This window comes from Nicotiana sylvestris, chromosome 6, assembly GCF_000393655.2.
Source record: "Nicotiana sylvestris chromosome 6, ASM39365v2, whole genome shotgun sequence".
In the NCBI taxonomy this organism is placed as follows: Eukaryota; Viridiplantae; Streptophyta; class Magnoliopsida; order Solanales; family Solanaceae; genus Nicotiana; species Nicotiana sylvestris.
Genome location: NC_091062.1, coordinates 98,514,048 through 98,586,136, shown reverse-complemented (window position 1 = coordinate 98,586,136; position 72,089 = coordinate 98,514,048). Strand labels below are relative to the sequence as shown.

General features: G+C 40.8%; 1 protein-coding gene and 1 long non-coding RNA gene across 2 annotated transcripts; both read left to right on the top strand.

Moving 5' to 3' along the window:
* The first annotated feature begins 28,098 nt into the window (after positions 1–28,098).
* LOC138871004 (uncharacterized) lies at positions 28,099–28,719 on the top strand. The gene has a single exon (XM_070148849.1). It carries the CDS (start codon positions 28,099–28,101, stop codon positions 28,717–28,719), a length of 621 nt encoding a protein of 206 aa, XP_070004950.1.
* Positions 28,720–33,085: 4,366 nt separating this feature from the next.
* Positions 33,086–46,794, top strand: LOC138872212 (uncharacterized). The gene is made up of 2 exons (XR_011400672.1): positions 33,086–33,441; positions 46,185–46,794. It is a non-coding gene; the product is annotated as an uncharacterized lncRNA (long non-coding RNA).
* The last annotated feature ends 25,295 nt before the right edge of the window (positions 46,795–72,089 follow it).

Genomic DNA, 72,089 nt, shown 5'->3' with positions numbered 1-72,089 from the left:
GAGACTCGAGATGTCAAACTTATTCCCTACAGGCAACATGTGGAAGATCTTAGCAGGCGATTCAAGTCAATAGAGTTCAGGTACATCCCTCGTTGTCACAATGAACTGGCCGATGCACTTGCTACTTTGGCCTCGATGCTGCCATACACAGGAAATGCCCATATTGATCCCTTGGAAATCCAAATCCGGGAAAGGCACGGTTACTGTAATACTGCTGAGGAAGAACCAAGTATTCAGCCATGGTATCATGATATCAAAAGATTTCTGAAAACTAAAGAGTACCCCGAGCAAGCCAGTGGGGACCAAAAGAGAACCATCAGACGGTACGCAAGTGGTTTCTTCCTGAGCGGTGATGTTTTGTACAAAAGGACTCCGGACCTCAACTTGTTAAGATGTGTTGATGTCAAAGAAGCCGAAAGAATCATGTATGATGTACACGCAGGAGTGTGCGGACCCCACATGAACGGGTATGTTTTGGCAAAGAAAATCCTGCGAGCAGGCTATTACTGGATGACTATGGAAAAGGACTGCTTCAGTTTCGTCCGAAAATGTCACCAATGTCAGGTGCACGGTGATTTGATTCATGCACCGCCTACAGAACTACATCACATGTCAGCACCTTGGCCATTTGTTGCCTGGGGTATGGACGTTATTGGGCCGATTGAGCCGAAAGCTTCAAATGGGCATAGATTCATATTGGTCGCTATCGACTACTTCACAAAGTGGGTTGAAGCAATTACCCTCAAATCTGTCACCAAGAAAACTGTATAGACTTCGTGCATTCCAACCTCATCTGCCGTTTTGGTATTCCTGCAACTATCATTACGGATAATGATCCAAATTTGAATAGTCATTCGATGAGAGAGATATGTGAACAATTCAAGATAACGCATTGGAACTCTACTCCTTATCGTCCCAAAGCCAATGGTGCCGTCGAAGCAGCAAACAAGAACATCAAAACGATTTTGAGAAAGATGATTCAAAGTTCCAGGCAGTGGCATGAAAAGTTGCCGTTTGCATTATTGGGGTATCGCACTACTGTGTGCACATCGGTCGGAGAAACCCCGTACCTTTTGGTTTATGGCACGGAAGCCGTAATACCCGCGGAAGTTGAAATCCCTTCTCTATGGATCATTGTTGAAGCTGAAATTGAAGACAGTGAGTGGGTCAAAAACCGTTTGGAACAGTTAACCCTGATCGATGAAAAGCGAATGGCTGCAGTCTTCCACGAGCAGTTGTATCAACAAAGAATGACTCGTGCCTACAACAAGAAAGTGCGTCCTAGAAACTTTGAAGTGGGGCAACTCGTCTTAAGGCGTATTTTCCCCCATCATCAAGAAGCCAAAGGAAAATTTTCTCCTAACTGGAAAGGCCCATACATCATCAGAAAATTGTTGCCAAAAGGGGCATTGTATCTGGGAGACATTGAAGGAAATGACTCTGAAACAGCTGTAAATACAGATGCGGTCAAAAGGTACTATGTCTAATCCTTCTGCAGTAATAACATTATCCGATTGGGATGACGAAGGCTTTCATTCTCGCTACCCCAAACACTCCAATCCTTTGCTAACCCTTTGAGCCGTTTACCTTTCTTTCATTACCCTCTTTGGAACCTGAAAGTGTCATTAAAAAAAAAAAAAAACAGAAAAGCAAAAGAAAAATAAAAAACAAAGTTTCCTGAACTACGTTCGACTTGATTCCGAAAGGATACGTAGGCAGCCTCTCCCTGGGGTTTAGTCACACCAAAATAAAAATCCAAATTTCCCCAAAAGTGAAACAGGGGCAGACGTTATAATTTTTCGGCAATGATCCCGCCCGAACGGTTCCAAAGTTGTAATTCGATCCAAGTTCTTTTTACCCAAACCTGTTTCAAGTCCTTTCGATCAATCGGCTAAAGGTTTTTCAAAATCAAAGAACGCAGTTGCTTGGATCTGATGCAATCAAGATGAGAGAAATAAAATGAGAGAGTCTTATTGGTGAAAACCTACGGGCACCATAAGGCAATGGCGAGCAGAGAAATCGAAAATGAGAGAGTCTTGTTAGTGAAAACTCGTAACGAGCACTATAAGGCGACGGTAAGAAGAGAAATGAGAGAGATCGATTGGTGAAAACCCACAAAGGGCATCATTGATCAAAAATAAGAAACCCCTCACCACCATTGGTATTGAAAGAGTCCTGGCAAGGTTTCTCGGTTTTGAAACACGGGTCGCAATGGGTTTATGAGAAGATAGGATATTTGTGCGGATCGGTTGTCTAGTCCAAGAAGTATGTCATGTCTATTTGAAGTCTGCATGCACCTCAGATAAGTCCGTCCTTCCTCCCCGAAAGGGATGCTTCTCTTTTAAATTCATTTTCTTGTCCTTTGTTTACTTTTCCTTGAACCTCTTTCGGTCTAATTCTGTTTCGTAACTAATACAAAGAAAAGGTGGCAAGATTGGTTTTACAGAGTTCTGCTTGATAAAAACCAAGTCCAAAGAAAAGTACCCCAGCCTCAGCGGGTGCATCAAGTCGATCCCGACTGGCCATAATAGTCGATGCTCTAAAACCAGAGTTATTGAAAATGAAAAGAAATTCGAAGTCAAAGCCCTAGAGGTGGATTAAAGTGAAAGGGCCAAAGCCCCGCACGGTTGAACCACCGTTTGGAAAGTTTGAAAAGTTGAGTTCCTCGGTTTTAGGAGAGAGATCAATCTTCAGCAAGCAGCAGAGGTTCTCACCAAAAGAGCTAGGCCGAGATTAAGTGATCAAAAACAATGAAGGCCACAAAACCGACCACCGTTTCAAACTAACAGTTGTTCTTTGTTTGAAAAATTGAAACAGGTGTAATCCAAAGCAACCATGCAAAAAGCAGGTGCAACCAAAAGGAAATGCGCAAGGGTTAGAAATAGCTATGCTGCAATAATCAACCCAAAAGGGAAGTCTCCTCCCAATTCTTTCTTGCATTTTTTACTCATTTTCTTAAACTCAAAAAAAAAAATATAAAAATAAAATGAAGATTGATAAAAAATAAAAATAAAAAGAAGAAGAAGAGAAATTCAAAATCATGGTAGCATAGGGTCTCCAATCTCTAGCTACGTCCTTTCCAACATAGGATCCCATTCCCTAGTCGATGCCAGTATAACCTGGTAATCTTTTCCCACCTAGGGTCTCATTCCCTAGTCACTGCCAGCATAACCTGGTAGTCTCTTTTAGTATTGAGTTCCACTCTCTAGTTGATCCCCAACATAACCCAAGGACCTTTTCCTTTCTCCGACATAACCCGATGACTTTCTCGGCATAACCCGTGGATCTCCCCGGCATAACCCGAGGACCCTTTTTCTTTTCCGGCATAACCCGATGAACTTTTCCGGTATAACCCGTGGACCTCCCCGGCATAACCCGAGGACTTTTTTTTCTTTCACGGCATAACCCGTGGACCTCCCCGGCATAACCCAAGGACCTTTTTCTTCTCCGGCATAACCCGATGACTTTCTCGGCATAACCCGTGGATCTCCCCAGCATAACCCGAGGACCCTTTTTCTTTTCCGGCATAACCCGATGAACTTTTCCGGTATAACCCGTGGACCTCCCCGGCATAACCCGAGGATTTTTTTTCTTTCGCGGCATAACCCATGGACCTCCCCGGCATAACCCGAGGACCTTTTTCTTTTCCAGCATAACCCGATGACTCTCCCGGCATAACCCGTGGACTTCCCTGGCATAACCCAGGGACCTTTTTCTTTTTCTCCCTGGCATAACCCGTGGACCTCCCTGGCATAACCCAGGGACCTTTTTTTTCTTCTTTTCTCCCGGCATAACTCATGGACCTCCCCGACATAACCCGAGGACCTTTTTATTTTCCGGCATAACTTGAGGACCTTTCCTTTTTCCGGCATAGCCCGATGAATTTCCCGGCATAACCCGAGGACCTTTTTTATTTCCGGCATAATCCGATGACTTTCCCGGCATAACCCGATGACTTTCTCGGCATAACCCGTGGTCTTCCCCGGCATAACCCGAGGACCTTTTTCTTTTCCGGCATAACCCGAGGACCTTTCCGGCATAACCCGATCATTTTTTCCAGCATAACCTGGTAATCTTTCCAACTTGAGGCCTCCGATCCCCATTTGATTTCATTTTAGATATAGGGTCTCCATTCCCTAATCTCTTTTTCTCTGGGATACTCAATCCCGATTTTATTGCTTTCAATAAAGAAATAATTTAGATTTTGTTGCAATAACTCACAAAATTTTCCTAGTGAAAACTGGGGCAGAAAAATTTCGTTCATTTGTTTGTTTTGGTGCCTAAGCAAGTTTTTACCTTGAGGGACAAGTTTCGAGGCGACCAAAAGAAGAAGTCTCTTTTCAAATAAAAGAACAAGAAAAAAGAAGTGAGCTCTAAAGTGCAGAAGCGGAGAAAAGATGCGGACTGCTCAAGATAGGATTGAAGTCACAAGCTTCGCATGTCTTGCCTTGATCCAAAAGATGAAGAATGAACCAGCGATTGCAGCTAACGAGCATCAAGATTCATATCGGAGTCCAACAGCAAGAACCAACTAAGACTCAAGATCAAGCTTCAAGAGACTTATAGATGGGAATCTTGTAACTCATAGTTGATAGACTTAGCTAGTTTAGTTTTTTATTTTTCCATTTTTTTTGTGTAATAAGGAGCTCAGCAAGCAGAAACAGCAGCAATAACAGTAAAACAACAGTTTTCCGGTAATCCCAGCTACCAAAACTTTCAGAACTACACCGGCCTGATTCCTTTATAGCCAAGGATATATAGACAACCTCCGAAGCAAGGTTCGGTCAAACGTTTTCAAAATGCTTCCAAATGGAGTTTCAAACGGGCAAAAATTGCTTGTAGTTGCTCACTTTATCTTTGCCTGAAAACTCTTCATGTTTTCGAGCAAAGAGGGGCAGCTGTGAGCAGCTTATTTTTGACCATGTTTGAATTTATTCCTACTTTTCTCTACTCACTACTCACTTTCCCCACTTTCTCCACTCACTACCCACTTTCCCCACTTTCCCCACTCATGTTCCCCACTCTCCCCACTTTCCCCATTTTCTCCACTCACTACCCACTTTCCCCACTTTCCCCATTTTCCCCACTCATGTTCCCCACTCTCCCCACTTTTCCCACTTTCCCCATTCACTACCCACTTTCCCCACTTTCTCCACTCACTACCCACTTTCCCCATTTTCCCCACTCTCCCCAAAAAATATTTCCTCCACCCACTCTTCATCATTCTCTCTACCTATAACACACACATCAAGACCTCACCTTAAAAAGTTTTATATATAGAAAAGAGCTCTCTTCTTCTTCTTGGATTTTTTTCTCCAAGCAACAGACAAATACAACAGATCTCACCCTTTCTTCCCAAGAAAAACGGCCGCACACACTTATTTTACCACGGAAGCTTCTCTGAAAATGCACACCTGAATTCACACCCAACATTTGAGAGACTCACTTTGAAAGTTCTTCACACTCAAAAGAGTTGAAAGCAAAGGCTTCAAAATTCAAAATTTTTAGCTGGATTCGGGTAAAGGTTTGTTGCTCTGTTGCTACTGTTGAAATTGCTTCTTGAGCTCCTCATGTGATTTGGATTCTGCTTTTCTTTGGCTTATCTCTTGGTGTCCGCTTAACTCTGTTAGGTCAGTGCCAAATCATTTGTATTATGTTTTGCTAAATGGCTATATAAAGTTATTGAATTCCTTTTAGATTTTTGGATTTGCTCAAAAATACGATTTCTGCTATTCTAGTGTGTCATGTATGAATGTTTGGTTTCCATTTGAATAAAGTAGTGTAATGAATCAAAAATGTTAAACTTTAGATTAAATATTGACGAAGTAAATGCTGTAAAGATTTTGGAATCTGTTATTTGCTTTGGGAGTCTTTACTCATTTTCTTTAATTTCCACTTCTTGTCATCGAGGAAGAGAGTAAAATTCAAGCAAATTTGCTCTTAAATCGATGATCTGATGGCCAGCAATGGTTATCTTTTAATAGCAAACAATCCGTAAATTATATTCTATACTCCACTTTCAGAAATAAGATAAGCGGCATCATGAGGTATATAGTTTTTTTTTGTAGCAAAAATATAAAGATATACAGTATCACATGTTTCAACTCGTAGGCATAATGATTCCTCAATAGTTTGTTAATGAGTTGTTTGTGCACTCCAGCTTTTACAACCACAATCTACTTTATTTATTTGATTAGTTTAACGTCAAAATTTGCCCCCTATCCTCTCTGCCTCACGTTTTCTTGTTCTTGGACTTTTTGCCTCCTGATTTATCCAATCCTTTTTTTACTAGTGTATGTATTTTCATGACTTGTACATTAAGTTACATAAGTCGAGCAAATTTAAATATATATCTTCCTTTTTTTTACAAAAACTTTTGAAGTATGTATATGTTCGTGTATGTATAAAAGAGATAGAAAACACAAGCTAAAATAATAGAAATTGGCTTGAACTTTCGTAGTTTACTTTAGGTGCGTTAATTGAATAATTGTCATAACTACGGGTAAGGTTCCCGTAATATAGTTTGTGACACCTAGTTACTAAAATCCGGGGGTGCAGTTATGTGACCCGGCCACAATTAATCTTTTAAAAAAAAATTAAACATGTTATAGATCGTGAGTACGGTTCTCGTGACATGATTCGCAATATGTAACAATAATTAAATAAAAGTGGTTATAAGGTAAAAATGCACAATAGTTTAAAACATGTATTAAAATCATATAATATGCCAGTTATAATAGTTTAAGCGACCGTGCTAGAACCACGAAATCCGGGGATGCCTAACACCTTCCCCCGGGTTAACAGAGTTCCTTATTCAGAATTTCTGGTTCGCAGACTTCAAAAAGGAAAGTCGAAATTTTCCTCGATTTGGGATTTAAAATAAATCGGTGACTTGGGACACCAAATAAACTATACCAAATGGCGACTCTGAACAAAATTGAATAAATTAATCTCATTTCGAATAATATCAGTTTAATTGGAAAAGCTCCCTTGTACTACCTTTGGGTGTGTAAAAAGGAGGTGTGACAAGAAGTATTTGTTCTTGCTCAATAAGATGATCCATGCATGTAGAAGACAATCAAAAGGGTGTGAGTGGATGGGTACTCATCCTCGCCCGAAAATCGAAGGGATTACTTTCAAGGTGGGTCGAATATCAGAGAGATTACTCTCAAGGTGGCTCGAATATCGGAGATATTACTCTCAAGATAGCTCGACTATTAGAGAGATTACTCTCAAGGTGGCCCGAATATCAGAGAGATTACTCTCAGGATGGCTCGACTATCAGAGAGATTACTCTCAATGTGGCCTGACTATCGGAGAGATTACTCTCATGGTGACTCAACTATCAGAGAGATTAATCTCAAAGTGACCCGACTATCGGAGAGATTACTCTTAATGTAGCCCGACTATCAGAGAGATTACTCTTAAGGTGGCTCAACTATCGGAGAGATTACTCTTAAGGTGGACCGACTATCAGAGAGATTACTCTCAAGGTGACCCGAATATCGAAGAGATTACCCTCAAGGTGACCCGACTATCGAGAGATTACTCTCAAGGTTGTGAGCACCTAATTTTTTATCATATTTAGATTTTTTATCATTTTAATATTTAAATAGATTTTAAGTTTAATCTTGATATTTTAGCTTTTGTTTCACCTTTTTATAAGTTTTATCTAACAAAAATAAAAACCACAAAAAGAGTTACACATTTTAGAGTATTAGTTTTATTTTTCATTTACAAAGAAAAAAAAATTCCAAAAAATATAGTTTTTTAAGTTAGAGGCTTTCAATAAATAACTATTGAGTATGTAGTAATTTTACCTTGCTATTTCTAATTTAGTAGGAATAGATTCTATTTTTTTCATCCTTTAAAAGAAAATAAAAAAAAAGAGGACCAATGGAAAATCACCACCTAGCGTAACTAATTTGATTCCATTCCCCACCATACGCTATCACAGACATACTCACCAATACACATTCACGTGACCTCACCTTCCCAATACCTCATTCATTCTCATCATTTCTCCTGAATATACTCACATAATACTTGTACTATATAACACCTAATAGAGGAGTCCAGAACATAAATGTTGTATTTTTGGACCTAAACTACTTAAATAGGTAAAGAAAAATTTAGTGACCAACATATGAAAAATGCTGTTTGAACCACGTTTTACCTTAACAGTCGTTGGGACTTTAAGGTAAAATGCCTTTTAATACTGCCTTTTATATAAAACACCTTTTAATACCGCGTTTTACATATTTTGTGGGCCCACCAATAATTCTTTTGCGCTTAACTGGCATACCAATAATTCAAATATGTAAAACACCCTTTTAAACTGCGGTTTACTTCCAAAAATTTGACCTCCCTGGATTGGGCATTGCCTTATTTAAAGGCGTTAAGGGTTTTGCAAAAAATCATTTAGAAATACTCCAACTTCGTGATAAATTTTTCTTATTGTTAAATTCTCAAGCTTTTTTCATAATGTCTGAAGAGCGAAAAGTAAGGGTTTCATTATATTGGGGGGAGGGGGGTGAGGTTGTGGTGGCGAATAACTCAGTTCGCTATAGTTTATCTCCACAGAGTCATGTTAAGTTGTCACTTACAGTGGAGTACAATAGACTGGTATCGTTGTTATGCAATAAAATGAGGTTGAGCAAACGTTCGATGAATCTTAAAATAACCAGAAGATATCCGTATTCTGTGACTCCGCAAGGGGTTGCTTGTTACGCTGAGTTTAACATCGAGGATGATGAAACTCTAAGAGATTTTTTGGGGACTCCAGATGAATACCGAGAACTTATTTTGATAGAAGTGTTGGAAATGTACGTGAAGGTTGAAGACGTTCGCAATAATAATGTTGTGCAAAGCAGGGATAACCCTCAATTATCGGGTGGTTATTCTGGAGCAGTTTTAGCCCAACAGGTTCCTCCTGAAAGAGTTTGGCCGGATCTAAACTTTTCTCCACGGGCGAACAAGGAGCAAAAAAATAATTTCTCTTCTATTTTATATAATCCACAAGACGACTGGTAAACTTCAATTTTCCTTTATGTTACGATATTTATTTTTGTCGTATTGAATTTGTATTAACACTCTTATATTCCACAGGGGTACCATCCAGATATGAATTGTACAAGTTATGAATCCACGCCCAGTTAGAATATGCGTAGTTTTGGTGTGTTGGATCACGGTGGTCCATCCGGGAGTCATCACCAACAGGATAATGTCCTTCATGGAATGTCAATACATTACGACTTGTAAGTGAAGTGATATAGCTATATGTAAAGTATTTATCAATTTCAGTAGCTTATTATTTTGTTGTTTGTGCAGTGAAAACAAGCAACTTGATGGTCCTGTCCTCATTCAATTGCCCGTAGACGATGTATTTACTTGGGATTTGGCAGATGCGTAGAGTCAGGAAGATAATAGTGATTATGACAACAATGCCGAAGAGTCTGGAGATGACACACCCTTCCTTGACGAGGGTGATGAGGAGGAGGAAGATAATGCCGAACCTGAGCTGACGATGGAGTATGCTCCACCTCCCGTTAGATCAAGAGTGTACGAGTCTCACGTGCCGTTTCATTCAAGGCATATTCCCTACCTTGATAATTTTCCAAGTATGCCGGATGTGGATTATCGTGCCCCCTTCTTCATCGCGGAGTCCGGGTTTTAACATTCATGGGGGAACAACTCGTTTCCTTTTGGGATTTGGGTATTTGAAGAGTCGCTACTTAACGAATTATGGTGCGTTAAGGCACCTAGAGCGGTTAACACACGTAACTAGTTTGCATTACCAAAGATTAGGGTAAGAGCTCGAAATAACCTTGAGGGAAAGGTGTTAGGCACCCCTCGCAGTCCACAACGGTGGGTCCCGACCGAACTTAAACTATGTGAATTAGTCTTTTTACAAGTAAACAATTTCAACAAATATTCGCAAATAAGAGCATGTTTTTACATTCTAAACACAAGTATGATTTAGGTAATGGGAGCAAGATAGAGGTTTGAACAACTTACACATATGTAAAGAAAAGTAAATTCATTTAAGCAACGAGAGTTAGCAAAGAGGGGTCCTAGGTTGGTTAGCTTACAGGATCATACCTACACAATGCCCAGTAATCACTCCTCAATGAGGGGCTACACGTGACATTAGCGAGTAGTCATCATATCCTTACTACCCAATTCTCTTCCCTTGGTCATAGCCTAAAACGTTCTAGCAACCTTGAAAGATATCTTATGCGTGCATTACTCGTCCCTTCCTTGCTGCCCTGGAGGTATTTAGGACCTCTAATTTAGGTAGTTTTAGACCATCCTAAAGTACTTAAAGGAGAAAAATTTAGGCGTCAACCAAAACAATTAGGACCGCATTAAAGAGGGAACAATTAAAGGCTCATATTTTACCTCCACAAACAGAACAAGTAACTGCACGTCTTAAACAACAGTTTTCAGATATTTAAGAGGAACTCTAGAACATGATACCTAGGTGAGCAGTGAATATGCAATATTGAGTTAGGACCAAAGTGTCAAAGATCTAGTTTGCCTACTAATTTTTTTAGACCTATTGAACATGAGCAGTCACAGATAACAGAGCATGGTTTTACAGTCGCAGGATTTTTAATCACCTGGTAGGCTTGCCTAGGCGTATAATAGTGATGTCCTATGAGCATGGTATCTAATCATTGAACAGGAATGTAGTAAAACAACAAACAATTTTAAACGGGCCATTTGGATCCTATAGGCATGATTTCTAGTGATGTTAATTAATGCAGTGTTGAAAACTTATTAAAGAAGCGAATAAATTAGTTAATTAAACCGATTCAGAATCTACAAACATGAGTTAAAGTTAAACTGATTTTAGGTCTAACTAAACTGGTTTTAGATCCTATAGGCATGATTTCTAATTAAACATAAGGTGAAGCAAGCAGAACTTATTTGACCAAAGCAAAATCCATATAGGCATGATTTCTAAGGAGATGAATTTGAATACATGTTGTAATGGAAACTGAACCTCAGTTACTTTACACCCTATAAGCATGATATCTAATTATATGAAATGGAGCAGGTAGAATTCATTTCAACCAAGAAATATTATAGGCAGATTGTCTAACACAACACATATAAATCACAATAAACCTTATAGGCATGTTATCTACCCAACTTTTACCCACAATGTACAACTATCCCACCTTTTCGTTAATCACCCCAATATTTATTTACAATTAATAATTACAAAGCAAGCATTGAATGAATTACATAATTATAAATATACATTAAACTATAGGGAGCCTGAAGTAGGCCCAAAGAAATTTCCAAGCCTTCAGTAGTCTCAAGTGCCCATAGTTCCATAGTCAATTTCATGTCTAGGTGTATCAGAGTTCCTTAAGGACCTCAAAGATCCCGGGAAGTACTCACACCTAAACCTTTCTCAAGTAAGAACTGATTTATATGCAGTGTGGAAGTGCCAGCCCTGATATGCCAGAGTTCATAAAAATCTCAAGGGTCTCAAAAGCAGTACACATACCAGAAGGGCAGGACTTAGTAATCTAAGAGTAATATGAGAGTGCATAATGATTTGAAAGAGTTTGGTAAACAGTATAAAGAAAAGCCTTAGGAATGAAAAGAGTTTTCCGAAAACCTGTACTGGTTTGAGTAAAACAGTAGTTGGAAAAGCATGAAAAAGAACATTTTGAAATCATAATACCAATCCTAGAACAGCTTCAGAAAACACTTTGGAAAACAGACTTCACACAAGGAGAAAGGGGTAGGGGACACCTAGAATGCACCTTAGTGATATCAAAAAAATACACAAATTACTTAAGAAGTTATGGAATTGACCATTTAGTTAGAAAGATATGTTGAGAACACATAGGTCTTAGACATGACCAATATACACAACTAGAGTACCTTTGAAAGTGCTAGGTGTCTTAACAGGATCTCATTAGTGAAGTAAAGTAGGTAAGACTTAGATGAACAAACTAGACAAGCACTTCATGAAGCATTCAAAGTTTTAGAAATACTAATCACATGTAAAACAAGCAGAATTTAGACATGCTGGGTGAGACAGTAAACAAACAATGCAGCTTGGACATACTAGTGAACAAATAGGATTCATGCAATTATCTAAAGCAGGATTGGGCATGCTAAACAGTATACTAGTTATATCTTTTAACAAAACAAACTTAAACATGGTGAGTGATACAGTAATTAGGCAGTATGATCTAGGCATGCTGATTGCATATTGAGCTCATGACAGTAGAATAGTAAATAGAACTGGAAATCACAACTAATGAACTGCAGCAACAAAGAAAATACATAGTTTTGGAATGAGAATTGAATAAGGACATACCAGTTAAGGAGAGAATACAGAGTATAAAGTAGAGAGGGTGCAAATAGCCAGCCTTGGCTTACAACCGACTAGATTAGTGAGAATTGCAAGTAACAGAAGAGAATAAAGAGCCTTTGAGAGAGTGAGAGTATAGATGAACGAGTGTTCGTGTCTAAGAAGTTAAAATAAGAGAGTTTATATAGTAGCTCAAGAGTAGAGTAAATAAGGTAAAGTAATCATCAATCAACAATTAATGAATTTCAGAATCAATCAGACAAGGATTCAACATAGTTTTTCTCCTTTAATTAAGGAAAATCAACCAGCGGTAATGATAGGAACTAATTAAGGCAAGCGGTTCAATTAAACGGAGTAAAGAAGTAAGAATCAGAGGTCTTGTTGTAGAAAAAAGTTCAAATCAAACCAAAAATAAAGAGCTTCAAAATAGAGAGTCAAGGGTTTAATTAAGGAAAGAATCATGCAAAGAGTCAGCAAGTATCGCAGACAATTTCAAATAAGGCAAGAAAAGAATAGTCAGGAAATAGATTGATAAATCAAAAATTCAAATTAACACTGATTTAAGGGTGAAAATATAGGTTTATCATGAATAGGCAAAATGAATATATACACATAGAATCAGTAAGGACTTGAACCAAGAACCTTAGTAGAGGCATATTAGGATAAAAATCACAAGACCTCTAATTAGGCTAAAGAAAAATCATAGGAACCAAAGCATAAAACAAAGTCGGTACACAAGTAACTCAAAAACCAAACAAAATATTGAAAAAATTAGGGTTTTTAGCATAAACGAGTTAGGGTTAGAGCAAACCTTACGAAATTGGTTAAAACACATAAGAAATAGAAGATTAAACATTCAGAATTATCAAATGTTTTTGAAAAAAGAAATTATCAGAAAACCCTAGTTTAGAAAAAATGGAAAACCATTCGAAAATCAGAAGGTTCTTGTAAAAATCAGAAGGTTCTTGTAAAACTCATACGAAATAGGTTCGATCTATCTCAGATCTAAGAAGTTCAAAGGACAAAAATTAGGGTTTCGAGAAGAACAACACAAAGGTGAAAAAGCAAGCTTAGAAATCCATAGATCTAAGGCGATATAGGAAGATCTTACCCAAAATCGAACCGGAACAACCTGAAACAGGCGAGCAAAGACCAAAGGCGTAAGCAGACTAACCCTGGTCCCTTGAGGACCCTAGAGACGGTGATACCAGTACAGGAGAGACCATTAGAGGCCTGAGGGTGGTGAGAAACCACCATGAATGGCCATAGATGAGTGCCGACGAGGGTGGATTAGGGTTAGGTTTTGAGAGCATTGGAGAGAAAAGGGGTTTCAGGGCGGCTGTTTGGGTGAGAATGGCCGGGTTTGGGGGCGGGGTCGTTTGGAACTAAAAAAGGTAAGGGGTAATGGTGACCGTTGATCTCTGTGATCAACAACCAAGATTGAAAGGATTTGGGGCCGGGTTGGGTGTTATAGATTTGGGTTGGGTAAGTTTTTGGGATCGATTGGGATTGGGGGAGGGGAGGTTAAAATTGGGCTAATTTAATAGGCTAGGTCCAAAATAAAAAAGGCTATTTGTTAAATACGTAATTAATTGCTAAAACAATTTTAAACAATGGTTAATAAATTAAAAAAATGATTTTCATGCATGAAAATGTTTTAAAGTAATTACTTAATATTTAAAAATATAAAAGGCTATTTTTCGGTAAAAAATAATGTAATAATGCATGCATAGGCTATAATCGCAAAGTAATTATAATTGCATCCTAAAAATACCAATGTGGCTATTTGTGCACTAATTGAAACTTAATATAAATGCAAATGATAAATTAAGCCACAAAAATTATTATAAAACTATTTTGTGATGCAATCAGTGATTGTTTTATAAATAAAATACTAGGATAAAATAATTAAAATATTTTTAAAATGCTGCTCCTCTTTACCCGAGAAGGATGAAAGAGTTTTCGGGTAAAGACATGATGACCAATTTTGACCGGATGAGATGTTTTGAAAGATAAAGGCCGGACTCCGGTCTTTTAGTTGCCTACATATCTCTGGTTTTAAAGGAATCATGCCATGTGTAGTTCTGGATTCATTAGTGGAATATACCGATGAAGTCATTACAATAACAGACACGAGATTTTGGACTGGGTACAAGAATGGTTATGGTGAATGGTCCAGGTTTGAGATGGCTGAATGAACTGGAGCGAGGTCGCTCCTGCTAGGATAACAATTGCTTACTGGTCACCTGCAGATAAAGAGACGCTACAAACATGTATTTGTGCGAAAATTTAAACATGATGCAGATTACCTTTGGACCATGAAAGTTGTCTTCGGACGGTTAAGGATGACGTCCTCAGACCATGATGTCCTGGGCCATGAATTTTTTAGCGCGGGATTCGTAGGTCATGAAATGATGTTCTCGGGCCATGAAGATGGTGTCTCCAAACCATGATGCCTTTGAACATTGATATGCAAATTTTAGAGATCCTCAGGCCATGACATGATGTCATCTGGCTATGAGGATGATGCCATTTAGACTATGACGCATTTGGATAGGTTGGCGATATTTCAGCCCATGAGATGCAATAATATGATGCTACCAAGACAAGGCTTAGTCTTGTAAAATTAAGGGCTGAGCTTAGCCCAATCGAAAAACAAATAGATAGTACCATAATAGATCGATATTTATGCGAGGAGGGACAATGCTTAGTCCCCATGCAAACGTGGAGGCAAGGATTAGCCTCATGCAGATATGGAGGCAGGGATTAGCCTTATGCAGATATGGAGGCAAAGATTAGCCTCATGTAGCTATGGAGGCAAGGATTAGCCTCATGCAAACATGGACGCAAGGATTAGCCTCATGCAAACATGGAGACATGGATTAGCCTCATGCAAATATAGAGGCAAGGATTAGCCTCATACAGATATGAAGGCAAGGGTTAGCCTCATGCAAATATGGAGGCAGGGATTAGTCTCATGCAATATGGAGGCAAGGATTAGCCTCATGCAAATATGGAGGCAAGGATTAGCCTCATGCAAATATGGAGGCAAGGATTAGCCTCATGCAGGTATAGAGACAAGGGTTAACCTCATGCAGGTATGGAGGCAAGGGTTAGCCTCATGCAGGTATGGAGGCAAGGATTAGCCTCATGCAGATATGGAGGCAAGGATTAGCCTCATGCAAACATGGAGGCAATGATTAGCCTCATGCAGACATGGAGGCAATGATTAGCCTCATGCAGATATGGAGGCAAGGATTAGCCTCATGCAAATATGAAGGCAGGGATTAGCCTCATGCAAATATAGAGGCAGGGATTAGCCTCATGCAAATATGGAGGCAGGGATTAGCCTCATGCGAATATGGAGGCGGGGATTAGCCTCATGCAAGATATGGATAGCGAATAAGAGTAGACTGTTTCTTAGCTGGGAGTACGTTCAGTGTTTGGTGGCTTGATTGGTGGCGATCTGTTACGCGTATATACTTGCGGATGCTATTGCTGCATTAGATGTGCCTGCATTCAAAGAAAAATTGTATGTTTTGTAAGGGGAGGTTGGTTCATGCCTTTGTTTGCTGGCCTTGCTATGCTCCGTTCTGGAGGCCTCATTTGAGTTTCTCTGGGTAACACCTGATTGCTATGGAAATTGAGTTTTAAAAAATATGCAATTATTGATAAAAATAGAGTTATTTAGAAACATATTGGAATATCAAGTAATTTTAGATAAACTAGTGACTGTAACACATTTCAGAGACACTGCAGCTTTCTCATATTAGAATTTTGAGGGTCCTCCTCAAAATTCTGCCCCAGTTTGGTAGATGATCCTTCGGCCGTTTGCGAACTTTGGTGAACCTTCCTCGGAATTTTGAGAATCCTTCTCAAAATTCTGCCCCAGTTTCTTAACCGATTTCTGACCATCTGGTATATGTTGGCATTGGCTGGACTTGCTCTGGAATTTTGAGGGTCCTCCTCAAAATTCTGCCCCAGTTTTCGATCTTGGGAAAAATGGAAATTTTATTATGATATGACCGAACCCATAGGGCTGCCTACGTATCCCCTCTTAAACGGGAATCAGGTCAAGTGTAGTTCAATTACATCAGATGAGGAAATGTAAATAGTCTAAGCATGGTATCTTTTGACTGCATCTGAATTGATTGGTTTTGGCAAGATTTCTCTATCCATCTCTGCAAGTATGAGTGCTCCTCCTGTTAGCTCCCTGTGAACCATGTAGGGACCTTGCTAGTTGGGAGAGAATTTTCCTTTGGCTTCATCTTGATGTGGGAAGATCTTCTTCAGTACCAGTTGTTCTGGTGCAAATTGCCTTGGTTTGACCCTTTTATTGAAAGCCCTAGACATTCTTTAGACCGAATGGCATCATCTTGTAGCAGTATACCCCCATGGTGTAATAAAAGCGATTTTCTCTGCGTCTTCTTCGTCCATCCAGATCTGGTGATAACCCGCGAAGCAATCTACAAAGGATTGGAGTTCATGCTTGGCATAATTGTCGATCAGGATATGTATATTCGGCAGTGAGAAGTCATCCTTGGGACTAGCTCTGTTTAAATCCCGTTAGTCAACACATACTCTGAGTTTCCCATCTTTCTTCGGAACTGGCACAATGTTGGCTAACCAAGTTGGGTACTCAACCACCCTGAGAACTTTGGCTTTGATCTGCTTAGTAACTTCCTCTTTGATTTTCAGGCTCATATCTGGTTTGAATTTTCTGAGTTTCTACTTCACCGGCGGACACATGGGATTAGTAGGCAACTTGTGAGCCACTATGGACGTGCTCAACCGATCATGCCATCATATGATCATGCGAAAATATCCTCATATTCCTTTAGAAAATGGATATATTCTTCTTTATCTGTCGGCGATAAGTGAATGCTAATGCGAGTCTCCTTGACGGTCTCGGCGTCCCCTAAATTTACTGCTTCGGTTTCGTCCAGATTGGACTTAGGCTTATTCTCGTATTTATCAACCTCCCTGACAACTTCCTCGGGTTATCTCGTCTTCTTCATCCGAATCACTATCCTCATATTGCGTTGCCTTATTACATGTCACAGTCACCGGTTCATCAGGGAAAGTAATAATAACGCTGTAGAAAGAAAAAGTGTAGAAAATAATAATGAATAATAAAGAACAATGCATTTGATTAAAATTGAAAAACATCTGGACAAGTACGGCTCGATGAATCGAGTGTTTATTTTGAAACAAGTAAATCTTTAAAACAAAGTTACTGAAAATCTTAAATGCCTACAATGGCTATAGAAATAAAATCTACCAAGCTACCTAGGGACTCGGTGGGCCCGAGATGGTGTGGCGGTCCAGTTCCCGAGAATAGCTCCCTTCTCCATGGTCTTAATAGTGACGTCTTCTTCCTCCTCCTCTTCAATTATTGCACGGCAGTCCATCTCTTCGTCCTCCAAGAACAAATTCTTTAGCTAGCCAATGCTTCCTCCTCTGCAGTTCCCCATATTGTATCAGCTTGGTGAAAAGCTTGATCTAGACGTGGCACTGGTTTCTCGAGAGGGTAATACGGTCCATGCCATGGAGGCGACCAACCATTATAATCTTGCCACGTGTACTGATATCCGAGCCCAAAGGTAGTACCGTGACCCTTCAACCGTATTGGTTTAGTGATACCCCTGGGGATTTTTCCCAAGCCCTTTGCTGGGTTCATACCCATACCATGTTAGTATGCTTTCTATTTTGATGCTCCTCCATTTGTCTTTCTCAACGACATTGACACGTTCAATGTAATGATAGGTTTCCCCTCTTAGCCTTCTTCTATTTTCGATAATCAGGATAGTTTGGCTGGTGTAAATGGGGTTACTTCCATCTCCGTGAATTCACCTCCTGATGATTCCATTCGAATTTCACGGCTTGATGTAGTGTGGATGCCATGACCCCAGCGACATTGATCCATGGTCATCCCAATAGAAGATTGTATGAGGCTGGTATGTCGAGCACCTGAAACTTGACATTGAACCAAGTTGGCCCCATTTGCAAGCAAAGGTTGATTTCCCCGATCGTGGCCCTTTGAGACCCATCGAAAGTTTTCACGTTCATGCTTCCTACCCGTATTTCATGAAAACCTTTGTCTAACCTTTTCAGAGTATCCAACGGACAAATGTTGAGGCTTGAACCTCCATCAATCAAGACCCTGGCGATGAATTTGTCTTCAAAATGCATCGTGATATGCAATGCTCAGTTGTGATTCAACCCTTCCGGTGGTAGCTCATCCTCATGGAAGATTATTTTATGACTTTCCAGCACCTGTCCTACTATGTTGGCCATCTCCCCGCCGGTGATGTTGTTGGGTACATAAGCTTCATTCAACACCTTCATTAAAGCATTCTTATGTGCCTCTGAATTTTGCAACATTGACAGGATGGATATCTGAGCTGGGGTTTTGTTCAAATGGTCAATGACGGAATACTCCTTTGCTTGTACTTTCCTCCAAAGGTCATCTGGCCCTGTTTCAATGACAGGTTGCTTGGTAGTGGCATCCTTACTTGATCCTCCCAGGTGTTCAGGTGTATAGACCCTTCTGGTCCTAGTCATTCGTTGTGCAGCATCGGATTCCTCTACTTTTGCCTTCTTTTTTCGCCGAGCTTCGGCAACATAATCCTAGGGTATTTCTTTTGAATGTAAAGGAGGTGTGGTTGATACCGTTACTGTAAAAGGTGTGACCACTTATACTTCAAACGGAATAGGGGTGGCTGCAGGTGGAGCCACCTCTACCTCAAATGGAACTGGTGTAGCTACCTCAACCTCGATTGGCGACTAAGTCTGTACTACAATACGAGTAAGTGTGACCGAGGGTTTAAAGTCATCGCCCTCCCGAATAAGCCCAATCGACCTCTTAGTGTCCCATTCTTCGTTCGTTTTTATCACATGTATGCCACCACCTCTATGATCAGGGAGAGGGTTGTTACGGACATTGGGTGTGGCTTCCTTTTCCTGTATGACCTTGTTGTCAATCAGCGTCTGGATCTTATCTTTCAATGTTCGGCACTCATCAGTGGTGTGCCCCTTTATACCGGAATGATATGCACAAGTTTTGTTTGGATTGACCCATTGGGATGGAGTCTCTAATGCCACAGCGGGAACATGAGTGTCGTAACCTGCAGCTTTCAACCTCTCATACAGCTGGTCGATGGGTTCGGCAATGGCGGTGTATTATCTGGGTGGCTTGCGGTCAAAATTGGGTCTTGGTCTTGGATAATTTTTGCGAGTCGGAGGTGATTGGAAATGAGATGGTTGGGAGTTATAGGTATGATAAATAGTGGCTGGTTGGGAATATCTAGGAGATGATGGTTGATATGTAGGTGATGGTACTTGGTATGTGGGTGGAAGTGTTTGATATGTGGGTGGAGGTGTTTGATATGTAAGTGGAGATTTCGGGCCTTGAGCCACCATTACTGCCCCAACGTCTTTTTTCTTTGATATGTCGCCTGATTGTAATGCCTTATTTGCGGCCTGTAATGCCTCAACATTCGTTACTAGCCCGCTTTTGATGCCTTCCTCGATTCTTTCGCTGAGTTTGATGATATCAAAGAATTTATGGTTATCAATAACCATCAACCTTTCATAATACTACGAATCCTGTGCTCTGATGAAGAACTTGTTCATCTGTTCCTCGTTCAAAGATGACATGACTTTGGCTGCTTCTGACCTCCAACAAGTAGCGTACTCGTGGAAAGTTTCGGTGGGCTTCTTCTTAAGATTTTGGATGTAGAAAACATCTGGTTCATTTTCTGTATTGAACCTGAACCGGTCCATGAAATCAGACGCCATACTTACCCAATTGAACCATTTCTTGGGACCTTGGCTGATGTACCAAGACAAAGCATCTCTCGCAAGACTCCTCATAAAGAGTTTCATCTGGATCTTTTCATCTTTCCCGACCCCGGCAAGAGGTGCCTGGTTCTTTATGTTTTGTTGGTTGATGTCGGGGACATTCAGGGTGAGTGACAAGTTTGCCAAGTTGCGAACCTGCTCAAGCTCTCCTTGTAGGTCTAGTATCTTTTGTTCCAATCTCAAGACTAGATCATTCGGTGTCGGAGTACTCCGACCGTCTGAAGTTTCTGCGTTCTAAGCGTTCTCCTTTCGGATACCACTTAAGTCGTCCATTTTTGCTTTTTATTTGCCTTTTGTATTACTTGGAGGAGGGGGAGGTGGAGGGCCTCTAGATCTGGTGTGATATACCGATGATGCCAGTATGAGTGAAACAACCTTAGGGGATGGGAATAAAGAATAAAAAATGAAAAGGTAGACAAGTCAGTAAGGATTCTAAAATGTTTGCAGTATTTAAACACATATTGCGAGAATGTAAATACGTTTCCTAATTTGGGAGCCTCGTTGTGCCCGAGGTAGGCCTAGAGACAAATATATTTGGAGAACTTTAGATGCCAGTAAATGCCTCATTTCATAATATGAATATAGACGAATTCCAAAACGACACTAAGATAATAGAAAAGTAAGTCAGTATTGGCACTTTGGCCTTATTACATTTAGAAAAGCAAATAAATATAGTCTACTTTGCCCCAGAAGGACCCTCCCCAGATTCGATCTTCTTTACTCCATCATATAGGTTCCCCAGCTCGTGCAGACCCAGCAGTAGGTAGGCTTTGGCCAAATTTCCTCCTTCACTTCCTTCAGCGTTCTGGCAATCCTCAATCATCTTTATGACTTTACCCTCCAGTTTCACTAATCCTCGCTCCAGATATTCCAACGTTCTATTGGAAGTGACAGCCATTTCTTTCCATTCGTCGATCATTCTCATATTTCTCTTGTGTATTTCCCGGTGCTCATTCTCAGAGTCGTGGACCCTCTTGCGCAGCCTGTTGTATTTGACTTGAGCTTCAGCTTCTTCATCTATGATCCTATTCTCTCGACTGGCTCCTGGCCTCACCATTCCCTTCAAATTGTCCTCTAACCATGCTGGGTAGAGAGGTTCACACCCCGCATGGTACCTGTCTGGCTCAATGGTGTTCTTTTCCATAATGATCTTGCAGTGCCACATGTGCTGAGCTTGGCACTTGTAAGGGACATCGTCATCCTGAAAGTCTGCTATGAAATGGCTCATCTTGGCGATCCTGGGTACAACCTGTTTCCTGCCTGCTTGCTGCATAACTCGGATAGGGACATAAAGGTATATCCCTCTCAACCCAATCAACACCAAGTGTGGAGCGTCCCTGGATCTGATGATGAATTCGTCTATTGGGAACCATTCAAACATCCATTGCACTTGTTCCTCGGTCAGATTGTCGAAGAACTCTACCCACTCTTTGGCACTTTCCGGCTGAGCAAACCTGTCCGGAATGTAGGTCATCCGCTTGGCGATAGTGACCCCTTTGAAGATGTTCTGATAACCACAATTGTAGCAACAGGTTACAACCCTCTAAATGTTTGATCCCTCTCTGACAGCGCTCCAGAGCCCTGTAGATGTCGGCTATGATCATGGGGAATATAGGGTATGTTTGTCCATTGATCCTTTCCATCAAAGTCTTGGCGACCATGGCCAACCTAGTATGTATTCTTTCCCTTTTCACTGGGAATACTATAAGGCTCAAGAAGCACATAATGAACACGAACACTCTCCGGTGGATGTGGCCTAGAGAAGTGATAGAAAGCTCGTCATGGAAGGTACGGTAGGACTTGCTATGGCCATATCTTTCATACAAGTATTCGAAAGGTATGTAAGACTTCTTCAAGCATTCCGGGTCAGCATTTTTCTTCAACCCCAGCATCTTTAGGAACCCTTTACCAGTACGGTTCTCCGGCACCAACAACCTAGGTCTATCCCAAGTTAGTCCCGCAAGTCCCCCAATTTCTTCTAGGAGGGGAGTCATTTCTGTGTCGCCGAAACAGAAAATAACCCTTTCACTGTCCCAGAACAAAGTGGCCGTCTCGATCAACCTATTGTTTGGCTGAATATCTAGTAGAGAAGGTAAATTGCCCAAGTGCTTTCTTACATGTTTCTTGTCACTTCAGGAAAGGTCCTCCCACCAATCTAATAGAAATGGTGGAATGCCGAATCTGGGGACCTCATGACTCATTTTCTGTAAAGCAAAAAGGTTAGGCCCTTCTCCCCCACCAGGCTCGACTATTTGTACATTCATGATTAGCATATTAGCATTTAGTTCTCCAAATTAATGCACAGAACATGATTGTGTCCGTTGGGATTATGGAAACCCCAGTGGACTTTTGGATAAGGCTTGTCTTAAAGGATTATTATGTGGACAACATATTAATCTGACTAGGTTTGACCATGATGCATGCACAATTACGATCAGAGTAAGGTTACTGTGAGGTCTAGACTTGTACCCTCAAGCGGACAAATTGAGGGGGAAAGGCACGAAATCGTCGACTGTACCACTGATCGACTAGTTTTACCGCAAATAAGCCTTTCCAAATTTAAGGGTAATAAATTGGAAGAGCGCAACCACTCATCAAGCATTACTATAGGATTTGATACGCACGAGTGGAATATGATGTGGATCATGATTTATCCAACAATAAATAGCATGTTGTCAGGCATTTGCACGTAGGAAAATAATAAATGCAGTATTTAAATAATTAAAAGGCATTTATGGAAAAAGAAAACAAGGAGACAAGTCAGTTTCAGGAAAAGAAATCATAAATGCTTGAAAATAGACAGTTAAATTCAAATAAGGGAAAGGGTACGGGATAAGGCATGCTTGGACTAATTCACAAAATAGGTTTGTTATGGTAAGAGCCTAAATATCCCCAACAGAGTCTCCATGCTGTCGCGCCCCCTTTTTTCTCGCGGAGTGCGGGTTTTGACATTCATGGGGGAACAACTCGTTTCCTTTTGGGATTTAGGAATTTCAAGAGTCGTCACCTAACAGATTATAGTGCGTTAGGGCACATAGAGCGGTTAACACACGTAACTAGTTTTCATTACCAGAGATTAGGGTAAGGGCCCGAAATAACCTTGAGGGGAAGGTGTTAGGCATCCCTCGAGGTTCATAACGGTGAGTCCCGGCCGAACTTAAACTATGTGAATTAGTCTTTTTACAAGTAAACAATTTCAATAAATATTCACAAATAAGAGCATGTTTTTACATTCTAAACATAAGTATGATTCAAGTAATGGGAGCAAGAGAGTGGTTTGAACAACTTGTACATATGTAAAGAAAAGTAAATTCATTTAAGCAACGGGAGTTGGGAAAGAAGGGTCCTAGGTTGGTTAGCTTACAGAATCATACCCACACAATGCCCGGTAATCACTCCTCAATGAGGGGCTACACATGACATTAGCACGTAGTCATCATATCCTTACTACCCAATTCCCTCCCCTTGGTCAAAGCCTAAAACGTTCTAGCAACCTTGAAAGATATCTTATGCGTGCATTACTCGTCCCTTCCTTGCTGCCCTGGAGGTATTTAGGACCTCTAATTTAGGTAGTTTTAGACCATCCTAAAGTACTTAAAGGAGAAAAATTTAGGCGTCAACCAAAACAATTAGGACCGCATTAAAGAGGGAACAATTAAAGGCTCATATTTTACCTCCACAAACAGAACAAGTAACTGCACGTCTTAAACAACAGTTTTCAGATATTTAAGAGGAACTCTAGAACATGATACCTAGGTGAGCAGTGAATATGCAATATTGAGTTAGGACCAAAGTGTCAAAGACATAGTTTTCCTACTGATTTTTTTAGATCTATTGAACATGAGCAGTCATAGATAACAGAGCATAGTTTTACAGTCGTAGGATTTTTAATCGCTCAATAGGTTTGCCTAGTCGTATAATAGTAATGTCCTATGAGTATGGTATCTAATCTTTGATCATGAATGTAGTAAAACAACAAATAATTTTAAATGGGCCATTTGGATCCTATAGGCATGATTTCTAGTAATGTTAATTAATACAGTGTTGAAAACTTATTAAAGAAGCAAATAAATTAGTTAATTAAATCGATTCAGAATCTACAAACATGAGTTAAAGTTAAACTGATTTTAGGTCTAACTAAACCGGTTTTAGATCCTATAGGCATGATTTCTAATTAAACATAAGGTGAAGCAAGCAGAACTTATTTGACCAAAGCGAAATCCCTATAGGCATGATTTCTAAGGAGATGAATTTGAATACATGCTGTAATAAAAATTAAACCTCAGTTACTTTACACCCTATAGGCATGATATCAAATTATATGAAATGGAGCAGGTAGAATTCATTTCAACCAAGAAATCCTATAGGCATATTGTCTAAAACAGCACATGTAAATCACAATAAACCCTATAGGCATGTTATCTACCCAACCTTTACCCACAATGTACAACTACCCCCCCTCCCCCTCCCCTTTTTCACTAGTCACCCCAATATTTTTTACAATTAATTATTACGGACCAAGAATTGAATGAATTACATAATTATAAATATACATTAAACTATAGGGAGCCTGAACTAGGCCCAAAGTAATTTCCAAGCCTTCAGTAGTCTCAAGTGCCCACAGTTCCATAACCAATTTCATGTCTAGGTGTATCAGAGTTCCCTAAGGACCTCAAAGATCCCGGGCATTGCTCACACCCAGACCTTTCTGAAGTAAGAACTGATTTATGTGCAGTTTGGAAGTGCATTCCATGATATGCCAGAGTTTCAGAGAGATCTCAAGGATCTCAAAGCAGTACACATACCAGAGGGGCATGACTTAGTAATCTAAGAGTAATGTGAGAAAGCATAATGATTTGAAAGAGTTTGGTAAACAGTATAAATACAGGTATTAGGAATGAAAAGAGTTTTCTGAAAACTTGTACTGGTTTGAGTAAAACACTAGTTGGAAAAGCATGAAAAAGAACATCTTGAAATCAGAATACCAATCCTAGAACAGCTTCAGAAAACACTTTGGAAAACAGACTTCACACAAGGAGAAATAGGTAGGGACACCTAGAATGCACATTAGTGATAGCAAACAAATACACAGATTACTTAAGAAGTTATGGAATTGACCATTTAGTTACAAAGATATGTTGAGAACACATAGTTCTAGACATGACCAATATACATAACTAGAGTACCTTTGAAAGTGCTAGGTGTCTTAACTGGATCTAATTAGTGAAGTAGAGTAGGTAAGACATAGATGAACAAACTAGACAAGCACTTCATGAAGCATTCAAAGTTTTAGAAATACTAATCACATGTAAAACAAGCAGAATTTAGACATGCTGGGTGAGACAGTAAACAAACAATGCAGTTTAGACATATTAGTGAACAAATAGGATTCATGCAATTATCTAAAGCAGGATTGGGCATGCTAAACAACATACTAGTTATAGCTTTTAACAGAACAAACATAAACCTGCTGAGTGATACAGTAATTAGGCAGTATAATCTAGTCATGTTGATTGCATATTGAGCTAATGACAGTAGAATAGTAAATAGACCTGGAAATCACAACTAATGAACTGCAGCAACAAAGAAAACACATAGTTTTGGAATGGGAATTAAATCATGACATACCAGTCAAGGAGAGAATACAGAGTATAGAGTAGAGAGGGTGCAAATAGCCAGCCTTGGCTTACATCCGACTGGATTAGTGAGAATTGCAAGTAACAGAAGAGAACAGAGAGCCTTTGAGAGAGTGAGAGTATAGATGAACTAGTGTTCGTGTCTAAGAAGTTAAAATAAGAGAGTTTATATAGTAGCTCAAGAGTAGAGTAAATAAGGTAAAGTAATCATCAATCAACAATTAAGGAATTTCAGAATCAATCACACAAGGATTCAACATAGTTTTTCTCCTTAATTAAGGAAAATCAACCAGCGGTAATGATAGGAACTAATTAAGGCAAGCGGTTCAATTAAACGGAGAGAAGAAGTAAGAATCAGAGGTCTTGTTAAAGAAAAGAGTTCAAATCAAACCAAAAATAAAGAGCTTCAAAATAGAGAGTCAAGTGTTTAATTAAGGAAAGAATCATGCAAAGAGTCAGCAAGTGTAGCAGACAATTTCAATTAAGGAAAGAAAGGAATAGTCAGGAAACGGATTGATAAATCAAGAATTCAAATCAACACTGATTTAAGGGTGAAAATATAGGTTTACCATGAATAGGCAAAAATAAATATAGACACATAGAATCAGTAGGGAGTCGAACCAATAACCTTAGTAGAAGCATATCAGGATAAAAATCGCAAGACATCTAATTAGGCTAAAGAAAAATCACAGGAACCAAAGCATAAGACAAAGTCGGTACACAAGTAACTTAGAACCAAACAAAATGTTGAAAAAATTAGGTTTTATAGCATAAACAGGTTAGGGTTAGAGCAAACCTTACGAAATCGATTAAAACACATAATAAATAGAAGATTAAACACTCAAAATTATCAAATGTTTTTGAAAAAAGAAATTTTCGGGAAACCCTAGTTTAGAAGAAATGGAAAACCATTCAAAAATCAGAAAGTTCTTGTAAAACTCATACGAAATAGGTTCGATCTATCTCAGATCTTGCACAGATCTGAGAAGTTCAAAGGACAAAAATTAGGGTTTCGAGAAGAACAACACAGAGGTGAAGAAGCAAGCTTAGAAATCCATAGATCTAAGGCGATATAGGAAGATCTTACTCAAAATCGAACCGGAACATCCTGAAACTGGCGAGCAAAGACCAAAGTCATAAGCAAACTAACCCTGGTCCCTTGAGGACCCTGGAGATGGTGATACCAGTATAGGAGAGACCATTAGAGGCCTGGGGGTGGTGAGAAACCACCATGAATGGCCATAGATAAGTGCCGGTGAGGGTGGATTAGGGTTAGGTTCATTGGAAAGGAAATGGGTTTTAGGACGGCTGTTTGGGTGAGAATGGCCGGGTTTGGGGAGGGGGTCGTTTGGAACTAAAAAATGTAAGGGGTAATGGTGGCCGTTGATCTCTGTGATCAACGACCAAGATTGAAAGGATTTGGGGCCGGGTTGGGTGTTATAGATTTGGGCTAGGTAAGTTTTTGGGCCCGATTGGGATTGGGGGGGGGGTTAAAATTGGGTTAATTTAGTAGGCTAGGTCCAAAATAAAAGGGGCTATTTGTTAAATATGTAATTAATTGCTAAAATAATTTTAAAAAATGGTTAATAAATTGTAAAAAAAAATTTCATGCATGGAAATGTTTTAAAGTAATTACTTAATATTTAATTAATATAAAAGGTTATTTTTCGGTAAAAAATAATATAATAATGCATGCATAGGCTATAATCACAAAGTAATTGCAATTGCATCCTAAAAATACCAATGTGGCTATTTGTGCAATAATTAAAACTTAATATAAATGCAAATGATAAATTAAGCCACAAAAATTATTATAAAACTATTTTGTGATGCAATCAATGATTGTTTTATAAATAAAATGTTGGGATAAATTAATTAAAATATTTTAAAAATGCAGAAATTGTATGAAAAATACTATTTGGTGCCAAGGCATAGTTTTGAAAATATTATGGGAAAAATTGGGTATCAACATGGATTCCCTCACAAGGGATCTTGACGAAATTCGGACAACAATGTGGGATGAGTCTAGACCAACGGTGCTGGCAAAGGGCATGTATTTTCCCGATAAAGCTCGCCTAACTAGGGTTGTAAAAATGTACAACGTAAGAGAGCACTATGAGATGATGGTATGAGAATCAAGCCTAGATGTATGCAAGGTTGTTTGCCGTAGATGGTTTACGGGTTGTCATTTGATGTTGCGTTCGAGCAAGAAGGAAACATGGTTGTGGAAAGTGGATAAATATATTGGCACCCACAATTATGAAATGGACACATAATGGGAACCACTTCAACTTGGATGTTGACTTGATTTCTCTTCAACTGATTCGACGCATTGAAGCGTCCATAAGGTACAAGATCAAAGAGTATATTACATCCGTCTACCAGGAATATGGGTGTACTATTACCAAAAGAAAGGTATATCTCGGGCGCAAACATGCATTTGAAATTGTTTATGGTGACTGGGATAAGTCATTTGCATCTCTACCCAGGTATATGGCCGCATTAAAACACTTTAACCTCAGGACTATTGTTGAATGGATGCTTGAGCGGAGTGCAGGAATACCAGAATATATATTCAGATACGTGTTCTGGGCATTTAAACCAGCAATTGATGGTTTTGTGCATTGCCGTCCGGTAATTTCCATAGATGGTACTCATGTCTATGGAAAGTATGATATTAAGCTGTTGATCACCGTTGTAGTAGATGCCAATGGACAAATATTTCTACTAGCCTTTTCCATCTTTGCCAATGAAAGCCAAGAGACATGGACGCTATTTTTGAACCACTTGAAGCAGCACGTTGTCAAACAACATTGTATTTGTCTAATATCTGATTGGCATGGTGGTATATTAAGTTTTGTAGAGAATTTTCCTGAATAACATGAACCCTATGCATACCATAGTTATTATGTGAGGCACCTGAAGGCCAGTTTCCAGAAGAAATATCCCAACAAGGACTTGCATGATTTAATGTGGATGACTGCAATTGATCACCATCAGTGCAAATTCAGGTGGCGTATGGAATCGATCCGACAGTTAGACGAAAGAGCCTATCATTGGTTGATGCGACATGAGCTTTACAAGTGGACATTGCATGCGGATGGTGGCAGACAATGGGGAACCCTGACTACAAATGTGTCGGAGTCTTTTAAAAGGTTATTGAAGTCTGTACGCGGATTTCCGGTCACTGTCATGGTCCGGATGGCATTTAAATAGATGGCAGAGAGGTTTGTTGAAAGGCATAGAGGTGCATCGAAATTGATGGACATAAGTGTTGAATTTATGCCAATACCAATGAAAAGATTTGAGAAATACAGGAGGCGAGCACATTGGCATTCATTTTTACAATATGATCACGATCGGGGTGTTTTTGATGTTCGCACCACTATCTATCAACATCGAGGGAATAAGGTACACACCATAAATGAAGCCAGCAGATTGTGTTCTTGTGGGAAATGGTCCATCTACCACATGTCGTGCTCACATGCCATGAAGTGCTTTCAACATACAGGTTTAGGGCCAACCAACTATGTTGATAGGCAATACAGTGTTGTTGTATACTTAAACATATATAGTGGGCAGTTGCAGCCAGTGGGTGCTGAGCATATTGGCTGCCGGAACCATTTAAAATGTTGTGTAACAAGGACTATTTGCATAAGCTACAAGTGCAAAAAAGAACGCATATATGGAACCAAATGGATGTTGGTGATACCGTTTATGCGCGTAAATGTGGCATATGCTCGCAAACAGGACACGACTATCGTAAATGTCCTTCAGTTGGTTTGGGTGACGATGGTAATCCAGCTCTTGGTGCAAGTTCATCTAATGTGCCCAACTATCAAGGATACACGTAGTGTTTTATTTTTGTAATATTTTTTGTAATAAGTGTATGTACTTGTTTATGTTGCAAGATATATCAAATAAAATTATGTTTCCATTTTTGTTAAATCTTATTGATATTTAACATTTTTCAATTGAGTAAATTAATAAATTTCTCCCTCCCGTTCATGTAATCAAAAAGAGTATTGGATTAAAAAATGGAAAATTTTTACACGGTTAAATACTACATTATGTGTGTTGTCTTGTCGATCAGAAAAGCTGCCCGACTGCGAAAAAGTTATTTTGTATCAGAAAGAATCTTTAACACGCGAAACATAGTGCGGTTAAATACTATATTTTGTGTGAATATAAATAGCACGGGTAAATGCTATGTTTTGTTTGAATATATATAGCGCACTTAAATACTACGTTATGTGTGTTGTCTTGTCGGTCTGAAAAGCTGCCCGACTGCAAAAAAACTGTTTTGTATTTGAATGAATCTTTAACATGTGAAGCATAGCAAGGTAAAATACTACGTTATGTGTTAGCATAGCGCGGTTAAATACTATGTTATGTGTGTTGCCTTGCCTATAAATAACGGGCACATTCTAGTTATTTTCTGCGCTTAACCATAATAAATAGCAAAACTTTCCATAAAAGCATGATTTTTTTTTCGCTTTAACAAATGTCTAAATGCATGTATGTACCAATGTGCCAATGTGGCAAATGCTGTATGATGGCGGACTATTGGGATGATGGTGAAGTTGGGCGCAGATACTGGATGTGTGTGAACAGGTTTGGAGGCAACAATATAATTTTTTCAACTTTGAGGTATGGCTTGATGAACCCTATAATCAGGAATGCTACAAACGATTTTCTTTGCAATATCTTCATGATTTGACAAAAAATAGTAGTAATATGAACTAGAATATAAACGAGAAATTGCGGAGTTGAAGGAGAAACTAAAAGAGGCGAAAGAAGAAAAAAATAAGTTGGAAGAGAAATTTAAGTGGTTGGAGCAGAGAATAATAGGTGGTAGTGACTAAACAATGACATAATGTGATGAGTGTACTATTTTATCTTTATGTTTCCCGTGTCATGTATTTTCATTAGTTGTACTGAATTTAAATTATGTTAAGTTGCTATTTTTGTGTTTGTGTTGTAGTATTAAAATAAAGAAGGAACAGGGAAATAAAAACATAATGCACATATTATGTAAACATAAAAAATTATTGTTATTATTTACATAAAATACAAAAAAAAATCAATGTGTCCCACAGCTTGTGTGCTTCAATGAAGCCGCTGGCCTGAGGCACATCCCATCCCGCCTGGATACACTATCAGGATCATCCTGATCACGTCGCCTCTTTATCACAAGATGCGCCTCTTAAAGATCCACAACACCCGTCGACAATGAGCCATAACTCAGTCGGCGCCCACCATCCACATCTCGGGTCGGCCGATCCTCAACAACGGTCGATGGGCCTGAAAGAACTGCTCCCAATCATCTTCGGTAATGCTCGTACCTGTGATCAACAATGGATCTGAGGGGGTCACCTGCGATGTTGCTGGAGTGAGCGCCAGGTAAAGGCTGAATGACGGCATGGTGCTGTGATGCTCATCTGGCTGATGGAGTTCACTCGGTAAATCAGCTCCAACATCCTCAACAGGTGCCTGAACAGGTGCCTCAACTCCACCTTGCTGGGGACTACCTCCTTGCCGGCCCCCACGACCCCGTAGGACAGCCTTGCCTCGTAGGGCACCCCTGCCTCGTAGGACAGCCCTGCCTCGTGCTCCCCTTGTTCGTAGGATAGGACTACCTCGATGGTAGTGCTCTGGCACCACATAAGCAGGGACTTGCTCTAAGCGCTCGTCCTCTCTGGCTCGATGCAGTATCCGGGCAGCCAGCTCTATAATCTACCCGCCATATTCGTGCAAAATAGTTGCTCCCTACCGGTATGCTGCTGCATCTGCAGTCCCAACTGGTGGAATAAATGTAGGCCAATAGCTTGCACAACATGTAACATATAAATTATGGAACGCTAGGTCACAATTATAAGTAAGAATACCAAATAACATACCAATGCCTCGTGCCTCCCGGCGTATGGAACGTACCGACCGTCAGCTCGATAAACAGGATTCCCGACAAAAAGTCCAGTAACGCCGCGGTACCAGCCCATATAATCATGCTCAGTATCCGGCTGGCTCGGTGAAGGGGGGCGGAATCAGGTCAAATCGCCGGTCCCAAGTAAATATCTGCTCTTGTAGCCAATTTATCCTGAATTCTTTTATGTGTTAGTTTTATTATTTTACATTTTTGTTTTATAATTTTATATGTTTGTTTGTAAATTAAATAATTAATTTTTATAATTATATAATATTTAATTATTAAATATTCATATATGGGTTCCAGGCTCGATATTTGCGGCCCAATAGAAACATTATTTAACTATAAGTTATTTTGACGTTTTTAGTATAAGAGATACTTAAACTACAGGAAAACTACTTAAAAGTCACTACATTTTACTACGCTAAAAGACACTACATTTTACTACGCTAAAAGGCATTACATTTTGCTACCTTAAAAGGGCGCTATATTACTAGTCTTTAAGCAAATAAATAATATAAACCAGATAAAAAACAACAAATATATTTAATCACAAAACCTTCACAAAAATACATATACAATAGTAAAAAAAACTTATTAACATTTTTTTACCAAATAATAATGATTTCTCAATTTTACATACTTTTTAGCACACTAATATCTAAGTTCGGATAAAAATAACATACTAGTTTAATCGCAAAAAAATACAAAATAACATAAAACACATGTAAAAGAACTAATATGCATTTTTATACGAGTTTTGACAAAAAATAAATCGGAATACCTCGATTTATGTTTTTTGGAATGTTGAAGATTTGAAAATTTGACTCTGAAACAAGCAACCACAACGAGAGAAGGCCTTAGCTAGGATGTAGGACCAACACTATCTACTTTTTATGGGACGGGTGGGGTCCACTCGAGCTTTTTGGTTCGTTAATGGAGGGGGGACCGCTAGAATTTTTTAAAATTGGGGGGGGGGGGTCGTTCTATTTTGGGCATGGGGGAAGGGAAGGGAATAGTATTTGGAGAGGCAAAACGCAGTTCATTAAGGCGTTTTATGTAAAACATCCTTTTGAACCGCATTTTAAGTAAACGTCCATTCAGCTGCGGTTCATTAAGGCGTTTTATGTAAAACACAGTATTAAAAGGCGTTTTACCTTAACGTCCCAAACAGACGTTAAAGTAAAATGTGGTTCATAACTGCATTTTATATATTTTGTTCACTAAGTTTTTTCCCCACTTATTTAAGTATTTTAAGTCCAAAAAGATAACATTTCGGTTTCAGACTCCCTAAGAGAGCACCTGGAAAAAGATAGAGAAAAAATAGAGAGCTAAAAAAGAAGGTTGGGCAGCAATACCCTTTTCTTCTTTGTTTTGAGCAGACAAAAACGATAGCCGCCACAACCTTTTTCTTCGTCCAAGACAACCCCCTAAACTTTAGATTTGAATCACCCTAAGACCACCATAAAATGTCCAGCCATGGATGCCACTGAAGCTAAAATGTCACCCGAAATCATCACCTAAAACTCGACAAAACCCAGCTGAAAACCCCCCAAAAATCATGGTCGAACAAGGTCAGTCGAGGTCACCAAAAAGTTTTCGTTCGGGGTCAAATTTACCCTTAGATCAAGTTCCATCACTCAGAAGTTTTTATCTGTATTTTCGTTGTCTCTAAGGTTCGTCCTTTTCACCTTCTGCTTCAATACAATTTCTGCCTTGTTTAGCAAATGTCCTATTGTTCTTGGTCTACTTGTTTTAGTTGAATTTAGCATGTTACGATATGAGTTTGCATTTAATAGATTTTGGGGTTGCAATAATTTGAGAAATTTGGTATTATGCTTTGCTCAACTTCATTGATCTCGTAATTTACAGCAAAAGTTTTAGTATAGGAATTTAAAATTTGAAAAGCACACTCAAGACTCACTTTCTTGTTTATTACAGCCTATTTCATATTTATATTTGCCTTGTTAAGAGTTTTGAATATTTTTATGTGTTTATTTCATTAGCTTTGCATAAAATTATGTCATGTTGGCTACTGTATTTGGATAATTTTAGAAATTGTAGAGAACATTGAAAGGCATGACTAAGAATTTTCGTCCATGTATTTTAAGATTAAAGAAGGTAAAAGATGAATTGGGAAATGCACTGCTAAGGAAAATGAGGTCGCAGATTATGAATTTCGGGATTTGTTTGGTTGTATAAGAATTAAATTTGGACTCGAATGAGTTAATTAAATTTTTGCACAGCCTGACAATAATAAGAGATGTGAAAGCTAGCACATCTTTTCATAACAGCTAAAATTATGCATCTCTTTCACAATAATTTTATATCCATAAATCATGGCCTTACAATAATCTTGAATTTAGGAAATGAGGAATTCATAAGCTAGTTGCTTTAAGCGCGAACTAATAAAATAATTGTCCTAGTTGTGGGTTCGGTTCCCATGGCACAACTGTGATATGTAACCCCAAATTCAAGTGCACGTTCGCGTGACTTGACCCCAACTTTAAATAATAATAAAATAAATATGTCTTAAATTGCGGGTGCATTTTACGCAGCACGATTTGCGATGTGTATAAAATGACAAGTGTACGACATCATAACTTGTTTAAATAAATTTAATAATTATTTAAAATAAATAAAAAGAGGTAGAAGATAAAATGCCCAATAGGTTTTTAAACATGTAATAAATCAGATAATTAGGCCATTTATTAATAGTTGAGCAACTGTGCTAAAACCCCGGAACTCGGGAGTGCTTCAAACCTTCTCCCGGACTAACAGAATTTCTTACCCGGTTTTCTGTGTTAGCCGACCATAAATAAGAGTCAATTTCCTCGATTTGGGATTTTAAAATGAACTGGTAACTTGGGGCACCATAATAATTATCCCAAGTGGCGCCTCTGATTAAATAAATAATCTCATTTCGAATAATGTCACTTTAATTGGAAAAAGTATGGATTCTTCGAAAAAAAGAGGTGTGACAAAGGTGATCCGAATATCGAAGAGATTACTCCCAAGATGGCCTGACTATGGGAGAAATTACTCTCAAGGTGACCCGACTATCGGAGAGATTACTCTCAAGGTGGCCCGAATATCAGAGAGATTACTCTCAAGATGGCCCAACTATCAGAGAGATTTCTCTTAATGTGGCCCGACTATCGGAGAGACTACTCTCAAGGTGACCTGACTATCATAGAGATTACTCTCAAAGTGTCCCGATTATCGGAGAGATTACTCTTAAAGTGACCCGAATATCGAAGAGATTACTCTCAAGGTGTCCCGACTTTTGGAGAGATTACTCTCAAAGTGATCTGAATATCGAATAGATTACTCTCAGAGTGTGAAGGGATGGGTACTCTTCCCCTCCCAAAACCGGAGGCCATTTTAGAATGCAAAGGTTCATACAACATATCGAAGTACAAGTCCATGGAAACAAATTGATGGAGAAATCCTCAACATCATATGGAGGACAAATCCATGGCAGCATATAGTAGGGTAAATCCATAAAGAGGCCATCTTAAGGTGCAAAGGGACTTAAATTTTCACCTTAAGATTGGAAAGTTATAGTTCCCTTTAAGGACAAACCCGCAAAGAGGCCAACTTAAGGTGCAAAGGGAGTAACATGTCCACATTAAGATTGGAAAATTATAGTTCTTTTAAGCATAAACCCGTAAAGAAGCCAACTTAAGGTGCAAAGGGGCTAACATGTCCACCTTAAAATTGAAAAATTAGAAAGCTTAAACTCGAAGACTTGGTGGACTTGATAACATCAATTTGAACACTTGGCGGACTTGCAGACTTCAACTTGAAGACCGACAAGCTTGAAGATTTGATGGACTTAAATTCTCAGCAGAATTTGACGCTTCAACCTGAAGACTTTGAGGGCTTAAATATTTCAACTTGAAGATCGGCGAATTAGAGGACTTCAACTTAAAGAATTGGAGGCTTAAATATTTCAACTTGAAGATCGAAGAACTTGAAGACCAGCAGACTTAAAGATTTGGCGAACATGAAGACATAGTGAACCCTCTTACTTTTGCGCAAATATTTGGTAGCCTCCGAAAAGACTATAATCATCCGATTGAAGACACTTATTTACCATGGAAACTTGCCCCCTCTAAGTCATATGAGATCCAAACTTCAATAGAAGAATGATATTTCAGCTCGACTTTCAAGTGCTGGTGTAGGCATATAAATTTTATCAGAACAAAATCCATAAAATAACATGGACTATATTTTAATATATTAGTCCAAATAAATATGTTGGGATAATATAATTGATTAATTATATAATTCCAATATAATTGGACTAGCCAGTTTAATTGAGCTATAAATAATGAGCCCACTTCATCAGACTCAAGATATCATCTTCTTAGAGGTCCAGTTTGGTACCACACGTGAAATGACGTGACACACCAAGTCAAACAGAAGAGCCAATAAGATCGTTCCATATGTTAAAATGACAATGCATGACAAATCAAATTAAAAGGCCAATGAAATCGCGCCACATGTGGAAGTAACATGTTCTGACCAATCAAATATGGCCTTGTCACTCTTCAATCTGATTGGTTGGAAAGAGTTTGTTATTATCGTAACTCTTTCCTCCCACAACTATAAATAGGGGTCTGCATAACACAAAAAAGACACCAGAAGTTATAACAAGAAGCAAAAGAGAAAGAGAAGTTAAAAAGAAATCCAATTCACATCCTTATAGCTCTAACGATTAGGGTTTTTGCGAAGATTGTACGTAAAGCTTCGCGAGCTCTTTCATGGCATCGCCGACCAGTGGCCAGCCACCTGATGGGGTTGGTCAGTCATCCACACCTCCCTCACAATCTACTACAACCATTACACCCACAAATCTAATCCAAAAATATGTTGATCTCTTATAACCAAAATTATTAAATAATCACATGCAAACCCTAGCCACCGTTCCTATAAAACCAGCGGAGTATTTACATGGAGAACCTATCATACGCTGGAAAAAGGAGGAAGTGAAGAAGTCCATCGTTAAACAAGGCTTGCAACTGGCAGTGTTGGGTAAATTTTCTTATGGGAAGCGATTAATCAACGAATTGCACAAAGTTATACCTATACAATGTGAGTTGAAAGGTGCTTGTTCTATAGGGCTTATTGAAGATAATCATGTGCTAATTAAGCCGTCATTATTGGAGGATTATGTTCATCTACTCTCAAATCCTGCCTTTTATTTGAAAACACAAGGTGTATGTGGCAGATGCGATGCACTAAGTGGAATCCATGGTAGAAACCTGATGAAGAAACTCTCATTGTTGTTGCGTGGATTAGCTTCCCAGAGCTGCTACCAAATTTTTTTTGTAAGGAATTTGTGTTTTCACTTGTAAGGGCAGTAGGTAATCCACTTCATATTGATTTGGCTAACAAAATGACACAAGAACTAGTTCTGCTAAAGTTAAGGTAGAAGTGAATTTACTTGCAAAATTCCCTCAAAGGGTTAAGATTGTGGAAGAAGAAAATGAGACTGGGCCGGAGGAGTCTAAATGGATCAAGATCAGATATGATTACTTGCCAAAATATTGTAAGACATGTAGAAAGAAAGGGCACAATGAAGTTGAATGCTGGATAATTCATCCAGAATTGCATAAGAGGTATGATGACAAAGAGGAGGAGAAAACTACTGGAAAGGATGAAGTTGGTACGACAGCTAACTCAACCAAAGTTTTGTCAAGTGGAAAAGTGGTAGGTAAACCAATCGCAAATAAGGCTAAGCCGGAATGGATGCAATCAAGAAAGAATAAGTATCAACGAGATAATAGGGTCATATGATTGACAATGTAAAGGACAAGGAAGCTGACAATGTGACGGGAAAGGCCAAAGTTGATACAGTAGCAATGAAAACAAATTTGATGCATTAGAAGTGGAAGAATGTGATCAAACAACATTAAGGATTACTGAAGGCAAAAGAGAAGACAAGGGCAGTGACAAAAAGAAGGAACAAGGGAATAATCAAGCCAAAAAGGTGTAGGAGAAGGTGCAAAATTCTTGAAATTCCAGCCTTAATCCTAATGGAAATGGGATTAGATTAGCTGGGAAAGAGGAATTCCTAATCCTATTGAAGGAGAGAGTCAAAAGCTTGAAGAAATAAGGCTTGTGAAAAAATAAACAGTGAAAAAAGTACTATCCAATGAGAAAAAGTGGAATTCTACTCCTACGGGATTGTCAAATCTGTAGGTAATGGGTCTAGATCAGTGGCAAAAGAAGGAATTACCAATCCTTCAGGAGAAAGAAATAAGGTAGTTAAGTCCGCTCCTAGTCCTACTAATAATGGGAGTAGGGATGAGTTAACGAAGGAAAGAACAGTAGATTGGGTGGCTAGAAGATTTGGTGCAGCTCGCGAATATATAAAGGTCGCTACTAATTATTCATGTCAAGAAATTACCTCACAAACACTTGATGATAGCTCAAAGGGAATTGAAACATCTCACACTAATACTGATGCAAAGAAAGCATAGGGAGAATAAGTTTAGAAGTTGGAGATCACCAATGCAGCTGATATGATTGTCAATGGCAATGAAATAGATGAAAATCAACAAGAAGCTTGGGGTTATAGAGGATTATCAAAAGAAGCTGGAATTCAAGATGGATCAGCTAATGCAACAAAGCCAAGAAACATGCCAATGGAACAGTAAAATCTAGGAATTCTGGGGAGATTTTGGCAAATGTGGATGTTGTTCCAGAGTATTTTTTAAGGAAAGAGTAGGTTAAGAATGTCAATGTGGAGGTATTGAAGGATACAATGGGATCATATCACCAAACAGTTGATGGGAAGGGTAGTACTCCCAATGGAATAGTAATTTCTGGGAATTCTGGTATAGTGAACCCCAGCTTGGGTTCTATTTATGATTTACAATTTAAGATTATGCAGGAGAATCTGGGGATTATGGAGATCAATTCTGAGTTATTGAAGGAGGCAACAATGAAGGAACATGATCATATTGAGCAAGCCATATTACCCAGGGAGCTAGGGACAATTGAGATAGTGCCTATGGCATGTTCAGGCACTGATCAGATTATGCAGTTATACCTCAATGTACCTATGAAGTCACCATTGCAGACGTTACATGACATTGTCACACACAATGTAGCACCTGTAGATGGAGCATTCCTAGATCAGCAACAAATGGGAGAAGAGGGAGATGATGAATCAATTGTTGGCACTTTTAAACAAATGGCAAGAGAAGCAGATTTATCACCTAAAACCAATGCAAAGGGAGGCAAGAAATCAAAGAAGCAGACTCAGAATAAGGAACTTCTACAACCATCAAGAATCATGCCCAGGAAGGCAGCTTCACGAACTAAGTGATAATGATCAAAACACTAATTTGGAACATAAGGTTTGTGATTACTCAACGGGCCTTTCCTAGAGTGATCAACATGCAAAGGGTGCACAATTTCTTTGTCATTTCATTGATGGATCCATTTCAGAAGAAAGGATTTATACAAAGATATAGGAAAAGGTTGAATATGGAGTCAGCTTATTCGAGCATTAATGGGAGGATTTGGTTATTTTTTGATATTGTGGTGGAATGGGAATTAGTTGTTGATACTGAGCAACATGAGACTGTCAAAATATTTCACCATGACATTGGGTAGCACATCATGATGACTTCTTTATGCAAAGTGTTTTGCATTAGAGAGGCTGGAGTTGTGGGATAATTTATATTACATAGCAAGTGATATGGAGTTGCCTTGGCTAGTAGGAGGAGATTTTTATGTGATATTACATGAAGATGAGAAGATAGGGGGATTGCCAATACACCCTCCTAAATATGATGATTTTGCCTTTTTTGTAAACTCATGTGGATTGTTTGATCAAGGGTACAAAGGCAGTCCATTTACATGGTGGAATGGAAGATCCAATATTGAGTGTATATTTAAGAGATTGGACAGGATTCTTGTGAACTTGCCATTTCAGAATATGATGCTAACAATTGAAGTGGAACATTTGATAAGTACTGGATCAGATCATGCCCCATTACTCATTACATATGGAGAGCAGACCACAAATTTTGTCAAACCATTCAGATTTTTGAATTTCTGGACAAAACATGATACATTTATGGAGGTAGTGAAACAGAATTGGAATGCTGATTTTATTGGAGATCCATTCTTAATGTTTTAGCCCAAACTAAAGAAGGTGAAGGCAACATTGTCTAAATTGAGTAGGGATACATTTGGTGACATTTTCAAGCAGTTAGCTATATTGGAAGATATTGTTAGGGTAAAGGACATTTTCAAACAGTTAGCTAGAGAGAATAGGATAGTTCTTTAGAAGCTCAATCAGAATTGAAGAAGTACTTGAGTATAGAAGAGCAATACTGGAAGCAAAAACTGGAATGCCATGATTTGTTGAGGGTGATAGAAGCACTAGTTTCTTTCACAACCATGTTACTGGCAAGAGAAAGAAACTGCAATTGAAAAGGATTCGGAATGGAGATGGAGCATGGCTTGAAGATCAAGTGCAGATGGCTAGTATAGCAATTGAATTCTATCAAAGACAGTTCTCAAAGGAGGGAGATTCTACTGATTTCTCTTTGTTAGACAATGTTCCAACTATGGTGACCATAGAGCAGAATTTGGAGCTGTGTAGATTTCCAACATTAGAAGAGGCCAAGGCTGCAGTTTTTGAATTAAGTGGAGACAACGTTTGTGGTCCAGATGGATTCACTGGTCTTTTCTACCAAACATATTAGGAGGTGATATGATATGATATTCACAATATGGTGCTTCATTTTTATGGAGGTGCAGCTTTGCCAAAGTCCATTACTCATAATAATTTGGTGTTGCTGCCAAAGAAGCCAAGAGTCCAGACATTCTCAGAGTTAAGACCAATAAAATTGAGTTATTTCATCAACAAAGTGCTTTCAAAAGTTGTTCATGACAGATTGGAGAAGTTCCGGCCTATCTATATATCTCCAACCCAATCTGGATTTGTAAAAAGGAAGGAGTATCTTTGAAAACATCCTCCTAACACAAGAAATTTTCACTGATATCAAGAAGAGAGGCAAGCCTGCTAATGTGTTGATAAAGCTTGATATGACAGACATATGATATGGTGTCTTGTAAATATTTGATGCATGTGCTAAGAAAAATGGGATTTGCTGAACATTTTATCAATATAGTTTGGAACCTACTCTCTAATAATTGGTATTCAGTGTTGGTTAATGGACAAGCATCAGGTTTCTTAAAGTCTACAAGAGTGGTGAAGCAAAGAGATCCATTGTCCCCTACCTTATTCATATTATTGTATGAAGTTCTATCTAGGTCTTTGAATAAACTGTTTGATGATAAGTCCTTTATTGGATTTGGCATGCCTAAATGGTCTGATCCGTTGAATCATTTGGAATATGCTGATGATATAATTATATTTACCTCAGCTCATCCTTCCTCTTTGAATGAATTTATGGCAGTATTAGGAGGCTATAAGCAGATCTCAAGACAGCTAATTAACAAATCCAAGAGCTCTTATTACATGCATAACAATATTGCACATGCCTTATTTCAAGCATTTAGGGATACTACAGGCTTTACTAGAGGGCAGTTTCCATTCACATACCTAAGGTGACCTATTTTCTATACTAAAAGAAAGAAAGAGTACTATGATGATCTTATAAAAAAAGTGAAGACAGAGTTACATGCTTAGAAATGCAAATTGCTATCATTTGGAGGAAAGGCAACTTTCATTACTAGTGTTCTTCAAAGCATGCCAGTGCATCTATTGTCAGTACTGGATCCTCCTAAAAATATACTGGAGCATTTGCATAAAATCTTTGCAAGATTCTTTTGGAGAACCAAGGATGAAGGTAGGAGTAGGCATTGGTCATCCTGACAGAATCTATGCCTACCTAAAGAAGAAGGGGGCTTAGGTTCTAGATTATTACAAGATGTCTCAAGAGCTCTATTTGCTAAAATTTGGTGGAGATTTAGGACCACTAAATCATTGTGGTCCAACTTCATGTGGAACAAGTATTGTTAGAAGGAGATGCCTACTATTGTGCAATTTAGGAAGGGTCTTATGTGTGGAGGCAAATGTTGAATGCTAGGGAAGAATTAGAGCATGAGATCATGTGGGAGATGAAGAGTGGAACAACCAATATATGACATGAAAACTGGAATGGACTAGGTGCTCTCTATCATGTCCTACCTCCATATTTTCTAATAAATGAGGAGTTACAAGAGGTGGCAGAATTGAGGCAAGGAGGATCATGGAATGATCAACTGAATGATCAAAGCTTCCCTGAGGAGATTGTTGATCATATAAGACATAATGTACATTATGATGGCAGTAAGGAATACTGGGACAAAACATACTGGATGCCAACATCATCAGGCAAATTCACTGTTAGTAGTGCTTGGCAAATTCTGAGTCATAGAGCTGATCCTAATCAAGAATTCAAATAAATATGGACAAAAGGGTTGCCATTTAAGATATATTTCTTTTTATGGAGGCAAAAACTAGCTACTGATGATCTATGGAGGAGACAAGGGCAGATGGTTATGTCTAGATGTTGGTATTGTCAACATCCATAGGAGGAAACATTAGAACACATCTTATTAACTAGCCCTACTATATGAAAAGTGTGAAAATTGCTCATGGGAGCTGCAGGGATTATGGTACAATTAATACAAGTGATAAGGTAGTGGCGGAGTGTAAAATGTTGCCCAAAGTTGAAACCACTGTTTCAAGCAGCTCCAGCCATCATTACATGGGAGGTATGGAAGAAGAGGAATGCAGGCAAGCATGGGGGATCTGTGTCAATTAATAGGGTTATTCATAAAGTCAATATGACATTGCATCAATTGGCAAGAGTTAGACATCCATGGCTATATCAAATACCTATGTTATGGCCAGATATGATCTAGCTCTTTGAAGCTTATAAACCAGTATTGATCACTAGGAGAGTTACTTGGTAGCTCCCTCATCATGGGTGGTATAAAACACTAATGGAGCATCAAAAAAAAATGTTGGCCCTAGTTCACTTGGCTTTTATGTGAGAAATGATGAAGGTGATTTAGTGTATGCAAGGGCAGTGGACTTAGGAGAGACCACAAATGTTGTAGCTGAAGCAAAAGAAATACTTCAATGCTTGGAGTACTGTATGGAGAATGATCTTTTTCCCCCTCATATTGTAAACTAATTCGTTGGTGCTAAAGAAGGTGATTGAAGGAGAATGGGATCCATCTTGGTCTATAGTTCCATAAGTGCAGAAGATTAAGGAGATGAGGGATAATTTTAATGTGATCTTTCAACATGTGTTCTGAGAGGGCGACACAGTTACAAATTTTATAGCTAACATTATTTTCTCTTTTGTAGTTGCATCTGAATTTCATTCATTTGCTGAATAGACTTGTGCAGGGACGAGGCTACTCAATCTTGACAAAACACAAACTCTTAATCTCAGGGTTAGGATTGGTGCTACTAGGTTTGTTATTACAATGGCCTGCATGTCTTATTGTAATATTCAAAATCTGTATACTGTTAGGGTATTTTTCCAGTGGTATTAGCATGGTTTTATGCTCATTCTAGAGGTGCTTTAATGGTGTATAGAGGTTGTCATATAAGCAGGCGGTGGATAGTGCACCTTATAATATTTCTGGAAAATCCAATGTATACTTATGAGTTTCCGTATATACTTTGCATTGTTTATTGGTTCTGCTATGTGCTTGATCATAGTCTAGATTAGTGATTGTTGAAAGACAAAAGCTGGGATCCAATGTTATCAACAGGATGGATGATTACTTATGTGTACATGTGTGCTACTAGGATGTAAGCCAGTGGTATTGGTATGATTTCATGCCCAATTTGGAGATGTAATAGCAGTATATATTGCTTCATTGAATTGTATTCATGGCACATATGTATAGGTTCTTATTGGCAGAATACAGGTCCATATAGGAACTTCATGCTTAGGGAGTATAATACCCCAGTGTCACATGGTATTCTGATGGATTATAGCTGGTATTCAGAGTTTCTTGTAGGTGCAATTTATCAAATTAGTATGCTCTGCAGTGTCACCATAATATCCAGTGGTATTGACATGGATACATGTCCAATCTGGAGGTGTTATGGCAGTGCAAGCATAATATTGCAGGATATGGTACCTATTATAGGTTATATAGATACTTCTTGGACTGAATTTCTTTCAAGATATGTAGGGAACACAGAATTGATGTCTACATTGATAATGCAATTGGAAACCTTCGTGGAGTTTGGTCATTCCTAATAGATGGTGTTGGTTGGAGATTCATATTTGCCTTGTCCTTTGGAACGCAAAACTTGTCACCTGGTGAGAGCATTGGAGGTGCTACATTGAGGTTTTGCACTTGGCTTGTGGATACACACACCATCTTATGTGGGGAGTCAACTGAGACACTTGTTGTAATAGTTAGCATGTCTTATTTCATTATATTTAGCTATATCTTAGCAAATTTGAGATTTTATTTGACAATTTGTAAACATTGGATCCTTGCTTTTGATTATTTATATATGAACCACTAAGCAGCATGCCTTGTGGTATATTTGCTTTAAAAAAGAAGAAGCAAGAGAGAGCTCGTGGATCAAACGCCGCAAATTTCTCTACAAGTTTCAAGCTTCAAGCAATCAAGTTAAAGTTCAAGAAATCAAATTCAAGCTCAAGAACAAAGAATAAATCAAGATTCAAGGAGTACGAGTTCAAATCAAAGTTCGTGCTAGTTGAATTCGAGATTATCGTTCGCGGCAACAACTACAGATTTAAGATCATGCTCAAATGCCCTTGGATTTACCTACTATTGGAAAGAAGAATCAGAGGATTCATAGAGATTGTACACTCATATTATTTGAAATCATATACTAAGATTGTTGCAATATTGTTTGGTCTCAGTTATTTTCTTGACGAAATTTATTGTCTACAAATTCTGGCACGCCCAATAGGATAATCTCTACCTCTCATCTCAACTTTTCAATCACCAAGTTCAAGAACATTGAAATGGCTTTAGAGAAAATCAACTCCAATTCAATTTCCCCCAAGGCCACTAATTCCAGGTTCTATGCTGATGTGAAAAGCATCCTCGATGTTACCTTTGGAAGCTTCGGACCAGTTACGAGGAGCAAAGCAAGCTCGTTAGGACAACAAGCACCCCAAGTTTTATCCACATCAACCCCTATTTTTGGATCTTCATCCTCAAAAGGAGCAAGATCTTCCACAAACGCACCTAAAGGAGGAAGCAATGTTGCTAAAAGATCAAGAAAACTCTTGCTCTGCTTGACCTCTTCGGATCCAAGTACTCTGCTGTGAAGGAAGATAATGATGCTTCAAGTGATGGATCCTCCCTAATTATACCACATAGCATGAGCCAATCGAGGACAATCTATGTGACAATCCATGCTACTCTCTATCATCCACGACAATCATGCAAACCATGGTGACAAAAACTTCATCTGTGGAGGATCAGTTGGCAAACTTGACGGAAGTAGTCGCTGTCTTGACCAAGTGTATGCAAAATCAAGATGCTAGAATCGACAAGCTAACATATAGGATGGTAATCTTTATGGAAGAAGAATCCATCCCAACACCTAGCAAGCTCCCAGAAGTTCCAGAGAGTGATTCTCCCCCAAGACAAGTAACATCCGCTAAGGCTATCCCTGTCTCATCTGAAGGGATGATTCCAATCAATCAACTGAAGAAGCTCATTGAAGGAACCATTAAGAACAAGTATGAAGTTTCTCCCAATTCCCCCCTTACATATGCAAAGTCGTATACTGCAAGGGTCAATATGTTGAAGATGGCTGATGGCTATCAATCTCCAAAGTTTCAACAGTTTTATGGTAAAGGTAATCTTAAGCAACATGTGGCACACTTTGTTGAGACGTGTAACAATGCTGGCACTTATGGAGATTACCTCGTCAAGCAGTTTGTCCACTCGCTAAAAAAAATTCTTTTTACTGGTACACATATCTCGAGGCTGGATCTATTGATAGATAGGATCAACTAGAGAAAGAGTTCCTCAATCGCTTTTATAGTACAAGACATATTGTGAGTATGATAGAACTTACATATACTTATCAACGAAAGGGTGAACCAGTTATCGACTCTATCAATCGTTGGAGGAATGCAAGCCTCTACAAAGAGAGGCTTAGTGAAGCTCTGACATAGAGATGTGCATCCAAGGCATGCATTGGGGACTCCGCTACATCTTGCAAGGTACCAAGCCTAGCACATTTGAAGAACTTGCGACTCGTGCCCATGACATGGAGTTCAGCATGGCCTCTTCTAGAAATGAAAGGTTACCTATTGATAACTAGGGATTATGATGCATTTTACACTCCTTCTTACTTGAGTTTTGATTAAAAATGTGTACAAAATAGTTGCAAAGGCTTACATGTTGTACTTGTTTGCAGGGTTTGGTCAACAAGGTGACAATTTGTCAAAACCAGCTCAAAAAGGAGTGAAACATGCACAAGTACCAAGAACAAGTCCAAGCACAGTGCAACAGGTCCAATGCGGCCGCACTCCATTCTGTGCGGTCCGCAATGAGGAAGTTCAGAGAGGTGCTCATTTCAAACAATCAAGTATTGCAGCCGCAAAGCATTTCATGCGGACCGCAATGGACTCACTGTGGCCGCACTCGATATTGTGCGGTCCGCAAAGAGGAAGTTCAGAGAGTTGAAGATTTGGGCTTAATGCCAATGCGGTCCGCGGTCCTTTTTGTGTGGACCGCAACAAAAGGCACCGTGGCCGCAGTGCATTTTGTGCGGCCCACGGTGGCCAAGTTCAGAGAGCAGAGTTTTAAGCTAAGAAGCCTCAATGCGGTCGCACTACCCCCGCAAGGGGTATTTTTGTCTAAAACATGCTGGCTAATATAAATAGTTTCTTTTCCCATTTTTAGGTGATTAGTTGTATTTTTAATGTTGGGTTGCGCTTGTGAACAATGTTACTTATCTATTTTATGTAATTTTATCATTAAATCTTCAAGTTTTAGCTTGTTATTAAATATTATGGGTTTTTCTTCATCTATTTCTTTGTTTTCTTCTATTATCATGAGTAGCTAGACCCATTAACTAGGGTTGTAGCTCATTCCTAGTGTGGGTATTTGATGGATTTTATTTTTTAAGGCTTAAATGTCTATGGGTGTTTGATATTTGGACTAATTTATGGTTTCAATGTTCAATTAGTGGTTGCAAACACTAATTTGTGCCTATTTGACTTGGGTTCTTCTTGAGAAAGAGAACTTGAGTCTAGGAAAATTAGTCCAATAAGGAATTAGAGCGTATTCAAGAGATTGATAGCCCCAATTAAAGTGTTAAACCTAGAGATAGTCATACTCGACTTGAACCTAAATTGCTTGCACAGATTATCATACCCAATTGGTCTTGAGAAAGTCAATTAGGGCAAAATCACTCCAACTACCGAGAGCTATAGAGTGAGAAGTTTAGTGCATTGGTTATATCGTAATCCCCAACATGACTACCTAGCCTTAGACTCGAGAATCCATCAAGTATCTACCTAGGAGAAAGTCACTTCCCTAGTGCCTTTTAACTATTTAGACAACCCTTCAAGTATTTCACTCTTAGCGTAATTTAGCATCTTATTAGCATAAAATTAGAAGTAAAATCAAAAGACCAACTATGATTAGAAGTGAAATTAAGAGCAATTACGCATCTCTAACTTAAATAGAAACCCAATTCTCATTTCTAGCTCACTGTGGAAATCGATCCCGACATTCTCGGGTAAAAGCTGCTTCGACCACTCTCGCTATTTTGTAGTAGTTCAGGGTTGGCACTGATTACTTTTTGGAACCGGTGCCGGGGAGCTAACGGTTTTGGCTATCTATCTAAATAGTTTTGTGTATTGTTCTTCTTTCCTTCTGTGTTATTGATTTGTGTGTGTCACAACTTTAGATACAAAATGGCAGCAAATAATGCACCTCTTGGAGATCTTCCGCCAGGGGAGGAGGTAGATGACAATGTTGATGATGAGGTTCCTATTGTACCTCAAGACCAAAGGAGAGGCCGCAGGCTAATGATAATATTCCAGACCCTCCCCCGCCACCTCCAAGAGTGGCTCCTTGAGTGCTTTCCAACCAAGGATATGCAAGTGCAATTGTCCTACCCCGGATACGGGCGGACAATTTTCAAATTACCAATGTGATGCTGACATTGCTGGAGCAGTGTGGGTGTTTCACAAGCGCTGCCAATCAGAATGCTTACAAACATCTCAAGGGTTTTGTGGATACCTATTGGGGGATCCAGCAAACTAATGTGTCCAAGGATGAACTTCGGTTGAGACTCTTCCCTTTCTCATTTAGAGGGAAGGCATTGGATTGGCTTCAGCGACTTTCCAAACATTCCATCACTACTTGGGATGAGTTGGCGGATAAGTTCATTGCAAAGTTTTTCTCATTTGGGCATATGGCAGCATTGAGAGATGATATCTTAGCTTTCAAGCAGGAGCCCACCGAACCGTTAAATGAGATTTGGGAGCGATATAGGACAATGGTAAAAGAATGTCCCAACAATGATATGACCGAGGCAATGATCCAACATACTTTCTACCGGGGCATTAACACAACAAACCAGTGCATAGTGAACTAACTTGGCTGGGGGTAATTTCATGAAGCTGTCTTATGATGAGGCTTGTGACATTCTTGACGAGATGGCTGACATGTCCTCCGCTTGGCAAAGTAGATCTAATATGCCCAGGGTGATCCCACAGTCACTCACTTGTACAAAGAGCTATATGACCATGGGCAGGCTATAGTAGAGCTGACAACTACAATGAACCAGCTAGCAAAGGCACAGTTACAACAAGTTCAAAATCCGCGCCAAGTAAATGCTATGGAGGGTGTCAACATGCTAGTGAACAAAAGAAGACAAAGAGGTCAACAGAATCAAGGGAGTTCGGATCAATTTGACAATGATTATGGTGGATTCCAAGATGATGGTTATGATGGGAAAAACGAAGAGGTGCAATACGTGAATAACTACCAAGGCTAAAGGGGCAATTCTTCCAACCAATAACAATAGAGACCCCAAGGTAATTGGGGCAATCAACAACAATAAGGGAATAGTAATTGGGGGAACAACAACCAAAATTCCAATTGGGGAAATCAGAACAATAATCAGAACAACAGGGGTAATTGGAATAGCAACAACAACAACTGGGGTGGTAACAACAATCAGGGAGGTTGGAATAATGGCAATCAAGGAAATCGGGGGCAAGGCTTTCAAAGGCCCCCAATGTACCAACAACCGAATAATCCACCCCCATTTCCATCCCAAGGTCCTAGTTTTTCCAACAACGATATGGGGAGAATTGAAATGATGTTTGAACAGATGATGAAAAAGAATTCGGACTCTGAATCTCAGTTGGCTTCCTACAATACTTCAATGAGAAACTTGGAGGTTCAATTAGGCCAAATCTCACAATCCTTGAATACTCGCCCTAAGGGAGCTCTACCAAGTGATACGGTAGTTAACCTAAAGGGTGGGAACAATCATTTTATGGCGATAACTACAAGAAGTGGAAGAGGCGGTGATGTGAATGCCTCCAAGAAAAAAGCAATTTTGAGTGATGAAGTTGAGTTGCAAGAAGATGAAATTCCTTCAGTGGTTGAAGATGTGGTTGATGAGAACGTGAATGAAGAAGTGAGGATTGATATTCAAGATGCCGAGGTGGAGACTCAGAATGACGTGAACCCATCTAGGGAACACGTAATAGACATGCCAAAAATAATTGTACCTAAAGCCAAGGCTCCTTTCCCAAGGCCACCTCCACCTTATCCTCAAATGCTCGCGAAGCAAAAAAATGAGAATCAGTTTAAAAAGTTCATTGACATGATGAAGAGCTTATCCATTAATGTGTCTTTGGTGGAGGCTCTTGAAAATATACCGGGCTATGCTAAATTCATGAAGGACTTGGTGACAAAGAAAAGATCCATGGATTGTGAAACTATCAAGATGACCCAAGTTAGTGCAATAGTGCATTCAATGGCACCGAAGCTTGAAGATCCCAGTGCTTTCACCATTTCTTGCACCATTGGGAGTGCGGACTTTACAAAAGCTCTATGTGATTTGGGGGCAAGTATCAACTTGATGCCCTACTCAGTTTTCAAGACTTTGGGTATTGGGAAACCGAGGCCGACTTCCATGAGATTGCAAATGGCGGATAGAACTATAAAGAGACCATTAGGTATTATTGATGATGTCCTTGTCCGGGTGGGAAAATTTATCTTGCCAGCTGATTTTTTGATCTTGAATTTTAAGGTAGATTATGAAGTTCCAATCATATTGGGAAGACCTTTCATTGCTACTGGGAAGGCCTTAGTTGATGTGGAAGTAGTGGAACTCACCTTCCAGGTGGGTGATGAGAAAGTGGTCTTTCATATGTGCAAGTCAATGAAGCAGCACAATAGTTTTGAGGTGTGCTCTTTTGTGAACCTTGTCACAGCAGTGATAGTTGATGATACCAGGGCAATGATCAATGTGGAGGACCCTCTAGAGGCCGTATTGTTGAATCTTGATGTAAATGATGATGAAGGTCGAGTGGAGTGTATGAATGCTTTACATGGAATGGGTCTTACTCTTATGAGCCTAGGAAACTATCTTTGGATATTGAGAATAGAAAGACTCCACCAACAAAACTTTCAATTGAGGAACCTCCGGTGTTGGAGTTAAAGTTGTTGCCTCCATACCTCAGGTATGAGTTCTTAGGCCCTAGTTAAACTTTGCCAGTTATTCTTTCTTCTTGTCTTACTAACATGCATGTTGATGCCATATTGGCGGTGCTACAAAAGCGGAAAAGGGCAATTGGATGGACTTTAGCTAATATTCGGGGGATAAGCCCTGCATTCTGTATGCACAAGATTATTCTAGAAGATCATGCAAAGCCCTCCTTGGAGCATCAAAGGAGGTTAAACGAGGCAATGCAAGAAGTTGTGAGAAAGGAGGTGGTCAAGTGATTAGATGTCGGGGTTGTGTACCCCATCTTTGATAGCTCTTGGACTTCGCCGGTGCAATGTGTACCGAAGAAGGGTGGCATGACCGTGGTTGCAAATTCACAAAATGAGTTAGTTCCTACCAGGACCGTCACCGGGTGGAGGGTATGCATGGACTACCGCAACTTGAATAAAGTGACCCGGAAAGATCACTTTCCATTACCGTTTTTTGATAAGATGTTAGATAAACTTTCTGGGCATGTCTTCTATTATTTCTTGGATGGGTATTCTGGATACAACCAAATCTTGATTGCTCTGGAAGATTAGGAGAAGACCACATTCACTTGTCCATATGGCACCTTTGCCTTTTCTCGGATGCCTTTTGGATTATGTAATGAACCAGCTACATTTCAGCGATGTATAATGTCTATTTTCACCGATATAGTGAAAGATATTTTGCAGGTGTTCATGGATGGCTTTAGTGTTGTGGGTGATTCATTTGAGGAATGTTTGAAAAATATTGATAGAGTGTTGGCCCATTGTGAAGAAACCAATCTTGTTCTTAATTGGGAGAAATGTCACTTCATGGTAGAAGAGGGCATAGTTCTTGGGCATAAAATTACAAAGCCTGATATAGAGGTGGACAAAGCAAAAATTGATGTGATTTCAAGGCTCCCTCCCCCTACCTCTGTTAAGGGAGTTAGAAGTTTTCTTGGGCATGCGGGGTTCTGCCGGAGATTTATCAAAGACTTTTCGAAGGTAGTGAATCCCTTATGCAAGTTATTGGAAAAAGATGCCAAGTTCGTGTTTGATAAGAGATGTCTGCAAGCCTTTGAACTTCTCAAGCACAAATTGACCACCACTCCTATTATTACCGCAACTAATTGGAGCTTGCCTTTTGAGCTCATGTGTGATGCGAGCGATGTTGCAGTTGGGGCAGTTTGGGTCAAAGAGTGAACAAAATATTTCATCCGGTGTACTATGCGAGCAAGACAATGAATGATGCTCAAATGAATTACACGGTGACCGAGAAAGAGCTTTTGGCTATTGTGTTTGCAATGGAGAAATTTCGGCCGTATCTTATGGGTGCCAAGGTCATAGTCCATACTGATCATGCCGTACTCTAGTACTTGATGACGAAGAATGATTCCAAAACTAGACTGATGCAATGGGTCTTTTTACTTCAAGCGTTTGATTTGGAGATTGTGGACCAGAAGGGTAGTAAAACCCAAGTGGCGGACCACTTGTCCTGCTTGGAGGAGGAGGGGAGGCCTCGTGATGGCCTAGAGATCAATGATTCATTTCCCGACAAACAACTCCTTTCGGTATCAGTGAATGGTATGACATGGTTTGCGAACATTGTTAATTTCCTTGTGACTGGTATAATCCCGTGTGAGCTCTCTTCTAACCAAAGGAAGAAGCTCAAACGGGATAGTTTGGATTTCTATTGGGATGAGCCGTACTTGTTCAAGATTTGCACGGATGGTGTGATCCGAAAGTGTGTCCCGGAGGAAGAGCAATTGAGTATCTTAGAGGCTTGTCATTCCTCTCCCTATGGTAGCCATCATGGAGGGGCGAGGACGGCTTCAAAAGTTCTTAGTTGTAGGTTTTATTGGCCATCTTTGTACAAAGATGCAAGTGAACTTGTGAAGAGGTGTGACGAATGTCAAAGAGCGGGTGGAATTTCGAAGAAAGATGAGATGCCTCTCAATACCATTCTTAAAGTTGATTTTTGATGTATGGGGCATTGATTTTATGGTCCCATTTGTTAGATCATGTGGGAACACATACATTCTTGTGGCGGTTAACTATGTTTCAAAGTGGGTTGAAGCCGTGGCTTTATCCAACAATGAGGCCTGGAGTGTTGTTGCGTTTCTCAAGAAGAGCATTTTTACAAGGTTTGGCACTCCTCGTGCAATCATAAGTGATGGGGGGTCTCATTTTTGCAATAGAGCTTTTGACACTTTGCTTGCAAAGTATGGTATCAATCACAAAGTTTCTACTCCTTATCATCCTCAAGCGAGTGGCCAAATTGAAGTCTCAAACTAGGAAATCAAGAGTATATTGTCAAAGACGGTCAATGCAAATAGGACCGATTGGTCAAAGAAGTTGGATGATGCTCTATGGGCTTATAGGACTGCTTTCAAGACTCTGATTGGTATGTCCCCGTACCGGTTGGTGTTTGGGAAAGCTTTCCATCTACCGATTGAGTTAGAGCACAAGGCCATGTAGGCTTTGAGGAAGCTGAATCTTGAATGGGATGTGGCAGCAAATCTTCGTGTGGAGCAGCTTAATGAACTTGATGAATTCCAATTCCATGCCTACTCTAGTTCGTCCTTGTACAAGGACAAGATGAAGTACCTTCATGATAAATATGCTCGTAGCAAGGAGTTCAAAGTGAGTGATTTGGTTCTCTTGTTCAACTCTCGGTTACGTCTGTTTCCGGGAAACCTTAAGTCGAAATGGAGTTGACCTTTTGAAGTTGTGTTTGTGACCCGTTTGGTGCACTTGACTTGAAGAACAAAAATGCGGAGGTTTTTAGAGTTAATGGGTACAGGGTCAAGCACTACCTGGGCAAGATTGATGATAGCCACGTGATGGCACTTCTTCATCTAAAGTGATTTGATGGTAACCTGCGTCGTGCCGCGACGTTAAATCAAGCGCTTCTTGGGAGGCAACCCATGTGTCTTTCTTTTTGTTTTTCTTTGATTCTCTTCTTAGTGTAGGATTTATTTTTAGACTGACTAGTTGTGAGATGTTGCAGAATTGTTTTGATGCAGAGCAGGACCAAGTTGAAAAATGATCACTCTCTGAAGTTTGCAATGTGGACCGCACTCCATTTTGTGCGGACGCAAAGGCCTTAGTGTTGTGGAAAAAATTCACTGTGGACCGTAGAGTTGATTGATCAAAAGTAAGGAGTCTCTGAAGTTTTCCACCACGGCCGCAATGCATTTTTGTGCGGTCCACGGTGGACCACTGCGACCGCATTGCATTTCTTGCGGCCCGCAGTGGTCATCTCCCCAGTGCTTCATATTTCTAAGTACCGCGGTGCCATTTTGTGTGGTCCGCGGTGGGTATGTGAGATGGGGCCCAGGTCCTTTTTCTATAAATAGGACTTGAGGCCCTCAGTTTGAACTTTTCGACCTTTTACTCTTAGAGCTTAAAATATTACTGTTCACCACTCTAATTGCACGAATTCAGCTGCTAAGTCTTGTTAATCAAGCTTGCATCTCACTTCTGGTAACTTTAATTCCTCCTTAGTCGTTTAATTTAGTCATTTTCTTTGAATTTTTATTTTTCTTAGTGTTCTTATGTTTCTTCCTGTTTTTCTTTCCATTCTGTAGCATAGGTTTGTTTAATCCTGCTTTAATTAGGACTAATTAGTTAAAACACTGATTCAACACCTAGGGAATCAATAATAGGTGAAAATTTGGACTAAAAATGTGGAAAACTTGAACCCTAGGTTGGTATTGCTACTGGGTACTCACCGCGGACCGCGGTGGATTTTGTGTTGTCCACGGTGCTTCTTTGCGGTCTGCAGTGCTATTTTGTGCGGACCGCAGTGGTAAATGTTCTAAATGCTGACAAGTGAGGACTGCGGTCGCAAAGGATTTTGTGCGGTCCGCGGGTGCTTCAATGCGAACCGTAATGCATTTTATGCGGTCCGCGGTGCATAGATTCAGAGAGTGGGTAGTCTGAACCCCACCTCAGTGTGGACCGCAGTGCATTTTGTGCGGTCCACGGTAGCTTCTTTGCGGCCGCACTTCATTTTGTATGGTCCACGGTCTGCAACTTCTAAATGTCTGCAATATTTCTGCAAGTGCTTCACTGACTCTGCTGATACTAACAAAGTTCAACTGTATTCTCTTTGCAGATCATGGTGAAATCACAAGTCAAAGGTGATAAACAACCAGGGAAAGGAGAGTCCTCCTGGGGTAGGGGACGGGGTATGATAAGATTGATCCTGCAAGCCCGACAAAACATCAAAAACACCCAGAGGCTCATAAAGGCTTTCTGATAGAGCCATTGACAAATCCGGGAGTGAATATGAGCCTTCTCAGGAGGCATCTGACTCAGACTCCGTGCCATAGTATGTTCCTGACTGGTCGGAGAGGAACAGATTGAGGGATACACCTCCGGTCTCTCCCACTACCCAAGCATCAGTGCGCATATCTTCTGAGTCGTCTGAGGGCTCAGCTGCAGGCACTGGCAATGAATACTCCACCTCACTTATAGCTTCACTATCCGGGGAGGGGCCCGTAGAAGAAGAAGGAGAAGAAGTCGGAGGGGTGAGCCCCAAGTAGGAGGGGTAGAGAGAACCAGAAACCCGGAGGTCTAGCAGGACAGGTTCGTGATTGAAGTAGCCCACCACAAATTCAGAGAGTCTGTATGCGGCAAAATCAGAGGGCTTAATTTCTCGCTATCAAGCCACTTCGGAAGAATATCTCGAGACCCCGCGGACATGGAGTTGCGATCGAGTCCCCTCCCTCGGGGCTCGTCGAGGCCCGACTCAAAGAAGACGAAGATCGGGGAAGGAACAAAAAAAGGAATTCCCAATGCACGCGGCTAAGTCTGACAGAGCCGACCTACCCAGAGCCTATGTCGAGGCGTCATGTCTAAGTCGTCACATCCCCATGCTTTCACAATTAATGTATATTGTACTATAACCGGATTCCCCTCCTATATAAAGGGAACCCACACTACTTTGTAAAGGGCCGCGGGATCTCCAACTATTCTCCACAAGATCAATAATAGCTCTCTCTCTCTCTCTTTCTCCTCTCTAACTTACTCGCTCGAGACCACTCTTTGCATTTATTGCTTTCATACTCGTTCTTCATTTATTGCTTGGTATTGTCCATAAAGAACCTTCTTTAATTATATTCTAAATGTTATCCCTCTCCTGGTTACCTCCGATAGCTCGAGCTCGACCCGGATATCGACCCCGAGGCCTCTCATCGACCAGTCGAAAGCCCGGGCAACAAGCCCCTCGGTTTGATCACTGCCCCGTTTTAGATTGTGTTTAACGTTAAACTTCACATTCTTAGCATCAACTGCTCAAACAACTAGCATAAAAATAGATCACGTATTTTTAGAATCTCATTTACAAATTTAATTGTTGTTACCATTTTCACGGTAAACAGTTTGGCACCCACTGTGGGGCTAAAAATAATAGTGATTATTTTCTTGCTAGTTTCATTGCACAAACGCAAGTTATCTTTCATACTTTTTCTTATCCAAGATCTCTTGATTTCAGGTCAAAATGTCAGGCTCGGTAAACAAAGTCTAGAACGACAACCTCGAAAACCACGGGGAAAATGGCGTGGTTGCTCCGGCTATCGGCGTGCCACCATAAAATCCCAATAACGCGCCCGGACTGATTCTAGCAGACGGGGATTCACAGGATGCACAACAGGTCGACAAAACCCCGCACACCGACAGGAGCATACGACATGGCAACCAACAGGGAGCCCAAAAAACCCAAGCCCGAGAAGAACAGGAAGTTAGTCTTCATGTTATTTTTGAAATGTTGTAGGCACAACAGTTGGCCATCGCTTAGTTACAAAGCCATCCGAAGACTCCCAGCACGGTTGCGCCAGAAACAGCTCCCCCCGCCGAACAAGTACCCAAGAGATCGAGCAATAACGGATCGGTAGCTGATCTCGCCATCGTGAAAATGCTGGAGGACCTCACCAAAAGGATCGAGTCAGGCGAGAAAATGATAGCGGCCAATGATAAGATGGTCGAAACCTACAACTCTAGGGTCGAACAGATCCCGGGTGCACCCCTGGTCCTCAAGGGCGTGGATTCAAAGAAGTTTATATAAAGGCTGTTCCCCAAGGAAGCGGCCCCGAAGCCCATTCCAAAGAAGTTCAGAATGCCGAAACTCCCTAAGTACAACGGGACCACCGACCCTAATGAACATGTCACTGCCTACACCTGTGCGGTAAAAGGCAATGATATAAAGAGTGATGAGATCGAGTTCGTATTACTAAAAATATTTGGGGAAACACTCTCGAAGAGGGCCATGATGTGGTATCACAACTTGGCTCCTGATTCTATAGATTCATTCACCATGCTAGCAGACTCCTTCGTAGAGGCACATGCCGGAGCCATCAAGGTAGCGACAAGGAAGTCCGACGTTTTCAAAATCAAGCACAGAGGGAACGAGATGCTGCAGGAATTCGTGTCTCACTTCTAGATGGAACGGATGGAGCTATCGCCAGTCTCCGATGACTGGGTACTGCAGGCCTTCACCCAAGGCCTGAACAAACGAAGCTCGGTGGCTTCGAAGTAGCTGAAACAGAACTTGATCGAGTATCCAGTCGTGACCTAGTCGGATGTCCACAACCAGTACCAGTCGAAGATCAGGGCCAAGGATGACCAGTTGGGAGCCCCTTCGGGCTCAGTATATCGAGCAGGCTCCTGGCAAAGGAGCCGAAACCAAACAAAGAAAGGTATTAGCCATATCTCGAAGAAAGGAGGAACGCCCTAGGTGCAACCTACCTCGCAATGATTGAAGAATGGATCGAGGACAGGACCCTCAAGGGCTCGTCAACAGAACCAAGTTCGATCGAAACGTAGTATCAACGGGTGCGCCCCACCTGTCAGAATACAACTTCAACGTTGATGTGTCAGACATCGTGTTCACCATCAGTAAGATTAGAGATGCCAAGTGGTCCAAACCTATACAGTCAGACCCTTCGCAAAGGAATTACAACTTAGTATGCGAGTTTCACAACACGCACGGCCATAGGACCGAGGATTGTCATCAGCTATGGGAAGAGGTAGCTCTGCTACTTAACAAAGGACATCTACGCGAATTCCTCAGTGATCGAGCCAAAAATTAGTTCCGAGAAAGGGAGGCAACCAAAAAGAATGAGGCAAACGAGCCGCAACATGTCATCCACATGATCACGAAGGGCGCCGACGCCCCGTAGGAACCCGTGTTGAGAAGAATGAAAATATCCATCACCATAGAAAAGTGGACTCAGTGATATATCCCCGAAGCCGCTCTCACGTTCAGCGAAGAGACACCGAGACCCTGTCTCAACCCCACAACGATGCACTAGTAATCTCCTTCCTTGTAAATTCTTTTCAAATAAAACGTGTACTCATTGATCCAAGTAGCTCGACCAATATTGTCAGGTCGAGGGTCATAGAGCAGCTCGGATTGCTCAGCCAAATCATGCCCGTCACTCAGGTCCTCAACAGATTTAACATTGCAGGCGAAACAACGAAAGGAGAAATCATCCTCCCGGTTACCGTGGCCGGCACGATCCAAGACACCAAATTCCATGTCAACGAAGGAGACATGAGGTATAACGCCCTATTCGGGCAACCATAGATACACTGCATAAGAGCAGTGCCATCCACCCTTCACCAGATGATAAAATTCCCAACAAATGATGGAATTAAAACCATCTACGGGGAACAGCATACGGCGAGGGAAATGTTCGCAATACACGATGTGGTACCAACGATCGTGCCTCCGCCCTCAAATAAACCAAAGGACGAATCGGGCCTCACCCTCGGTCGAACTTGATGAGACGAAAGTAAAGAACCATACCGTATCTTCGCCTTAGGCAATTGAAACAAATCACCCCTCAAGGTTGTAACGAATCAATCCCGAGGCATCGCCAGCATATCTCCCTTTTTTGTTTCGAATTTAAGACTAACCCTTGTGTAGGCACTCGGCTGGAACAGTCAGAACACTAGCACTACCCGAAGACCTTGAGGCTCTAAAAACGCACCTGTTGCACTCTTTTCCTTTGACCGAGTTTCTATCCCGAAAGAAAGGTTTTACCAGCAAGGTTTTTAACGAGGCAGCGTCTGCGAGCTGCCTAAGGAAAACTTTGCAAATGCTCAAAAACTTCTTTTGCGGACAACTATGAATGATGAGGAGCATTCCCCCGGATAGCTACCCGCTCGAAAAGGTATTGAGACACCAAATGGGGTTCCTATAGGAAAGTCATGTACCGGGCCAAACGGTCGAACAAACCGTGTCCATATAGCTAGGCTCCCGTCGGCAAATACGTGTGGTATTGTACCAAGCAATCAAAGAATACCTTTTGTCAAAATACACCTTCGCAAAGTAAGGTAACAATTCCTTCGCCGGAAACGTCCCGAATACTTAGGGCTGACGCCAGCAATTTAACACTCACATGGCCTCCGGGTCAAAAACTCCGAAATCGCAACACCTTCAGGCAAGGCAACGCAGAAATCGCCATACGTCACCATAGGCATCTCATACTCCAAAGAAGAATATTTCGGCATGTTTACGACGAGTATTCCCTCCACCGGATACGTCCCGAAATACTCGGAGACTTAGCGTCAACAATTTGGCACCCGCATGACCCTAGGGTTGGAACTCCAGGCTCATAAGGCCCCAACAAGGCAATTTCGAACTCACGAGTAATGGTCTCCAGGCCAAAGCAAACTCGATGACTCGGAGACTGTCGTCAATTGCCATACACTGGAAAACCCGAGGTTGTAAGACTCCGAGCGGGCATACTCGGTTTAGCTAGATCTATTTTACATAGCAACAAAAACTGTATGACCTCAACAGGCATGACAAACTGTAAGACCTCAATAGGCATGACAAACTGTAAGACCTCAATAGGCATGACGAACTGTAAGACCTCAACAGGCATGAAAAATTTGTAAGACCTTACTATAGGCATAAAACTCAATACCGAAGTTTAGGCTATATGTCGCATTTGGAGGACTCCCGAAAGGGAATACCATCGGTATAGACGCCTAAACTATCACTCGAGATCAAAAATGGCTCCGTCCAAACACATATGACTACGGTCAAAACGGCTGCACAAACCAAATTAACGTGACTCGAGGACGGCCGACCATCGCTAACAAAATCATAGGCCATTACTTTGAATCTACTTCGAAAAGAACCGGTTAAAACAGGCTTCCCTCAATAGGCAATTGAGCTTCGACCATGTCAGCTCTAAATCACAAGGCTTCAAGCTACTCAACCTACGAGCTAAAGCTTCTGAGGTGCTCGAACATCTCTGTTAGTGACTTGAAATTGAGGTTCTTCCCGAACCGATGACGGGTCAGGCAAAATTATTTCAAAAAGACCTTAACGAGAGGAAAATAAAGCCTATAGTATGCCCACGAGCAAAAGCGTAAGAGCCATAGTCGCAAGCCAAACGAGCCTCCAGGCCATACACTAAAAGGTCACAACGACCAACAACATAAGAGCCACTGTCGCCAACTTGAAAATTGAAAACTTGAGGATTAAAATGAGCTTGAGTCGTAACCTGATTCGGAGACCAGATCCAAAATAGTTAACTACACATGCCTAAGGGCACAACGTAAGTGCCATTGTCGCCAGCCAAACGAGCCTCAAGGCCACACACTTAAAAGTTCGCTTCGACCCAAGGCGTAAGAGCCATCGTCATCCTCCCATGCAGGCACGAAAAAACTTGAGGGTCAAATAAAGCTCGAGTCCCAATACGACTCGGAGACTGAACCCAAAAACAGTTAAAATACAAATGCCCAAGGGCAAGGCGTAAGAATCGTTACCGTCCGCCCATGCAGGCATAGGAGATTGAAGGTCAGGCAAGCTCGAGTCAAAGCCTGACTCGGAGACTAAACCTAAATAGCTGATCAAAGCACAAAAGCTCTAATACCTACTCGTGTTAAAAATCGCACTTGACCAAGCATGGAAGAGCCTCCGGGCCTGTCTAATGAGCTCCGAATCCATAGGGCTCCCACTAAACACCGAAACCAACCCACCTAGTCGAAAGCAATGCATAAAGAGATACAAAAGAGATAAAGCGTCAAGTTTTCTTTTATTTACATACGCAAAAGGGGCGTTCTCTATATACAAACATGCTCTGCGAATGACAAATACAAAATGGCAAAATCTATGCTCCGCTCCAGAAGATTACGGCCTACCAGCCCTAGCTTCGCTCTCTATGACGTGGGCAAGAAGTGACCGAGCATCATGATCATCCACCCTGGCACGTGCTAACTCCTCCGAGAGAACGAAACCCTTGGCGCCGATCTCTTCGAGTGCCTCTCTTCAGGATCTGCAACGAACATATTCCTCGATCCTCTTTTCACGATTGAGGGCCCGCTTCAACTTGGTTTGGGCTTCAATAGCGTCCTTCAAATGAATCACCATCTCCTAATCAGCCTTAGTATGACTCAATGCTACTTCGGCCCGAGCATTGACTATCCCAGCCCTGACCTTTGAGAGATCGGACTCTAGCTTCGCGATCATATCCGCTTGAACTGAAGCAATGTCACGAGCCAAGCGGAGTTGCGCCTTGAAGGCGGGAACCTTAGCCAAGGCACCCCTCTCCTCTAAAGCTTGGGCCTGAACCTGAGCCATCAGTTCGCCACAAACATTCCTAACTCGGTCGGATTTGCAACTAAGGTACTCCAAAGCCTCCGTCTTTTTCTACAGCTAAGATAGGCAAAAGGATTAACCTTAAGGGTCAAAAGGGTGAAATGCGTACTACAAAAGGTTACCTGCTCCATCAAATTGCTGTCGTAATTCGAGCTTCGGTAAGCCTCATATCGCCAGTGCATCAACTCAACCTCCTTCTCCTCGCTGAGGAGCCTTAGGGACTCACCCTCATCCAGAGATTTTTGAAGCCTAGCCCTATAACGGAGTAGCTCAGACCTGAGCCTATCAAAGGCCTGCAGAAGAAAAACTTGATAAAGAAAGGAAAGACGCGAAAGGCAGAAGGGCTACGCCGAAACTCACCGCAAAGTGAAGTTGGTGGACTTCCTCGAAGACCGAGCACACACCTATCAGTCAGGCCCCTTTAGCCCTGGAAGGACCAACCTCGGTCGAGGCATATTCACTCGGAGGAACCATCGTTCTGAAACCAAACACTCCGGGAATAGCAGGCTTGGGCGATGTCCTCTCCTTGAAGACACGGGCCCATTTAGCCCCACTAAAAGCTCCATCGCACTGCGAGTGCAAATCTTGTTTATCACCGTCATCCCTTAGCTCGGAGGCCGACGACTCCTCCTCCTCTCCAGAGGAACACAACCGCGCCCCAAGGAATCACCCGATACCTGCAATGGCAAGCCAATACAAAAGAAAGAGGAAAATGTCATCTCAAATATACGAAGACTAAGGTAAGAGCAGCGTACGCACAAACCTTGGTATTTCACTTCCCATCTGCCACGGGACACAGCTTGCCACCTACGCTCGTCACAAGTTGAATGGGTCGCCAACCTCCGGACCAAGCTGGGCAGATCAAGAACTTCACCCAACATCCATGAAGTTGTTGCAGAAAAGGAGGAAACATAATTACTCAATTGGTTTTTGCTATAAGCAAGTCCAAAAAAGCACGAGACACCCCACTCACACGCGTAATTCCATCCCTCGGGAAATGGCATGAGCTCTACAGGGATAATGTCAGTCGTCCGAACTCGGACGAATCGACCGACCCACTCTTGATCCTCATCTTCCCCATCATCGACAACAAAAGGTGTGGACGAACGACACTGCAAGGTTAGCAGGGCCCGTGATGAAAGGGCTGATACAGCCTGACGAGGTGGCTAAGCGTGAATTCAAGCCCAGCCTTCTCCGGAAAGAACTTCACCATCAGCACTATTCACCAAAATGATGGGTGTATTTGCGCCAAAGTAACCCGGTACTTCAGGCAGAAGTCAAGCACGACCCTATTAAGGAGGCCTAATGCGAAAGGTTATAGGTATACGTTCAAGAATCCATCAGCAAAATCTGTAATACTCTCACCCGTGGAAAGCACTTGCAGCACTATCCCCTCACCCCATCCGCAGTATCTCCTCACCATCTCCAGATTTTCCTCTCTTATTAAAGACATAGTCTTCAGAGTGAACTCCCGCGAATCCTGAACACCGGGAGTGGAACTCTCCCCTCCCTGCTGGGCCGGCCCTGAAGTATCTGTCATGGCTATGGTAGAATTGACAGACTAAAGCAGATACGTACACCAACACTTTTTGCGCCTGAAGAAACAAAGGACCCGATGCCAAAGTGAAAGGATAGCTGTCTAAAATAATGAGATCTTCCAAAGAAGCAAGGGCCACCCCACATATATGTGGGAAATAGCAACGATTTGCCTATCTGGGGTAAGCCTCGGGAGGCCGACAACCTCGGTACAGATCTCGAGGTGGTACCCGACCCCCGAGACCTCCATCGATAAGAAGTTAGGCTTCAAGGAGCCAACTGCATCATCTCCAGCCCCGAGGTGGTACCCGACCTCGAGGACCTCCATCAAAAAGAAGTCAGGCTTCGGAAAGCCTTCAGTGCCATCATAGAAACTCGAGGCTATACCCGATCTCGTGGTTTTCCTTCCTAAAAGGAAAAGAAAGCACTTAAAGCTCTGCTCATGATGGCTCAAGTAGGGCTCAAGGCATCGCCTAAATATAGGCAACCCCTCAATGAAAGTCTATCCACTACGCTTTAAAAGGCTACCTACATCAAGTTAAAAGTAGACCCCCTAGGTACCCGAAGCTGACCTTCGCTCAGGATACCGCTCTCAAAAACTTCGAAACTCTATCTCCATGCAACTCAAAGGCCCGACGGCCCGAATCTATCAGACCAATTCAGGCTTGGTCTGAGGTACAATAATGGGCTCCGAAAAGAGCCATGTCAATCGGTAGAAGATCGGAAAGAATGTGCGCATCCGATTTAGATATTAGAGGTCGACAACAAAGGAAAACATTCAAAAGCCTCGAAGCGCACAAGAACATACAATAACAGGGCAAGTATCAAAAATAGGAATCATGGAAGTATCTTTATATTCATGAATATTCATGTACAACAACCCTCGAGGGGCCCTCTCATATGATTACAAAGCCTACAGAGGATCTGAAAACAAAAACGGAGAAGCAGAAGGATGTACATGTGATGAAAACCTGAGAACTCGGTCCAACCTCAAAGGTCCATCTCCGGTATCAGCATCCTCGAGTGCCTCCCCCTCGAGCTCGCATCCTCGAAGGCAATTCCTTTGGCCACCATTTCCTTTAGGTTCCCAGCTCAATCCTGTGGAAGGGCCTCGCCAAGGGAAAAGATGAAGAAGAAGAAAAGGAGGGGATGCAGAGGAGGCAAAGAAAGGAGACATAGTCCACCGAAGCCAAAGGTTGAAGATTCGGCGGGCCCTAGCCTCAACGATCGGGGGTGCCACTTTACCCTTTGGGAAAGGAAAAACCCAAGGTATGAAGTGCCACACCAGGCCTGGGTAGGAGAGTGAGTAGCAGTGCATAGTCTGAATGATTATCTACAAAAGGGGAGAATCGATTCCCCGTCTATATTCGTCTCGGGCCAATGGGGACAGCGGCAGCAGACGCAATAACAACCACAAAAGCAACAAAACAGCATAGTCGAGCTCCGATAAAGGGCCACGACACAACCTATCAAAACGATGCCAACCAACCTTGAGGCCACAAACCCCAAACATGATGTTCAATGATAGAGAAAGATGACAAGAAGAAATGGGCAAATGAGTAGATGAAGGTACTTGGATAGAGAAACAATGCCAGAGCACCCCCATTTATAGGGGGTAACGACATGGTCATCGAGGCCTTGGAAGATTGACCGGTAGATGCAATTAATGCATTCTTGAAGAATCGAATCAACGATGGTACATTCACCTTGGAGAACGAAAATAAACAGTGCATTGAATAATGGTAAAAATGCAAGTCCATGGGACATCCCGGTTTCCACAAAGACTCGTGCCACAGGTTGTATCATCGATATGACATCACAGCGAGAAGCTCGTGGAGTCAGGCGCTAGAATCATTTCCCATCACTTAGTTCTGGAAAACGCAGAGACTATCTGTATGCGACAAAATTAGAGGGCTTAATTTCTCGCTATCAAGCCACTTCGGAAGAATATATCGAGACCCCAAGGACGTGAAGTTGCGATCGAGTCCCCTCCCTTGGGGCTCGTCGAGGCCCGACTCAAAGAAGACGAAGATCGAGGCTGGAACAAAAAGGGGAATTCCCAAGGCATGTGGCTAAGTCTGACAGAGCCGGCCTACCTAGAGCCTATGTCGAGGCATCATGTCTAAGCCATCACATCTCCAAGCCTTCACAATTAATGTATATTGTACTATAACCGGATTCCCTTCTTATATAAAGGGAACCCACACTACTTTGTAAAGGGCTGCGGGAGCTCCAACTATTCTCCACAAGATCAATAATATCTCTCTCTCTTTCTCCTCTCTAACTTACTCGCTCGAGACCACTTTTTGCATTTATTGCCCTCATACTCGTTCTTCATTTTTTGCTTGGTATTGGCCATAAAGAGCCTTCTTTAATTATATTCTAACTGTTATCCCTCTCCCGGTTACCCCCGATAGCTCGAGCTCGACCCAGATATCAATCCCGAGGCCCTTTATCGACCAGTCGTAAGCCCGGGCAACAAGCCTCTTTGTTTGATCACTGCCCTGTTTTAGCTTGTGTATCATCATTAAACTTTACATTCTTAGCATCAACTGATCTAACAACTAGCATAAAAATAGATCACATATTTTTAGAATCCCATTTACAAATTTAATTGTTGTTACCATTTTTACGGTAAACAAAGTGGTGGCCTGAGAGAAAACTAATACCTGAGTGAAAATTCATCACCCGGGACTTCATGCCTCACAACCCTAATGTGTTGAGGCAGTTCAGAGAAAGAACGGGATGGGATTATTTCATAGGCCATGTAGAGGATGCCAATGAGCACTTGGTAAAGGATTTTTACACGAATGTTGCCCACATCAAAAAGGGCACCACAGTAACCAAAGTGCGGAACTTGAAGGTAAAATTTGATGGCAAAACTATAAATGACTATTTGGGCTTCCCGGAGGAGGATGAGGCAATGTACTTAGAAAAGGTGGCATTAGGTGAGGCTACTCATCCTTGGTTGGCCGAGCACTTGGAAATCCCAGGTACCACCCCAGATTGGTTAACTGCGGGAGTGAAGATTCTGAGGAGGACACTGAACGTTGAAGCTAAAGGGTGGGAAATATTTGTGTGTAGCAGGCTAGACCCCACCACTCATGACAACTCACTTCCTATCCACTGGGCTATATTGGTGGCATCGATCATGGCAGGTTACCCGATCAACATCGGGAATATGATGTTCCGGTAATTATAAGGGTGGTAAATGAAGGTGACAGATCCTATCCCTTCCCCAACTTCTTGACCATGTACTTTGAGGACCTCGATGTGGAGAAGCGGAGATTTGATACGAAAGTGAAAGCAAAGGCACCGTTCTCCTAGTACAGCACCAAGGGTCCCGATAACCCCAAGGACCCCAAGGGCAAAGCCACTACTTCAACTGGCCAGTCTGAAGAGCTAGTAGTAGTAGTGGATCCTACTCAGCCTTCTTCTACCACAACAGACATGGCCCCAGGACCATCCGCTTCTACAGCTCCAAAGATCCCCACATCCACTGCATATCCCTTGACTGCCCACCGACTGAGCCAAACCCTCGCCAGCATCAACAACTGGATGCAGATAACCACTTCTAACCTGTCTGTACTATCTACTTCGGTGGCAGCCCAGTCAGCACCTCCTCCGCCACAGGTCCCACAGTCAGTGGAGGACACTCTAAAGGAGCTTCTAGGTAACCAAAAGAAGCTCATAGATACTGTTGATTCTCATGGAAAGGCATTGAAGGAAATTGCTAGGGAGGCGAAGAAAATGAGAAAGACTCGGGCTTCAAAAGAGTCAGTGAAAGAGCTAGAGGTGGAGGTAGAGAGGTTAAAGGCGGATCACCTGCCTCTGGATCTGTTATTGCATGACCCAGCTCCAGCAGCCCAGCCCCAGCCAGAGCAAGAGTTAGAGAGGCCACCCAAGAGGAAGAGGGTAATTCCCCTTACTGACAACGCTGTCATAGATTTGGAGGACCCGTAGGGAGGATCCTCTAGCCAGCCCCAGATTCCAGTACAAGCCCAAGACTCAGTCCAGGCCCAGGTCTCAGTGGAGACACAGAGTACAGGGATCCAGTCACAGGTTCCCGAGCAGGCCGAGGATCCAGGGACCCAAACTCAGGACCCTATGTAGACGGAGGGCCAATAGGGAGTTTATTTTTCCTCTCTTTCTTATTTTGTGCTTATTTTGGTTAGTTAACATTGAGGACAATGCTAGCTTTCATTTGAGGGGGTAGCCCTATTTGGATGACTGTATATATTACATTATTTTTCTTTATGCTTTCTTTTTACCTTTGGTATGTATATAATTTTATTATTTTATTGCACTTTTCGTACTTTTTACTTTTGGTCTGTATATAAAGTTACATTCTACTGTATATATTCATTTCCCCTATTGTATATTCGACGAATTCCCCTCTTGTATATATTCATTTTACTTTCCGCATTTTTCCTTTCATAGAGTCTTATTTTATTTTTGTAGCTTCTTGTTTTATGTTTTTGCAATAAGCTTTTGGTTTTCTTAATGCCACGGTTCTTTCCAAAGGTGGAATTTGTGTGAACTAGGTGGCTCTTCCCGATGATGGATGGCATGACAACCTTCTTAAGGGTTTGAGTCTGTTTTCTTTTTGCTTTTTAGTAGCTAGTTGGCAATGGTGCCTCAAGCAAAGCTTCACTTGGGCCTAACACATTTGTCTTTGATCATATGGTCAAAAACAAATTGTTGTGTATAGGATGGTGAAAGTTGTGACCTTAAGACTCTTGTGTTGGCCGATAATCATCAAGTGATTGTTCGGGACCATTGTGTTGCTCAAATCTTAGCTAAGGTTGTTATGGGCCCCCGACTCTATTTCTTTAGCAATCCCATAACTCGTGTGGTGAGAATTTGAATTGCAAGTCCAAGTCCTGAACCATTAGTCAAGAACTTGCCCTGAGTGTTTGTCTAGGCGAAATCCTAAGTGTAATTTGACTTGAGATGTGATTATAGGCTCTCCTTGATCCGAATGATGTCTTGAACACTTCCATAGCCTACCAATGATAATATCCCTAGTCAACCCATTTGAGCCTTAGACTTTTTCTTTCAAAAACCACAATATAAGTCTTTACCTATTCTAAAAATACCCTCTCTTGGCATCCAATCTTTCCTTAGCACAAAGCAAAAGCATAAGTTTGGGGGGAGAGACAAGGAATGCAACAAAGTGGTAAAGGTACAAAAATGAAGAAAAGGAATGGCTATGAAAAAGAAAGAAAATCAAAAAGATAAAAAGAATGATCAATGTATAAAAGAATGAAGGGATTCAATAAAAGTAAAAAGATGAAAGGTTTGGAGAGTTGAGAAAGGAGAAAAAGTTTGAAATGAACAAGAAAGAGTGACTGTGTGTCTCTCTAACCCCTTAGAAAGAAGTTAAAGGACTTAAAAAGTAAAGAGAATATGTGCCAAAATGAAGCAAAAGAAGTGCTAAAGGAAGATGGAACCTACTTAGACCAAACATTTCCTACCCTGAACCAAAAGCCTTCACTATATCTCCATAAAAGCCCTATATGATCTTGAGTTGAATGAAGCTTACATTAGTGGTGACTCACATAAGGGGCAAGCATATGGTACTTAGAGCCGGACTTGTGACTTTTCTTTGAGAGAGATGAGTGTATTTCCATTAACCTCTTTCTGAGTGCTGCAATCCTAAAGGTGAGGTTTGCTTAGGGAGAGTTAAGGATGTGTGAGTTTGGGTTCCACAATGACCAAAGTAATAGAAAGAGTTTCTTTGATGTGTTGAGTCAACTCTTGATGCTCTTGTGTCGCACTAAATCCATGGTGCTTAAAAGAGTGAATGTTGTTAATGATTCATTTGAATTGAGGGCAGTTGTTAGTCCCAATTTATCCTAGATGAGGTCACTTTAGGTCAACTGGATTTTCTTGGATTTACTCTTAAGGGGTAGGTCTTATTTTGTTTGCTTGAGGACAAGCAAAAGCTTAAGTTTGGGGGAGTTCATAACTAGGGATTATGATGCATTTTACACTCCTTCTTACTTGAGTTTTGATTAAAAATGAGTACAAAATAGTCCCAAAGGCTTCCATGTTGTACTTATTTGCAGGGTTTGGTCAACAAGGTGACAATTCATTAAAACCAGCTCAAAAAGGAGTGAAACATGCACAAGTACCAAGAACAAGTCCAAGCACAATGCAAAAGGTCCAATGCGGCCGCACTCAATTCTGTGCGGTCCATAGTGAGGAAGTTCAGAGAGGTACTCATTTCAGACAATCAATCATTGTGGTCGCATAGTATTTCATGCGGACCGCAATGGACTCACCGCCGCCGCACTCGATATTGTGCAGTCCGCAAAGAGGAAGTTCAGAGAGTTGAAGATTTGGAGCTTAATGCCAATGCGGTCCGCGGTCCTTTTTGTGCGGACCGCAACAGAAGCCATCGCGGCCGTAGTGCATTTTGTGCGGCCCGTGGTGGCCATGTTCAGAGAGCAGAGTTTTAAGCTAAGAAGCCTCAATACGACCGCACTCAATTTTGTGCGGTCCGCACTACCCCCGCAGGGGTATTTTTGTCCAAAAAATTCAGACAAGTATAAATAGTTTATTTTCCCATTTTTAGGTGATCAGTTGTATTTTTAACGTTGGGCTGCGCTCGTAAACAGTGTTCCTTATCTATTTTAAGTAATTTTAGAGTAATTTTATCATTGAATCTTCAAGTTTTAGCTTGTAATTAAATATTATGGGTTTTTCTTCATCTATTTCTTTGTTTTTTTCTATTATCATGAGTAGCTAGACTCATTAGCTAGGGTTGTGGCTCAACCCTAGTGTGGGTATTTGATGGATCTTGTGTTTTAAGGCTTGAATGTCTATGGGTGTTTGATATTTGGACTAATTTATGGTTTCAGTGTTTAATTAGTGGTTGCAAACACTAATTTGTGCCTATTTGACTTGGGTTCTTCTTGAGAAAGAGAACTTGAGTCTAGGAAAATTAGTCCAACAAGGAACTGGGGTGTATTCAATAGATTGATCGCCCCAATTAAAGGGTTAAACCTAGAGATAGTAATACCCGACTTCAACCTAAATTGCTTGCACATATTATCATACCCAATTGGTCTTGAGAAAGTCAATTAGGGCAAAATCACTTCAACTACCGAGAGGTATTGAGTGAGAAGTTTAGTGCATTGGTTATATCGTAATCCCCAACATGACAACCTAGCCTTAGACTCGAGAATCCGTCATGTATCCACCTAGGAGAAAGTCACATCCCTAGTGCCTTTTAACTATTTAGACAACCCTTCAAGTATTTCACTCTTAGCTTAATTTAGCATCTTATTAGCATAAAATTATAAGTAAAATAAAAAGACCAACTATGATTAGAAGTGCAATTAAGAGCAATTACGCATCTCTAACTTAAATAGAAACCCAATTCCCATTTCTAGCTCCCTGTGGAAATCGATCCCGACCTTCTCGGGTAAAAGCTGCTTCGACCACTCTCGCTACTTTGTAGTAGTGCAGAGTTGGCATTGATCACCTATCTATGAGCCTTGCAAAGGAAATGACAAGCAAGACGTTAGGAAATGGAGCAAGTTTGTACCCAGGTCTGAAAATAAAGAAGCTATGAATGTCAACACATCACCTCTGAAGTTCACAACGAAGGTGAGAAAGAAGCAAAGTACATAATCCACTTATTTTCAAGATAAACCAAGTGCCAGTAATTTTTGAAGAATTCCTCGAGTTAAATCTCATTGAGCTTCTAGAGATGAAGCGGCCAAATAAAACTGGTAAAATGAATGACTCAAATTACTGCAAATACCATCGACTTGTGAGCCATCCTCTAGAGAAGTGCTTTGTGTTCAAGGACAAAGTTATGGACTTGGCTCGTGAAAAGAAGATCATGCTTGAAGATGAGAAAGCAAGCGCAAACCAATTCTCTATCACCTTTGGCTCATTCAGTTCAGATGAATTATGTGGTTTTAAAGAAAGTACAAATGAAGAATTATTGGAGAACAACAAAGTTGAAGTCGATCAACCTGATGATGATGAAAGTTGGACGTTGGTGACTCATTGTCGGTGCTATAAAAGGAGCCTATGAAAAGAATAGATAGAACAACCAACAAGGAAAATTATGGTAAAAAGACAAATGAAACAAAATCCGGTTAGGAGTTTGAAGAAAGCAAAAGTAGAGGTGCACCACCCTCAAAAGCCACGATATCCAGTGACCCTAGAGGATTTCTTGCCATGTTGGTCCCGCATGAACATTTCCCGTGATGGTATTGAGGCCTCTTATTGCAATGTTGATAAAGGGGAAGAAAAGAGTGATAACCTACCATTGGCACTATCTTCCGAAAAACTCATCGAGTCTATTCCTCAAGAAGTTAACGCATGCGAGAAAAATTTACGTTCACAAATGACGATCTTCTACTAGGTGAAACTCTTCATAACCTCCCATTTTACCTAGTTGGCTATATGCCTGATGAAAGGGTAAATCAAATTTTGGTTGATGGAGGATCCTCATTGAACATCTTGCAAACTCCCTCTGTGAAAGAACTTGGTATTTCCATTAACGAACTCTCGAAAAGCCGTGTGATGATCCAAGGATTCAACCAAGGGGGGAAAAGAGCCATAGGTGCAATCAGGATGGGAATCGCCATTGAAGATATGCAATCAAATGCATGGCTGCATGTGATCGATGCAAAGACTTCATACAACGTCTTGCTTGGAAGGCCTTGGATACATGAGAATAAAATGGATCTATCTACCTACCATCAATGTTTGAAATACTACAAGGATGAAGTCGAGAAGAAGATAGTTGTTGATGACAAGCCATTCACTGAGGCTAAGTCACACTTCGCCAATGCAAAATTCTACTTGAAGAACCGCATTGTGAAGGAGCTAAAAGCTGATGATGTTATGAAAAGCAAGAATGATGAGCCCACAACTAAAAGAGCTGAGGTGACTACTGGTAAAGCTAAAGCTATTGCTGAGGAGGTACAACCTAACGTGAATAAATCTTATAGAAGGGATATTGTGTCTTACGGCAAGAAAGTAACTCTTGCGCTCCAATATGTCCCTAAAAGAAGAAAGATGAAGGTGAATCGTCTAATCTCCAAACTAACATGCTAAAGGGGTTAACTCTTACAGTCAAACGAATTGAGGCAGTAAAGTTGTCCTCAATGCCGCTTGCAGGGTTTGTGGCCCAGAATGTGGCGCTCCCTACAAAGCATACATATGAAGGTTTTGATCCTAATGCTTACAAATTATTTGTAAAGGATGGATATAATCCCAATGAGTAGTTAAAGTTAGGGAAGCTCCTATCAGAAGCTGCTACAAGGAAACCACGTGAATGGGTGGGATACAAGCAACCGTCACCAATACACATCTCCATAAGAAGGACGAGCAACAATTATATCACTATGGAAGATGAATCTAACGGTTCTAACAAACTTCAATCTTTGATCGACTTGGAAAACCAACTATGAGGACTTTCGTATTTGAGAA

Coding starts and splice junctions, on each gene's coding strand:
- LOC138871004 (XM_070148849.1), top strand. CDS start 28,099: ATGAAATGGACACATAATGGGAACCACTTCAACTTGGATGTTGACTTG.